The sequence below is a fragment of the Scyliorhinus torazame genome, chromosome 2 (genome assembly GCF_047496885.1).
Source record: "Scyliorhinus torazame isolate Kashiwa2021f chromosome 2, sScyTor2.1, whole genome shotgun sequence".
NCBI classification, from domain to species: domain Eukaryota; kingdom Metazoa; phylum Chordata; class Chondrichthyes; order Carcharhiniformes; family Scyliorhinidae; genus Scyliorhinus; species Scyliorhinus torazame.
In genome coordinates, this window is record NC_092708.1 from 129,347,121 (window position 1) to 129,419,209 (window position 72,089).

Below are 72,089 nucleotides of genomic sequence, written 5' to 3' on the forward strand. Positions count from 1 at the left end.
TGCAAATGAGCCATTTCAATCTCGCCAAGATGTTTAGTTCCCCTCACCAGGCTTCAATTGTGCCTTGTTTTGGCCGGTCACACAATAGCAGCGATGAAGTATTTCACAACTTGGAGAACTTCTTTTTGATTTTGATGGACGAGGGAGTCAAGGGTTATGGGGGGGCAGACAGGAAGGTGGAGTTGCGACCACAATCAGATCTGCCATGATCTTATCAAACGGCGGAGCAGGCCCGAGAGGCCAAATAACTTACCCTTCTCTAGTTCTTGTGCTCCTAATTAGAAAATAAAGTCAGTTTGACCTGTTGAAGAAAAGTACAAGAAGATAAAAACATGCACATAAAGAATATATTATAACACTTATAAAGAGAACAAGGCCAAATTTGAGATGCAACATATAAGTACAAAGTGAACTCACAACAGGACTTATAATCCCAATATATCAAAGTTCCTCGAATGCGCAAAATGAACATAGATAGAAACATTTTCTTACTTGGTTTTTAAAGGAGTTCTCTGGTTTTGCAAGAGTATCTTGCACGAAAAAGAAGCATCTTCTGAATTTAACATGCAATGATCATGAAGCTGCTATTTGTTGTGATGATAATTACATTTCTGAATTGGCTCAAACATCCGATCCAGGTTACACCTTGGCAACATCCAGAAAGTGATCACAAAAATTACAGCTAACTCAGTACCATGATGGTTAGTGCCAATTTGGCTCAGTAGAGACTTCATTTGTATTAGAGGACAATTTAACGCTATTATATTTTTTGCACTAATTAATTACTGTATCCTATACAAGGTGTCCTATGGTCAGCCTTAAATAAATTGGAAAAACTGCAAGCTTTCCCACTTTATAGAACTGTTTCAAAAGTCTACAAACATTTTGGGGAAAGATTCATTTAAATGTTGTTTTAACAGGTGTCTATTGCATAGTTAAAAGCCCAAATGCATTTACATTCTCTCTTCTTTTTATAAGAACAACAGCAATTACTGCCCTATACACTAGGGATCTGATTCTCGGCCATATTTGTGTAAATTCCTGGTTGTACATATATACACATACAGCAAGCCAAAGGTATCTGCTGTACTCCTAGGAATATTGTCTTAAGAATTGACATATTTAGTCAGTTCCCTGAAGTATAAACCTGTAGTGTGGGTCTCTAATCCTGGCTGTTAAATGATTTTTAACATCTCTTTTTCCAGTCCCAACATTGACTATGTTTCAAAACGGAAATCCAAAGAATGTGTTTGATTTCTCCAATACTTTAGTATAAATTGATGTTAGACTGGATTCACAGGGCTAGGTTGTACATTTCTCTATAATGCATGCTGCTCTTAGCACTTAATCCAGTCACATCCTGTGTGTGCTGTTCTAGAATTAGAACAAGATCAATCCAAATGGTAATTAGTACTGTACCATAATTTATTATCTGCTGAGTAATCACATTACCTTAATTCAAATGGTAGAAATCAATTTTTATTACAAGATTTATTAACTGCATGTGGCAGAATTTCTTAACATTTACTATTTATTTCTGAGGTTTCTTCCCCACACAATATTTCCATACCTTAATACTGGTTTTGATTTAGGCTTTCAAAACTGTGTGTGTGCACCAATAAAAAAATGTAATGCAAATCTGGAAAAGTGAAACTCTACATAAAATGGTAGAACATGAATGTTGTCAAATAATCTGTAGAAAGAGAAGTTTAACCAAACTATTGATGGTATTATTAATTATTTATGGAGTTTTGGGAGGAATCCTAAATGGAAATGCCTTACTTGGGTTAATCCTGAATTTGTATAACACACCAGCCACAGTGCCAAAGGACGGTGGCTTACCATTCATTCCCTTTTAGATAACCTTCAACTGAATATGAATGGTGTGCTGTGGAGAACCACTGGAACCATGGTGGCACAGTGGTTAGCACTGCTGCCTTACAGCACCAGGAACACGGGTTCAATTCTGGGCTTGAGTGTCTGTCTGTGTGGAGGTTTTGTGTTCTCTGGGTGTTCCGGTTTCCTCCCACAGTCCAAGATATGCAGGTTAGGTGGATTGGCCATGATAAATTGCCCCTTAGTGTCCAAAGATGTGCAGGTTAGGAGGGGTTACAGGGGTAGGCAGTGATAGGGAATGGGCCTAGGTAGTGTGCCCCTTTGGGGGGTCAATGCAGGCTCAATGGGCCAAGTGGCCTCCTGTGTTGTGCGAGTTCTATGCATTCTATGAAGTCCATTGCCTTAACTTGAAAGATGATCTTCTGAAATAACTGTATCAACATTGTATTCATGTCCATATGATGTCGCTCTGATGAGCTAAGCTTCAAGCCCCACCATTAGCCCATTACTAGGAATTTCAACTGAAACCTTCTCCATCTCCTCCCCTACCATTGAAATTCTCATCCATGCCTCTGTTAATATCTGACTGCTTTTCATAGACCATCCTCGGTAGCCTTCTGGTCTCCACTATCTATAAACTTCAACTCATCCAGGTTCCAGATCCCATCCCACAAAAACGTCCGCCCATTTTTCATCTTGATCTTTGCCAGGGTATCAACTTCAGAATCCTCATCTTTAAATCCTTTCAAAACGTCACTCTTCCCTAAACTTTCACCCCCCTCAAGCCCTCCATCCTGACCCAAGGATTCAGTGCATCTAACTTGAACTGCTGTGATCACTCTTCCTTCTGCTGGCCCATTGGTATCAACTGCGCCATCTCACCCCGTGCTCAAACTTCCTCCTGCAAATCTGGGTGTCTTGCTACATCTATCCCCACCTTCAAAATCTACCATCAAGTTTACCTCTTCAAGAACAATTCCTTACGTTCCTGCTAGTCCTGCTCAGACCTGGCTCTAGGTTGAAAAGTAACTTAGGACTATTTGCCATATGAAAGATGCTTTTTAACTGCAGGTTGTTGTGCAATCCATTTAAAATCATACAGCATCTGACACTTGAATCCAAATCAACAAACAGATTCTTCTGCGTGCACCGCAGTGGTCTCTGTTGAAAAACTGGAAGAATGACAACAATGAACTCCAACTACTTCTTACCAACATTTATTTTGTGAACAATGCTTTCATCTATGAGTCTTCTTCCTGCTTCTTGACCAAAGAGTAGAATCTATTCCTCTATGGGCTTTTTGCTGCTCTTGATTTCAATGTCTTCTTCAAACCATCTTTACTTTACACTGTCATAATCTTCCCTTTTGAGTGTCTGATCAGTTTCGACAATATTGACTTCAGGCCATCAAACAATCATCTATAGAAACAGAAGCACAAAAGTTTTAGTTCATTCACATTGGACTGTCAATAGACAAAAAGACTATATTTTTATTGGGCACAGTAAGAAGTATTACAACACCAGGTTAAAGTCCAACAGGTTTGTTTTGAATCACTAGCTTTCAGAGCGCTGCTCCTTCCTCAGGTGAGCTTCTTCATCAGACTCACCTGAGGAAGGTGCTGCGCTCCGAAAGCTAGTGATTCGAAATAAACCTGTTGCACTTTAACCTGGTGTTGTAATACTTACTGTGCCCACCCCAGTCCAAAGCCGGTATCTCCACATCATATTTTAATTGGGCTTGGCTGAACACTGTCTCTTAAAGAATATTCTGCAACAAGTCACAACCTATAAATACTATCACTTATATTTGGCACTTACGAGGCTAATTCTTCAATTACATGCTCCATGAGTGTAGCTCCACTCACCAATGCGAACATATCTGGAAATCGTGAATGAACTCCCACAGTATTCCATCTATTAAAATTTATGGAGAAAATATAGTCTAGAATGAAACCACAATTGCCTGATAGGCACTCCCACACTGGGTAAGACCCGCATCAGGATTGCACATTTGGAAAATGGACAATTGTATATTATCCAGCTGAGGAAGAAATTTGAGTATTGTTTGCTGCTTTACCCTGGCTGAGCTGATGACACTACCTGTGCCATGATTGAACCATAATGCTCAGGCGATGAACCTCTACTTGCCGTGCAAAGATTCACATACAGCCTTCCATTGGATCTAGTGCAGTATCTTAGTTCAATCATGTCTATTATTCCATGTTCCCCTTGGAAAACGTCTGTCCATCATATCTGACAACTTAATTAGTCGAAAATATCTGTTCATAATTTCAATAAATCCTAATAAGAGATACTATTATTATATTTCTGTCTCTCCAACAGCTCTATCTCTGTTCTGCAATACAGCTGCATCTCATAATCAGTTTAATGTTGTTTTCTATCTCTATGCTGAACCAAGAATACAGCTTTAGAACATAGAACATAGAACAATACAGCGCAATACAGGCCCTTCGGCCCACGATGTTGCACCGAAACAAAAGCCATCTAACCTACACTATGCCATTATCATCCATATGTTTATCCAATAAACTTTTAAATGCCCTCAATGTTGGCGAGTTCACTACTGTAGCAGGTAGGGCATTCCATGGCCTCACTACTCTTTGCGTAAAGAACCTACCTCTGACCTCTGTCCTATATCTATTACCCCTCAGTTTAAAGTTATGTCCCCTCGTGCCAGCCATTTCCATCCGCGGGAGAAGGCTCTCACTGTCCACCCTATCTAACCCCCTGATCATTTTGTATGCCTCTATTAAGTCTCCTCTTAACCTTCTTCTCTCCAACGAAAACAACCTCAAGTCCATCAGCCTTTCCTCATAAGATTTTCCCTCCATACCAGGCAACATCCTGGTAAATCTCCCCTGCACCCGCTCCAAAGCCTCCACGTCCTTCCTATAATGCGGTGACCAGAACTGTACGCAATACTCCAAATGCGGCCGAACCAGAGTTCTGTACAGCTGCAACATGACCTCCTGACTCCGGAACTCAATCCCTCTACCAATAAAGGCCAACACTCCATAGGTCTTCTTCACAACCCTATCAACCTGGGTGGCAACTTTCAGGGATCTATGTACATGGACACCTAGATCCCTCTGCTCATCCACACTTTCAAGAACTTTACCATTAGCCAAATATTCCGCATTCCTGTTATTCCTTCCAAAGTGAATCACCTCACACTTCTCTACATTAAACTCCATTTGCCACCTCTCAGCCCAGCTCTGCAGCTTATCTATATCCCTCTGTAACCTGCTACATCCTTCCACACTATCGACAACACCACCGACTTTAGTATCGTCTGCAAATTTACTCACCCACCCTTCTGCGCCTTCCTCGAGGTCATTGATAAAAATGACAAACAGCAACGGCCCCAGAACAGATCCTTGTGGTACTCCACTTGTGACTGTACTCCATTCTGAACATTTCCCATCAACCACCACCCTCTGTCTTCTTTCAGCTAGCCAATTTCTGATCCACATCTCTAAATCACCCTCAATCCCCAGCCTCCGTATTTTCTGCAATAGCCTACCGTGGGGAACCTTATCAAACGCTTTGCTGAATTCCATATACACCACATCAACTGCGCTACCCTCATCTACCTGTTCAGTCACCTTCTCAAAGAACTCAATAAGGTTTGTGAGGCATGACCTACCCTTCACAAAGCCATGCTGACTATCCCTGATCATATTATTCCTATCTAGATGATTATAAATCTTGTCTCTTATAATCCCCTCCAAGACTTTACCCACTACAGACGTGAGGCTCACCGGTCTATAGTTGCCGGGGTTGTCTCTGCTCCCCTTTTTGAACAAAGGGACCACATTTGCTGTCCTCCAGTCCTCTGGCACTATTCCTGTAGCCAATGATGACATAAAAATCAAAGCCAAAGGTCCAGCAATCTCTTCCCTGGCCTCCCAGAGAATCCTAGGATAAATCCCATCAGGTCCCGGGGACTTATCTATTTTCAGCCTGTCCAGAATTGCCAACACCTCTTCCCTACGTACCTCAATGCCATCTATTCTATTAGCCTGCGGCTCAGCATTCTCCTCCACAACATTATCTTTTTCCTGAGTGAATACTGACGAAAAATATTCATTTAGTATCTCGCCTATCTCTTCAGACTCCACACACAATTTCCCATCCCTGTCCTTGACTGGTCCTACTCTTTCCCTGGTCATTCGCTTATTCCTGACATACCTATAGAAAGCTTTTGGGTTTTCCTTGATCCTTCCTGCCAAATACTTCTCATGTCCCCTCCTTGCTCGTCTTAGCTCTCTCTTTAGATCCTTCCTCGCTACCTTGTAACTATCCATCGCCCCAACTGAAACTTCACACCTCATCTTCACATAGGCTTCCTTCTTCCTCTTAACAAGAGATTCCACTTCCTTGGTAAACCACGGTTCCCTCGCTCGACGCCTTCCTCCCTGCCTGACCGGTACATACTTATCAAGAACACGCAGTAGCTGATCCTTGAACAAGCCCCACTTATCCAGTGTGCCCAACACTTGCAGCCTACTTCTCCACCTTATCCCCCCCAAGTCACGTCTAATGGCATCATAATTGCCCTTCCCCCAGCTATAACTCTTGCCCTGCGGTGTATACTTATCCCTTTCCATCATTAACGTAAACATCACCGAATTGTGGTCACTGTCCCCAAAGTGCTCTCCTACCTCCAAATCCAACACCTGGCCTGGTTCATTACCCAAAACCAAATCCAACGTGGCCTCGCCTCTTGTTGGCCTGTCAACATATTGTTTCAGGAAACCCTCCTGCACACACTGTACAAAAAATGACCCATCTATTGTACTCGAACTATATCTTTTCCAGTCAATATTTGGAAAGTTAAAGTCTCCCATAATAACTACCCTGTTACTTTCGCTCTTATCCAGAATCATCTTCGCCATCCTTTCCTCTACATCCCTAGAACTATTAGGAGGCCTATAAAAAACTCCCAACAGGGTGACCTCTCCTTTCCTGTTTCTAACTTCAGCCCATACTACCTCGGAAGAAGAGTCCCCATCTAGCATCCTCTCCGCCACCGTAATACTGCTCTTGACTAGCAGTGCCACACCTCCCCCTCTTTTGCCTCCTTCTCTGAGCTTACTAAAACACCTAAACCCCGGAACCTGCAACATCCATTCCTGTCCCTGCTCTATCCATGTCTCCGGAATGGCCACAACATCCAAGTCCCAGGTACCAACCCATGCTGCCAGTTCCCCTACCTTGTTTCGTATACTCCTGGCATTGAAGTAGACACACTTCAAACCACCTACCTGAACACTGGCCCCCTCCTGCGACGTCAAATCTGTGCTCCTGACCTCTATACTCTCATTCTCCCTTACCCTAAAACTACAATCCAGGTTCCCATGCCCCTGCTGCATTAGTTTAAACCCCCCCAAAGAGCACTAACAAATCTCCCCCCCAGGATATTTGTGCCCCTCAGGTTCAGATGTAGACCATCCTATCTGTAGAGGTCCCACCTTCCCCAGAAAGAGCCCCAGTTATCCAGAAATCTGAATCCCTCCCGCCTGCACCATCCCTGTAGCCACGTGTTTAAATGCTCTCTCTCCCTATTCCTCATCTCACTATCACGTGGCACGGGCAACAACCCAGAGATAACAACTCTGTTTGTTCTAGTTCTGAGCTTCCATCCTAGCTCCCTGAAAACTTGCCTGACATCCTTGTCCCCTTTCCTACCTATGTCGTTAGTGCCAATGTGGACCACGACTTGGGGCTGCTCCCCCTCCCCCCTAAGGACCCGGAAAACACGATCCGAGACATCACGTACCCTTGCACCTGGGAGGCAACATACCAAACGTGAGTCTCTCACGCTCCCACAAAATCTCCTATCTGCGCCCCTGACTATAGAGTCCCCAATTACTAATGCTCTGCTCCTCTCCCCCCTTCCCTTCTGAGCAACAGGGACAGACTCCGTGCCAGAGGCCCGTACCCCATGGCTTACCCCTGGTAAGTCGTCCCCCCCACAAGTATCCAAAGCGGTATACTTGTTTCTCAGGGGAACGACCGCAGGGGATCCCTGCACTGACTGCTTTTTCCCAGTCCCTCTTACAGTTACCCACCTATCTCCAATCTTTGGTGTAACTAATTTCCTGAAGCTGCTATCTATGACCCCTTCTGCCTCCCGAATGATCCGAAGTTCTTCCAACTCCAGCTCCAGTTCCCTAACTCGGTCTTGGAGGAGCTGGAGATGGCAGCACTTCCTGCAGGTAAAATCAGCAGGGACACTAACTGCATCCCTCACCTCAAACATCCTGCAGGAGGAACATTGCACTCCCTTCCCTGCCATTCCTCTAACTTTCTACCAAGATCTGGCTAACAACTAAATTAAATTTTTTATAAAAAATAATAATAATATAATAAAATATGGTACTTACCTCAGACCAATGGGTTTCCTCTCCACCAGAATTTATTGGTGAGGGTCTTCCCAGACGTCCGTGGGTCGACTTCCTGTCCCGCCTAAAACACTAATTAAAAAAAAAAAATTCTCAGCTCCTGCTGAAATTGACTAACCAGCCAGCTCTACTCCCGCCGAAATCGACTGGCCTGCCCCTGCAAAGACAAGTGCTTTTAAAGGACAGACTTACCTCCCAGCAGCCACTTCCGCACTGCTCCCGCTGAAACTGACTCACCAGCTGATTCTCCCGCCGAAATCGACTGGCCTGCCCCTGCAAAGACAAGTGCTTTTAAAGGACAGACTTACCTCCCAGCAGCCACTTCCGCACTGCTCCCACTGAAACTGACTCACCAGCTGATTCTCCCGCCGAAATCGACTGGCCTGCCCCTGCAAAGACAAGTGCTTTTAAAGGACAGACTTACCTCCCAGCAGCCACTTCCGCACTGCTCCCGCTGAAACTGACTCACCAGCTGATTCTCCCGCCGAAATCGACTGGCCTGCCCCTGCAAAGACATGTGCTTTTAAAGGACAGACTTACCTCCCAGCAGCCACTTCCGCACTGCTCCCGCTGAAACTGACTCACCAGCTGATTCTCCCGCCGAAATCGACTGGCCTGCCCCTGCAAAGACAAGTGCTTTTAAAGGACAGACTTACCTCCCAGCAGCCACTTCCGCACTGCTCCCGCTGAAACTGACTCACCAGCTGATTCTCCCACCGAAATCGACTGGCCTGCCCCTGCAAAGACAAGTGCTTTTAAAGGACAGACTTACCTCCCAGCAGCCACTTCCGCACTGCTCCCGCTGAAACTGACTCACCAGCTGATTCTCCCGCCGAAATCGACTGGCCTGCCCCTGCAAAGACAAGTGCTTTTAAAGGACAGACTTACCTCCCAGCAGCCACTTCCGCACTGCTCCCGCTGAAACTGACTCACCAGCTGATTCTCCCGCCGAAATCGACTGGCCTGCCCCTGCAAAGACAAGTGCTTTTAAAGGACAGACGTACCTCCCAGCAGCCACTTCCGCACTGCTCCCGCTGAAACTGACTCACCAGCTGATTCTCCCACCGAAATCGACTCCAAAAAGAGAAAATTGACAGGCTCCCTGTTATAACCAGCCTGCTTACCACTGGCTGGGGACTAATGGCAATCCTTAGGGAGTATAAGCTTCCCCAATGAGGGGGCAGAGAAATCATTAGCAGACTCCCTGCATAAATAGAGCTGGCCAGTTTGGAACCAGCTAGAGAGGAGTGAGCAGCAAGGAAGTTGCTGCTGCTGCTGCTGCTGTTGTTGTTGTGTATACATATGTTATTGTAAATGCTGCTGAAACCACCTGCCTGGATTTTTGTTGGATACAGGTTGAAAGTTTTTTTTCTGTTACACCATGCCTCTGTATGGACGTTTGGATGTTTTTGATGCTGCGCTGGAAAGTTGGAAGCAGTACGCACAACGGATGTGTTACTATTTCCGGGCAAACAATATCACCAAAAACGAGCGCCAGGTGGTTATTTTGCTCATCGCCTGCGGCCCGCATACGTTTGGGGTGATTAGGAGCCTTACGTACCCAGCTGCGCCGGACACCAAGGCATTTGATGAACTTGTGAACTTGGTGGGGCAACATTTTAACCCAACTCCATCCACAATAGTCCATCGTTACCGGTTTAATACCGCTGAGAGGACCCAAGGATAATCCCTTGCAGAGTTTCTATCCAGGCTATGCAGGAGTGCGGAGTACTGTGACCATGGTGAGACCTTGTCAGAAGTGTTACGTGACCGTTTGGTTTGCAGTATTAACAATGCGGCCACCCAGAGAAAGGTGTTAGCTGAGCCAACATTGACTTTTCAACAGGCCATTCAAATAGTATTGTCCCGAGAGAGCGCAGAACGGGGAGTGCAGGAGCTACAGGGAATGGAGGTGCATGCCTTGGGGCGCAACCCCTTCTGTCCAAAAGCGTCTCCCCGCACTCCTGCGGTACCTTGGGTGGGGCGGCGTCCGGATCGACGCCAGTGGCCGCCGGACGTTCCTTCCCGAATGGAGCCTTCTCCAGAACCAATGGATGAGGAGCCATGTCCGGGTCAGACTTGTGGACACTGACCCCGTCGAGGATGTCGGTCCTGGGAGTGCCAGAGGTGCAGTCATTCCAACAGGAACCGGGGCCAGCCCAGGGGCCGAACCTTCCATTTGGATGAACCTGCGGCGACTACTCATGAGGACGTGGAGACGGAGGACGGCTGCCTGCAGCTGCATTGTGTGGCAGCTCCCCGTGTGACCCCATTAAGGTGGCCGTACGTGTCAATGGTCACCCGCTTGAGATGGAGTTGGACACTGGCGCAGCGGTCTCCGTGATCGCCCAGAGGACATATGACCGCATCAAGCAGGGTATACAGACCCTTACATTAACCGAAACACAGGCCAGGTTGGCCACCTACACGGGGGAACCATTAGACATTGCAGGAACTACGATGACCCCTGGTGTTTATGGACGCCAGGAGGGGCGTTTCCCACTTATCGTGGTGCGCGGCCACGGGCGCACCCTGCTGGGTCGGGACTGGTTGCTCCATTTGCTGCTGCAGTGGCAGCACATCCTCCAAACAGTTTCTGAAGGGTTGACGGAGGTTCTAGGACGATACCCAAATGTATTCCAGTCTGGTTTGGGAGAAATAAAAGAGGCCTTAGCCCGTATCCAAGTCGAACCAGGAGCCATGCGCGCTATTTCCGGGCGCGAAGGTAGAAGGGGAGCTCACTCGTTTGGAGTCCTTGGGTATTATCAGTCCCGTCCGTTTCGCTGACTGGGCAGCACCAATTGTATCTGTAATGGAGCCAGATGCCACAGTTCGCTTGTGCGGCGACTAGAAACTTACAGTGAATACGGCTTCCCGGCTCCTCTGATATCCAATGCCTCGCATCGAGGATCTCTACGCAAAGCTTGCAAAAGGACTCTCGTTCACGAAATTAGATATGAGTCATGCCTACCTACAATTGGAGCTGGACCCTGCCTCCTGGCCATATGTAACTATTAATATGCACCAGGGCCTGTATGAATATACACAGTTGCCCTTTGGGGTATCCTCTGCCTGCACTATTTTTCAACGCGTCATGGAGGGCATCTTGAGAGGTTTATCTCGTGTCACTGTCTACTTAGACGACGTTTTGATTACAGGGACTTCGGAGCAGGAACATTTGGAGGTTGTCCTTAGATGCTTTTCAGAGGCCGGAGTCCGTTTACATCGCACAAAGTGCGTCTTTCAGGCGAAGGAAGTAGTCGACCTGGGTCATCGGGTGGACCGCGAAGGTTTGCACCCCGTCGCAGAGAAGGTGCGTGCAATTCAACAGGCGCCCGCCCCGACTGACACTTCGCATCTTCATTCTTTTCTCGGTCTCGTAAACTATTACGGGAAGTTCCTCCCCAATCTGGCAATGACGCTGGCCCCTTTGCACCTTCTGCTAAAGAAGACTCACACCTGGGTTTGGGGTCAGCCGCAAGAAACCGCTTTCTGGCGGGTAAAACAACAGTTCTCGTCGTCTGGGTTACTAACCCACTATGATCCTGGAAAGCCTTTGCTCATCACGTGTGATGCATCCCCATATGGTATTGGAGCCGTCCTGCCCCACAAGATGGAGAACGGGGCCGAGCGGCCGATAGCTTTCACCTCCCGCACATTGACTGCAGCGGAAAAGAAGTACGCGCAGATCGAGAAGGAGGGCCTGGCGGTGGTCTTTGCGGTGAAACGCTTCCACCAGTATGTGTATGGTCGCCACTTCACTATCGTGACTGATCATAAGCCTCTGCTGGGACTTTTCCGAGAGGATAAGCCAATACCGCCCATTGCTTCCGCACTGATCCAGCGCTGGGCTTTGTTGCTCGCTGCCTACGAGTATTTTCTGGGGCACAAACCAGGAACCCAGATAGCGAATGCCAATGCACTGAGCCGATTGCCTTTATCGACCGGCCCCATGTCGACCCCCACGACCAGTGAGGTGGTTGCAACCCTAAATTTTATGGACTCCTTGCCTGTCACGGCATCACAGTGGATCCAGATGGAGCCAGTCCTGTCAAAGGTTCGGCACATAGTCCTGTATGGTGGGCAGCATAGACAGCTCCCAGGCGAGTTGCGGGCATTTTCCTCCAAGCTGTCAGAATTCAGCGTGGAAGACGGCATCCTCTTGTGGGGGACGCGCATGATTGTCCCGGAAAAAGGACAGGAGCTGATACTAAGGGACTTGCACATTGGGAATCCAGGTGTGACCAAAATGAAAATGTTGGCCTGGAGCTATGTCTGGTGGCCAGGCCTCGACACCGATATTGAGAAGGTGGCCCAAAATGGCTCCATTTGCCAGGAGCATCAGAAGTTTCCGCTGCCCTTACATCACTGGGAATGGCCAGGGTGGCCTTGGGCGCGCTTGCATGGGGATTTTGCCGGCCCTATTCAAGGATCCATGTTCCTTCTATTAATCGATTCCCAGTCTAAATGGTTCGAGGTGCATACGATGGTAGGCACAACGTCCTGCGCAACAATCGAGAAGATGCGTTTGTCTTTCAGTACGCATGGCCTTCCCGAGGTGCTGGTCACGGACAACGGCACTCATTTACAAATGAGTTTGCGAGGTTCATGAAGATGAACGGCATACACCATATCCGCACTGCCCCTTACCACCCGGCTTCCAATGGGTAGGCGGAGCGCGCAGTGCAGACATTCAAACGGGGCCTAAAGAAGCAGTCTTCCGGGTCTATGGACATGAGACTGGCTCGTTTTTGTTTTCATACAGGACCACTCCACATGCGGTGACTGGGGTAGCTCCCGCGGAACTCCTAATGGGCCGGAGACTTCGCACCTGCCTTAGCGTGGTGTTCCCGGACATTGGCGCAAAAGTACGCCGCACTCAAGAACGGCAGGGACATGTTTTTTCTCGGCATCGGCCGATTCGGCAGTCTGTGCCCGGTGACCCAGTGTTCGTTCGGAATTGTGCTGGCGGTCCCCAGTGGGTCCCTGGTGTAATCTTTCGCCGAACGGGTCCTATGTCTTCCCAGGTGCAAGCCCAGGATCATCTCCAGCGCAAGCATGTAGACCACGTTCGGTCCAGAAGACCATTTCTTCCAAAGATTCCCCGCCCCCGGAGCTCATTTCTACAGCTACAGAGACAATGGAAGGTAGTCCTCACAATCTTCCTCTGGTGCCGCACTCAAAGCCTGCGCAGGTCGTTACAGAACCGTGCGGAGATAGAGACGCCGAGATGACAGAGGCAGCGGACTCTGACTCCGAGATGGAGACACAGGGCACCTCAGAGGGGGAGTCCTCGGGCCCACGGGCCGTGGATGTACAACCGTTACGCCGTTCATCATGGAAGCGCCGTTCTCCGTCTCGTTACACGCCGCCCGCTCCAACGCCTCGTGCAAATGGTGACCGGCCTGCAGCAAAACGAGTCCGATGCCCTCCTTCACCAGGGTCTTCGGTGGATTCCTTGGACTTTGGGGGGGAGGGATGTTATAACCTGCCTGCTTACCACTGGCTGGGGACTAATGGCAATCCCACAATCCTTAGGGAGTATGAGCCTCCCCAGTGAGGGGGGTGGAGAAATCATTGGCAGACTCCCTGCATAAATAGAGCTGGCCAGTTTGGAACCAGCTAGAGAGGAGTGAGCAGCAAGGGAGTTGCTGCTGCTGCTGTGTATATATATGTTATTGTAAAGAAATGTTATTTCTTCCTCTCCTTCAACTCGTGCTGGATTCTTCGTGGCCATCACAAAACTCCCCTTTCTCTAAATCTAACCATGAGGTTGTGCTGAACTTACAAGACACAAGTTAAGACCTCAACTAGAGTGCTGTGTACAGCTCTGTGTGCTACACTATAGGAGGGATGTAAATGCATTGGCGAGAGTGCAGAAGTGGTTTACAGGAATGGTTCCAGGGTTGAGAAACTCAAATTATGAAGAGAGGTCAGACTGTTCCCCTAGCAGAGAAGGCTAAGAGTAGCTTTGTTAGAGGTGCTCAAAACCATGAGGAGGCTGGGTAGAGTAGATGGAGAGAAACTGTTCCTGTTGGCAAAAGGATTGAAAATGAGAGTGAACTGTTTTAAAGTGATTTGCAAAAGAAGCAGTGTGAAGTGAGAAAAAGCTTTTACACTTAGCGAGTGGTTTGGGGTCTGCAATGCACTGCCTGGAAGTGTGGTGGAGGCAGTCTCAATCGAGACATTCGAGAGGGTATTAGATGATTATTTGAATAGAAACAATATGCAAGGGTACAAGGAAAAATCAGGAGAATGACACTAAGTCATAATGCTCCTTTGGATAGCCAATGCAGACATGATGGGCCGAATGGCCACCTTCTGTGGTGTAACAATTCTGGACTCTGTGACTCTGTGAGGATATTGATAAAGAATCTCCCTCCATTGTCACATCCCGTTCTACCATTATCAGCAACGTCAAATTTTATCCCTATTCCGAATTCCAGTAACATTTCTATTCCTAATGATAATTCTCCCTTTAGCCTCACAATGTGGCCAAAATTTCCCATCCTTATTGGCAGCTGGGATTTTCCAGTGCTGCTGAAAGTGAATGTAATTTTGGCTGGAACAACCAAATTTCCATTTTCACTTGCAAGGGGTCCCGCCACTGACGAAACTGAAGAATCCCACTCGATGTGTCTTTGAACTTACCCTCTGTCATGGGCGGGATTCCCCCAGCCCTGGGCCGGGCCGGAGAATCCCCACGAACGGGCCACGCTGCCCCGACGCCGGCACGCGACTCTCCGCAGAGCAGAGAATTGGCGCCGGCGTGGTTGGCGCGGTGCCGCATGCGGGCCGCTCTCCGAAGCTGGCCAACCGATTCTCCGGCCCGGATGGGCTGAGCGGCCGTAGGAAAAGAGCCGAGTCCAGCCAGCGCCGTTCTAACCTGCTCTGAGCCAGTGGGACCGTGCCGTTGAAGGGTCGGATGGCGGCCTGTGGGGGGGGGGGGGGGGGGGGGGGGGGGGAATGGGGGGTCCGACCACGGCGGGACCTCCGATGTGGCCTGGCCCGCAATCGGGGCCCACTGTTCGGCGGGCCGGCCTCTGTGGCTGGGGGGCCTCCTTTCCTACGCTCCAGCCCCTGTAGTCCTGCGCCATGTTGCATTGGGGCCGGAGCGTTGAAGGAGGCCACTGCGCATGTCCTCGTTGGCGCCGGCGGTTCCCGCGGCGCACAGTTCGCACCGGGATCGGCAGCTGGAGCGGCGCGAACCGCTCCAGCGCCGCGGTGGGCCCCTGTGGGGGCCAGAATTAATCCTGGGAGCGGCCCATTCACGCCATCGTAAAACACAACGGCGTTTACGACGGCGTGGACACCATGCCGCGGGATTGGAGAATCCCGACCAATGTTCAATCCCTTTTACTTTTAATTAACCTTTCATTCATCTTGGAAATTTGTTTTTGTTTGTCCGACCACCAAGAAACTCATTTCTTGCTTTTCAAACTTTCTGTCTGTTAACTTCTCATTGATACTTTCTAAAGGTATGAAAGCTGCTGCTAACTTTAAAATTATTCATTGTTGTGAAAGAGTCTATGATCACCAATATACTCTTCAAATTATAGCCATGTTATATAATAATCTTCATTGTCACAAGTAGACTTACATCAACACTGCAATGAAAGGGTGGCACAGTGGTTAGCACTGGGACCGCAGCGCTGCGGACCCGGGTTCAAATCCCGGCCATGAGTCACTGTCCGTCTGGGGTTTGCACATTCTCCCCGTGTCTGCGTGGGTTTCACCCCCACATGCCAAAGATGTGCAGGTTAGGTGGACTATAAGACGAAGGTAGTGCCATGCTAAATTGCCCCTTAATTGGAAAAGAAAAATAATTGGCTATTCTAAATTTATTTTCAAAAACACTGCAATGAAGTTACTGTGAAAAGCCCCGAGTCGCCACATTCTGCGCCTGTTCGGGTACACGGAGGGAGAATTCAGAATGTCCAAATTACCTAACAGCACGCCATTCAGGACTTGGGGTGGAAACTGGAGCACCCGGAGGAAACCCACATAGGCACGGGAGAACGTGCAGACTCCGCACAGACAATGACCCAAGCTGGGAATCGAACCTGGGACCCTGGTGCTGTGAAGCCATAGTGCTAACCACTGTGCTACCATGCAGCCCACTGTATAATGCCCAGCATATCCTGTGTTCCCTTGAACACTTTTGATTAATACTCTTCAGCACAACTCCACATTTTGTTTAACTGGATTGGATATATTTATTTCTAAACAAGCTACCATGATATAATTTCCCATCAAAACTATTGTCAGGGCTTGATGGTTTTTTTAAAAAAAAGTATTTTAAAAAGTTTTAATTAATTGACGCAATGTCAGTTAGAGGGGTGCTGTGCTCTGACTGTGAGATGTGGCAGGTCGGGGAGGCTTCCAGCGTCCCGGATGGCTTCATCTGCAGAAAGTGCACCCAACTGGAGCTCCTCACAGACCGCATGGATCGGTTGGAGCGGCAATTGGATGCACTTAGGAGCATGCAGGTGGCGGAAAGCGTCATAGATCGCAGTTATGTAAATGTGGTCACACCCAAGGTGCAGGCAGAGAAATGGGTGACCACCAGAAAGGGCAGGCAGTCAGTGCAGGAATCCCCTGTGGTTGTCCCCCTCTCGAACAGGTATACCCCTTTGGATACTGTCGGGGGGGATAGCCTATCAGGGGAAAACAGCAGCAGCCAGAGCAGTGGCACCACGGCTGGCTCTGATGTTCAGAAGGGAGGGTCAAAGCGCAGAAGAGTAATAGTAATAGGGGACTCTATAGTCAGGGGCACAGATAGGTGCTTCTGTGGACGTGAAAGAGACTCCAGGATGGTATGTTGCCTCCCTGGTGCCAGGGTCCAGGATGTCTCCGAACGGGTAGAGGGAATCCTCAAGGGGGAGGGCAAACAGGCAGAGGTCGTTGTACATATTGGTACTAACGACATAGGCAGGAAGGGGCATGAGGTCCTGCAGCAGGAGTTCAGGGAGCTAGGCAGAAAGATAAAAGACAGGACCTCTAGGGTTGTAATCTCGGGATTACTCCCTGTGCCACGTGCCAGTGAGGCTAGAAATAGGAAGATAGAGCAGATAAACACGTGGCTAAACAGCTGGTGTAGGAGGGAGGGTTTCCATTATCTGGACCACTGGGAGCTCTTCCGGGGCAGGTGTGACCTGTATAAGAAGGACGGGTTGCATCTAAACCGGAGAGGCATAAATATCCTGGCCGCGAGGTTTGCTAGTGTCACACGGGAGGGTTTAAACTAGTATGGCAGGGGGGTGGGCATGGGAGCAATAGGTCAGTAAGTGAGAGCATTGAGGGAGAACTAGGGAATAGGGACAGTGTGGCTCTGAGGCAGAGCAGACGGGGAGAAGTTGCTGAACACAGCGGGTCTGGTGGCCTGAAGTGCATATGTTTTAATGCAAGGAGCATTACGGGTAAGGCAGATGAACTTAGAGCTTGGATTAGTACTTGGAACTATGATGTTGTTGCCATTACAGAGACCTGGTTGAGGGAAGGGCAGGATTGGCAGCTAAACGTTCCAGGATTTAGATGTTTCAGGCGGGATAGAGGGGGATGTAAAAGGGGAGGTGGAGTTGCGCTACTTGTTCGGGAGAATATCACAGCTATACTGCGAGAGGACACCTCAGAGGGCAGTGAGGCTATATGGGTAGAGATCAGGAATAAGAAGGGTGCAGTCACAATGTTGGGGGTATACTACAGGCCTCCCAACAGCCAGCGGGAGATAGAGGAGCAGATAGGTAGACAGATTTTGGAAAAGAGTAAAAACAACAGGGTTGTGGTGATGGGAGACTTCAACTTCCCCAATATTGACTGGGACTCACTTAGTGCCAGGGGCTTAGACGGGGCGGAGTTTGTAAGGAGCATCCAGGAGGGCTTCTTAAAACAATATGTAAACAGTCCAACTAGGGAAGGGGCGGTACTGGACCTGGTATTGGGGAATGAGCCCGGCCAGGTGGTAGATGTTTCAGTAGGGGAGCATTTCGGTAACAGTGACCACAATTCAGTAAGTTTTAAAGTACTGGTGGACAAGGATAAGAGTGGTCCGAGGATGAATGTGCTAAATTGGGGGAAGGCTAATTATAACAATATTAGGCGGGAACTGAAGAACATAGATTGGGGGCGGATGTTTGAGGGCAAATCAACATCTGACATGTGGGAGGCTTTCAAGTGTCAGTTGAAAGGAATACAGGACCGGCATGTTCCTGTGAGGAAGAAAGATAAATACGGCAATTTTCGGGAACCTTGGATGACGAGTGATATTGTAGGCCTCGTCAAAAAGAAAAAGGAGGCATTTGTCAGGGCTAAAAGGCTGGGAACAGACGAAGCCTGTGTGGCATATAAGGAAAGTAGGAAGGAACTTAAGCAAGGAGTCAGGAGGGCTAGAAGGGGTCACGAAAAGTCATTAGCAAATAGGGTTAAGGAAAATCCCAAGGCTTTTTACACGTACATAAAAAGCAAGAGGGTAGCCAGGGAAAGGGTTGGCCCACTGAAGGATAGGCAAGGGAATCTATGTGTGGAGCCAGAGGAAATGGGAGAGGTACTAAATGAATACTTTGCATCAGTATTCACCAAAGAGAAGGAATTGGTAGATGTTGAGTCTGGAGAAGGGGGTGTAGATAGCCTGGGTCACATTGTGATCCAAAAAGACGAGGTGTTGGGTGTCTTAAAAAATATTAAGGTAGATAAGTCCCCAGGGCCTGATGGGATCTACCCCAGAATACTGAAGGAGGCTGGAGAGGAAATTGCTGAGGCCTTGACACAAATCTTTGGATCCTCGCTGTCTTCAGGGGATGTCCCGGAGGACTGGAGAATAGCCAATGTTGTTCCTCTGTTTAAGAAGGGTAGCAAGGATAATCCCGGGAACTACAGGCCGGTGAGCCTTACGTCAGTGGTAGGGAAATTACTGGAGAGAATTCTTAGAGACAGGATCTACTCCCATTTGGAAGCAAATGGACGTATTAGTGAGAGGCAGCACGGTTTTGTGAAGGGGAGGTCGTGTCTCACTAACTTGATAGAGTTTTTCGAGGAGGTCACTAAGATGATTGATGCAGGTAGGGCAGTAGATGTTGTATATATGGACTTCAGTAAGGCCTTTGACAAGGTCCCTCATGGTAGACTAGTACAAAAGGTGAAGTCACACGGGATCAGGGGTGAACTGGCAAGGTGGATACAGAACTGGCTAGGCCATAGAAGGCAGAGGGTAGCAATGGAGGGATGCTTTTCTAATTGGAGGGCTGTGACCAGTGGTGTTCCACAGGGATCAGTGCTGGGACCTTTGCTCTTTGTAGTATATATAAATGATTTGGAGGAAAATGTAACTGGTCTGATTAGTAAGTTTGCAGACGACACAAAGGTTGGTGGAATTGCGGATAGCGATGAGGACTGTCTGAGGATACAGCAGGATTTAGATTGTCTGGAGACTTGGGCGGAGAGATGGCAGATGGAGTTTAATCCGGACAAATGTGAGGTAATGCATTTTGGAAGGTCTAATGCAGGTAGGGAATATACAGTGAATGGTAGAACCCTCAAGAGTATTGAAAGTCAAAGAGATCTAGGAGTACAGGTCCACAGGTCATTGAAAGGGGCAACACAGGTGGAGAAGGTAGTCAAGAAGGCATACGGCATGCTTGCCTTCATTGGCCGGGGCATTGAGTATAAGAATTGGCAAGTCATGTTGCAGCTGTATAGAACCTTAGTTAGGCCACACTTGGAGTATAGTGTTCAATTCTGGTCGCCACACTACCAGAAGGATGTGGAGGCTTTAGAGAGGGTGCAGAAGAGATTTACCAGAATGTTGCCTGGTATGGAGGGCATAAGCTATGAGGAGCGGTTGAATAAACTCGGTTTGTTCTCACTGGAACGAAGGAGGTTGAGGGGCGACCTGATAGAGGTATACAAAATTATGAGGGGCATAGACAGAGTGGATAGTCAGAGGCTTTTCCCCGGGGTAGAGGGGTCAATTACTAGGGGGCATAGGTTTAAGGTGAGAGGGGCAAGGTTTAGAGTAGATGTACGAGGCAAGTTTTTTACGCAGAGGGTAATGGGTACCTGGAACTCGCTACCGGAGGAGGTAGTGGAAGCAGGGACGATAGGGACATTTAAGGGGCATCTTGACAAATATATGAATAGGATGGGAATAGAAGGATACGGACCCAGGAAGTGTAGAAGATTGTAGTTTAGTCGGGCAGTATGGTCGGCACGGGCTTGGAGGGCCGAAGGGCCTGTTCCTGTGCTGTACATTTCTTTGTTCTTTGTTCTTTGTTCTTTGTAATTGTGTTCATTCTCTGATTGTTTTCCCACCAACTTGGGTTCCCAGGGCTCTGTGCTCTCTTTATATCATGAGCATCTTTATGTATCAGCATTCCAACCTGTTCTTTTGCTGGTTTTAACTTCCTTTGAGATTTCATTTCCTCAATGCACACACCCTCTCTACATTACATATGATGTAATAAAAATCTTGTAACTCTGCAAAGGCACAAGCCTTAAAATGCTGTGGCAGTTATGTCAGTCTCCACTGTAACTCCAACAGGAACCCTGGGAAAACAGCATAAACTATTATAAATAGTCATTTCCATCAGTCTCTTGCTAGAGTTAAGATGTGAGACTGATACAAGCCCCAGACAATTTTAGGGCCACAACTTCTTCACATCTTTCACAAGTATAAACAACTGCTGTCACGACTTTGGCTGCACTGTTACCTCTTCATTTAACATTTTTAACCAATCTGTCTTAATTAATCTCAGTTGTAAATGGTGGTGGACAATTAAAAAACTGACAGCAGGAAATTCCCATCCTCAATAATGGCAAAACCAGCAGGTCAGTGCAAAAAACAAGACTTAAAAATTTGCAAAAATCTTAGCCTTAAGTGTCAATTTGATGACCCATCTCAACCTCGTCCTGAAGCCCCAGTACCACAGATGCCAGTCTTCAAGTCAATTTGATTCACTTCATGTGATATCAATGGATGGTTCAGCATACTGAATACAGCAAAGGCTAGGGAGACCAACAAAATCCTGACTGTGATGCTGAAGAATTGTACTTCAGAATTAGCCATGTCCCAAGCCAAGTTCTTCCAGTACTGCTACACAGATAGCGTCCAACTGACAGAATAGAACAAAGAACAAAGAAAAGTACAGCACAGGAACAGTCCCTTCGGCCCTCCAAGCCCGTGCCGACCATGCTGCCCAACTAAACTACAATCTTCTACACTTCCTGGGTCCGTATCCCTCTATTCCCATCTTATTCATGTATTTGTCAAGATGCCCCTTAAATGTCACTATCGTCCCTGCTAGAACGAACATCCTGTATCCTGTCAACAAAGGTCAAGACAAGTCCAACCTGCCAATTATCATTCAATTCCAGTCATCAGCAAAGTGACTGAAGGTGTGGTCTACAATACTAACAAGAGGCATTTTCTCACCAATAACCTGCTCACTGATGCTCAGTTTAGGTTCAGCCATTAATGTTGTGTTTGGAGTTTGTTGTCAAGCAAGGAATCTACAGAACTACTTATGACTTGTCCAAACCAGGATTTTATTAATACACACATGGTAAGGTAATGATCATATACAGAGCAAGTTATTATGGAGTTTTTTAATACTCCCCTGCAACTACCCCTCTGCGTGACTGTCCTTGTATATGTCTTACAACTGTCTGTGGATCACCGGATCTGTCCTGACTTATATCTGAGTGCCTTGTCACATGACCTCTGTCTCGAGGCCGCATAGTCGATCTGTACCACCACTTGGTGGTTGGAGGTCGCACCACCAACTATATACAATATTGTTTACAGGCATATCACCACATCCCCCTTCCTCAGGAAATACTAAAGTCTGTTTACAAATATGATTACTGCCATTGCTCCATATATTAGTAATAAGCATAACCATTATAACAGGTTTAACTAGGGTGTCCATAAACATGATACGCCCGGTCAGCATCTGTCCCTTTTGCATAGCACAATGTGCCTCCTTCATGGAATCACCCCTGTGATCACTTGGGCTGTTGCCAGCCTTTTCAAAGACTGGTTTGCGTGCCGGTCTCTTGCTTCATATCCTCTTTACTCTGTGCCTTTGGAAGGCTTGCATCTGAGATTGCTAGACGTGCATCACCAGCTTCTTCTTTGTTTGTGTCTTCCAACGATGGTGTTTACTGCTTCGTTGTGAGTTGTTTGTCTTTTCTGTCTCTGGCTTGTTGGTGATCATATCGCTTTCTTCTCTTTTGTTTTTGCCAGTGGGATGAGCTAGCTCTCCCAGTCTTCTCCTCTTCCTCCTTCTTGTTTTAACAATTAGTTTGCAAACTCTTTTCTTTTTATGTTTGGGCTCGGCAGCCCCTGGTTCAGGTGCTGGTCTGCACCCTGTGCTCGGAAGTATGCGGATACTGAGGTGGAGCCTGAGCCGCCGACGCTTCATCACAGGGTTGTGTGACCACACCCAATTCTGCGGCCTCAACTGGATATTCGAGCGTCTCGCTTTCTGGCGCCTAGGTGGAGGTTAGATCTACGACAACAGGTGCTGCCCCTTCCTGGCTCACTGGAGCGATGCTCATTGGCTCCTCATCACTGGAACTGATGATGCAGATACTCTCTGGTCATGACGATCCAGGCGTTGGGTCATCCTGGTCTTGCTCGAGTAGATGTGTGTGATCCGTTGAGCTACACAGCGAGATAGTCATCAGCTCCTCCGCTGATTCACTCTCGGAGTTGTCATTCTCTTCAACATCAGAGTTAATGCCATCGTACTCATCATCAATATCTTCCCATTCATCATCATCAATATAAATATTGTTGTATTCATCATCAATATCTTCCCACTCATCAACAGCAATATCAATATAATCGTGTTCATCATCAATATCTTCCTACTCATCATCATCAATGTCTTTGTGCTCATCATCACGATCTGCACACTCATCAACATCATCCTTGCATTCATCACCATCATCTTCGTATTGATCATTAGAGTTCGCATCCTCATGTTCATCATCATCATTGCCGTGCTCGCTGTAAATTCATCGTACTCATCATCATCATCTTCCGAGAAGTACAACACTCTCGTGGAAGTATGAGTTCATGCAGAAATTGACCAATTTCTAAATCAGCAGTGAGTCTTGCTGCAGGGCTTCTATCTAACACTCCATGCTTTGGAACCTCAGGAGGAGTGAAGAAAATGAAAAGAGTTATTTAGCAGTTTTTGTGACTACCTGACGAGCAGCCTGAGCCTCTTGCGACTGGTTGAGTCTAATGGTTTTCATTGTGAGATTTTTTGCATTCTTCCAGTCAATGTGGCAGCCTGTGCATCCAGTAATTGTGAATATAAAGAAGCCTGCCCCATCAGGCCACGACTCCATCCAGTATGTCTTTACGAGCACTTCATTCGTGGAGTACTCATTCGATTCAAACTTGAATCCCAGAGTGAAACTCAGTGGCTGAAAGCTTACTGCAACATGCTGTAGATGCTTTAAAAAGGGCTCATCGTGCTTCTGTGCCATATGGCCGAGCCTGCCCTTGTTTTCAAAACCTGATAACCAGAACTTTGACGTGCTTTTCGGAATTTTGCTTTCCGTCACTGGCTGATCTTCCTCCACTTTCACTACAGCTCGTGTCTCATTGGATAATTTTGCCACTGTATCAGGTTGTGAGTCGCTGTAAATTTTTGTCAGCTCGCTGACTGGGACAAACAGCCGCTCCACCAGGTTCAGGGCCTCACACGCATCTGCTCCTCGGATGGACTCATGTTTTGTGTCCACAATGGAGAATGGCATGGTATGTCTTTCATTGTGCACCCACACTTCTAAAACACATTCCTCCCCAATGTTTCAAACTCACTTCCACTATAGTTGACCAGTGTCCTTGGTCAGGTTACAACTTCCGGCGACACCCACAAGCCGTGCAGATCATAGCATTACAGTGCAGAAGGAGGCCATTCGGCCCATCGAGCCTGCCCCGGCTCTCGGAAACAGCACACTCCTTAAGCCCACACCTCCACCCTATCCCCGTAACCCAGTAACCCCAGCTAATCTTTTTTTGGACATTTAAGGGCAGTTAAGCATGGCCAATCCACCTAACCTGCACATCTTTGGACTAGTGGGCGGAAACCGGAGCACCCGGAGGAAACCCACGAACACACTGGGAGAATGTGCAGACTCTGCACAGACAGTGACCCAAGCCAGAAATCGAACTTGGGACCGTGGAGCTGTGACGCAACATTGCTTCACAGTGCTACGGTGCTACCCAAAGTGAGGAGGTTTGCCTTTGTTCCCGTGTCAAGTTTGCACTTTACCATCGTGTCATTTAACATCACTGGAATGGTCCATCTGCTTTCGATGGTATCGGCTGGGCTGTAACTGTTGTTCCAGCGGTTATCAAAACGTCAGTCTCATCCAATTTCGGGTTCACTGTGTGATAATTCATCAAGGGTCATCTCATTAACTGCATTTATCGACTCCATCTGGTCAACAGATCTGCTTTGGTCCACTGTAGGGCGCGCAAAACACTATTTTGCAAAATGCCCAACACGGCCACACCTGGAACAGACTTTTCCAAACGCCTGACATTGCCGAGAGTCATGTTAATTGCCACACTTTGGGCATAGGATGGTGGATCCTGCCACCCGCTTAAAATGGCCGCCCGCACTGAGACCACGTTTCTTCATTATGTGCATCACAGCATTAATGGTGCTGGCATCTTCCTCTGTGTTGGCACCAAACTTTTCGAGTGGAGTGGGCTGATTTGCTGTGCAGCCACCTCGCTCGCCTGGCAAATCTTTATTGCTTGTTCCAATAGCAAATTTTCTTCCCGCAGCAACCTCACACATAGCTTATCATTTGATACACCAAAGACAATTTGGTCATGGATCAGAGAAGATTTCAGGCTACTGAAGTTGCATGACTGGCCTTCAGCCTCAGGTCAATGACAAAACTGTCAAATGATTTCCCAGGTTTCTGGGTAGACATACAGAACACATCTCTCTCAAATCTCTCATTCTTTTTGGGGGAGGAATATCGCTCAAAGTACCCAATGACTTCATCGTATCTCTTGCTCTCCTCCTCGTTGTCAAAAGGAAAAGTATTTTACAGTTCAATTGCTTGTGGACCTGCCACTGTTAGTAGCAACGCGACTCACCTTTCATCAAGCTGTTCCTGCAGGCCTAGGGCCGAAACATAGAGTTTTAACTGTTGCTTGAAAAGCCGCCAGTTGGATGGCACGTGGCACAGTGGTTAGCACTGCTGTCTCCGGCACTGAGGACCCGGGTTTGAATCCCGGCCCTGGGTTACTGTCCGTCTGGAGTTTGCACATTCTCCCCGTGTCTGTGTGGGATTCATCCCTACAACCCAAAGATGTGCAGGGTAGGTGGATTGGCCGCACTAAATTGCCTATTCACTGGAAAAATAATTATTGGGTCCTGTAAATTTATTTTAAAAAAGAAAATCCGCCAGTTTTCGTCTACATTACCCGGTACTTGAAGCTGGTGGGGGCCTTTCAGTCCGTCTATCTCAAGCATCAGTGTCTGTTACAGCATTGAGTCGCCAATGGCTGCAGTTCACCAGGTCGGTCCTTCTGCCGGATTTTAACTTTGTCACTGCCGTCGTTATCTTCAAATCTTCAGCACTCTGGTACCATGTGTTTGGTGTTCGATGTCTAGCAAGGGATCCACAGAACTACTTGTGACTTGTCCAAACCAGGATCTTTATTAATACACACGTGGTAAGGTAACGATCAGATACAGAGCAAGTTATCATGGAGTTCCTTTATATTCCTGTGGAACTACCCCTATGCACGACTGTCCTCATGTATGTCTTATAACCTTCTGTGGATCTCCAGATCTACCCTGACTTATATCTGAGTGCCTTGTCTCATGATCCCATTCTTGAGACTGCATGGTGGATCTGTAGCGCCACCTGGTGGTTGGAGGTCGCACCACCAACCCAGGTACAGAACCAGTCTCCCACTCTCCCTTCCATCCCCATGTTTGACTGTGTGTCTCTCTCATTCATTTTCTTCCCCATTCCCTGTGTCTGTGAATATTTGTGCCCATCTCTCTCTCTATCTCCCTCCCCACCACTTATGTATGTTCGCCTATGTGTTTGTCTGCCTCTCTCTCTACCCTCTGTTGCTTCCTTTAGCCGAATTCTGGTAGATTGAACAGCCTGTACTCGGTACCCGTTCAGTGCTGCCCAGTGCTTTGTGCCAGTCTTGCAACATGGTGAGATTTGTTCAATATTTCCTACTGGTCTGGATCAATGGCTAAGTATTGAAGCTATTGACAGGAGGTTTTGACTCTGGATTGGGAGAGAACCAGGTGCTTATATATTCCTTTTTGAGTGTGAGTCAGAATAATTTGAAATAGCAAATGCACCTAATATGGGCAGCACGGTAGCACAGTGGGTAGCACTGTTGCTTCACAGCGCCAGGGTCCCAGGTTCGATTCCCGGCTTGGTTCACTGTCTGTGTGGAGTCTGTACGTTCTCCCTGTGTCTGCGTGGGTTTCCTCCGGGTGCTCCGGTTTCCTTCCACAAGTCCCGAAAGAAATGCTGTTAGGTAATTTGGACATTCTGAATTCTCTCCCTGTGTACCCGCAGAGGCACTGGAATGTGGTGACTAGGGGCTTTTCACAGTAACTTCATTGCAGTGTTACTGTAAGCCTACTTGTGACAATATAGATTATATATAAAAGTATATACAATATTGTTTGCAGGCATAGCACCATAATTAAGAACAGGGGCTGGATTCTCCGATTTTGAGACTAAGTGCTGACACTGGTGTGGAAACAGTGGTGTTTTACTACAGCAAAAACGATGCAATAGGTGCACCGATTCAGCAACTCTAAATGGGCTGGCACCATCGCCATGCGGAACACAACCAATTCCATGCGAAACGGCGCCAGATTCGCCGGGTCCGTGATTGGCACTCATGAGGCTCATACACTGCAGTCGCACTTAATGATCATTCCCCTCACACTCCGTCCCAGTCAACAAGATGGCTGGAAGGAGAGCAACGCCACAGTTCAGGGACACTGAGCTGGACACCCTCCTGGACGCTGTGGAAGAGAGGCAGATGACCCTGTAACCCAGCACGGGAGGAAGGCCACCAGGCGCTGCCATTTGCCGTGCCTGGGCGCAGGTGGCAGACGTGGTCAGTGCCGTGGGCAACGCCGTCCGGACTGACCAGCAGTGGCGGAAGAGACTGCGCAACCTCCTCAGGGCGGCCAGGGTAAGTTGCCACTAACCCTGCACCCCCCCCCCACACACACACACACCAGTAACCCTATTCCCCTCGCCCCCCCCCCCCCCCCCCACTCCCAGGAGAAGGGATGGGCAGGAGTGGGAGATGACCTGAGGGGGACCACCAGACCTGTGACCCCTCACTATGCCCGAGCAGAGGGCACTGGATGTGGTCGGCAGCCCGGAGGAGAGTGAGGACACTGAGGTGGAGGTCGGCGGTGGACGAGCAAGTGAGACCCTGCTTAGTTGCGCATCCCCATGACACGTGTGTGGACACCCCTCTCACCACCACCCCACAGCCCACACATCCCCGACCCCTGCTGTACCTTCCAAACTATAGTGTGTGTCTGTAACCCGTATACAGTGGACAAATGACCACAAGTTGTTCAATACTGTAATAGTTTATTACAAGCACACACAGTGAACACACACATACAAGTTGCACTCTAAACTAACACACAAGAACTACCCTAACTTCACGTTCAAGTGTCTGGCAAGTACAGAGCAGATATGACCTTACCTGGAATCCGTCGTCTGGCAGTGCTGGATGTCTGTTGCTGGTCGTCTGTGTCTCCGGCTCTGGTCCCTCTGTGGATGGCGTGGATGGTCTCCTTCTTGGCTGGTGAAGGTATCACTGTTGTTGTCGTCGGTGGTCGAGAGAGCAAGTGTTGGGCTGCACAGCACCTTTTATCCGTTGCAGGTTTCGCGCACTTTTGGGCGCTCCCAGGTAGATGTCACCCTGATCGATCTCAACCAATTGGGGGTGGACACCTCAATGGCAGGGCGTGTCCCAGTCGGCTATGGCCGTAGTGTCCGAGGCACGTAGTGTCCTGAACACTGCCTGGGCGGTAGTGGCAGAGGTTGTCAGTGCTGGCAGTCTCACCAGGAGGTGACAGCTGGTGATCCAGAGGGGTGGGGGTCATTGGTGAGTCCTCTGCCCTGAGAGGGGCAGAGAACCAGGCAGGGTTCTGTAAGCCAGGGTACAGGTGTCCTCTGGTTGGGGTGAGCTCTGTTGATCCCCTGCTTCCTCTGCTTTTGAGGAGTGCCAACACCTGGTGGGCTCCTGATTAAGCTTGGCCCTTGATGAAACAGCTGGGGTATGAGGGTGTCCAGAGTGGTGGCCTGGGTGGGCTCCCAGATGACCACAGGCATTCTGAGCATTTAAAGGACACAGGCAGAATTCAACAGTGTGAGCAGCCAGGAGCCTGTAAGTAGCTCCAAAGGAATGTGTTTCAAAGATAGATTGCAGCAATGGCAGTCTGAGCCAGGCCACCCCGATCCCGAAGGGGACAACCCAAGTCCACGGACTTGACACCAAGTCACTGCCGCTACTGTCCCGGCCTGGGCAGCCATCCCCCAGCAAGCCCGACAGTTTTTAACTAATTTTCATTGTTTTTTTAGCCTCCTGCTCCCCGTCCGTAGCCATGGCGCCCAGTCCATATTTGTAAATACTTGTAGTAATGTATGCCTATGAGACTTCCAGCTGAGAGGAGCAGAGCACCATGGAAGAGCAACCCGCAAATCGCATTTAAATGCATGCAAACCTCATTATTGCCACCAATGAGAGATCGGAGCATGTAACCCAAATGGGCACCAGGCAGAGACCATGATTATGGCCAGACCACCAATTTGCCGACTAACCACGGTTTGCGTTTGCAGCATCGCGAGGCGAAGAATTTTGCCCATTGTCTCTACCACCTAAAACATGAGGGCAGTGGGGCGGCACAGTGGCACAGTAGTTAGCGCTGCTACCTCATGGCGCTGAGGACCCTTGTTCAATCCCGGCCCCAGGTCACTATCCGTGTGGAGTTGCACATTCTCCCCGTGTCTGCGTGGGTCTCACCCCCACAGCCCAAAAGGATGAGCAGGGTAGGTGAATTGGCCATGCTAAATTGCCCCTTATTTGGGAAAAAAAGAATTGGATACGCTAAAAAAATTAAAGAAAAAAAGAAAAATGAGGCCTGTGGATGCTTGGGAATACCACCATCTCGGGATCATTTCTCAGTCACAAATCATCCGTACTTGAAACTATATCATTGTTACTTCACTGTCGCTGGGTCAATATCCTGTATCCCCACCACCGCCCCCATAAGAGGATAGCTCACCATCTTCTCAAAGGAAATTAGGGATGGACATGAAGTGCTGGTCTTGTTAATCCATGATTGAATTTTAAAAAAATACTCCTGTATGTCATTAACTGATAATGGTTTCAAATACAATGTCATTTTTCATAATAAACATTTCTCTTTCTCTCAAGAACTTTGTTAGAAAGCCAAAATTTGTCCTATAGAAAATTACTCCATGCCTTTGCAGGTGGAGAATGAATGCCTCTCAAGAACAATCATAGCCTTTGGCACCTGCTATATCATTCTGAGTTTGTAATTCCATCCCAAAAACCCTCCATCTCTCCACCTCTCTCCATCTTTTCTCCTTAAAAACTCACTTATTTGACCAAGTTCTTTTTGTCTTATGTCCTCTTCGGAACATAGGAAAATAAGAGCTGGAGTCGGCTGTTTAGCCCCTTGAGTTTGTTCTGCCATTTAACGAGTTTGACATTCAATGCCATTTTCCCATGCTATCCCCATATCCCTTGATGTCATATCTTCGAATTTGGCTTGGTGTTAAATTATTGTTGTTCAACCTTGTTTCGTCATCACAACCTTTTTGTCCATCAATATTATCAGTGTCACCATGCTCAGCTGCAATCTTGCTGTTCTTTGTATATTCCAAGATTAACATCCATCACACAATCTCCTGCTTTAATTTACTCTTTCCCAGGACCCTCAGTGTTGTTGAACCACTTTCTTCTCTCAGTTTTCTCCTGCATTGATCAAGCCTTGAAATCCAAGTTTGGCACAATTATGCCACGACTTCCTGATACATACATCAACCCCTTTACCCCTTTCAAACTTGGCCGTGTCTGAACAATGGCCTTTGGTCTTCTTGCACTTTGGCTTCTCAATTTTTAAAAAATACACTTTTCAAAAGGTTTCTGATAAAGTACTAATGAATTTAGGTAAAAACAAACAATTATGGACCAATGCCCATTACAACACTCAAAATGACTTGCATATATATTTTTGGAATTTTATGGAACTTGTAAACTTATAGCTGAAATTGTAACCGAACATGGGTTTAACAATATTAACACCAATATCCTTGACTTCAGGGAAAGTATCAAGGTTGTGTTCCACAGCTCACGTGATATTTTCCTCTTTCAGTTCATCTCATTTTGCACTATTGCTTATCCACCAGTTTTATTGATACACCACATGTTATTGATGCACTTTGGGGCAGCACGGTGGCACAGTGGTTAGCACAGCTGCCTCGCGGCGCCGAGGTCCCTCTCCATGTGGAGTTTGCACATTCTCCCCGTGTTTGCATGGGTTTCGCCCCTACAACCCAAAAGATGTGCAGGGTAGGTGGATTGGCCACACTAAATGACCCCTTAATTGGAAAAGATTAATTGGGTACTCTAAATTTATAAGAATTTTTTTTTTTTTTAATTGATGCACTTTGGAAATTCTTTAGTCATGATGTTTGTTCACCTTTTGTGTTAATTGTTTGTCTGATGCACGGATAGCCCCTTATTGTAACATTTATTTTCTGTGCATAACATATGGGCTGTCACTTTGAACTTATGTTAGCCTTCTTTTCTCTCCTGAAATTTCAGAGTTATACAGGGGGCTTAACCCAATGGCATTTGCAACTCTTCGGCATCTATAATTCATGGACTTGTAATAAAAAGATGGAATTTGATCATTACTTGGGATGAAAATGTATTTTTAGTCAAAGATTCAACCACAAGGAGATTTAGCACCCTAGTACTGCTTTTTTCCCCGTTTGTTGTTTAATGTCACAACATCTCAATTAAAATGGGGCAGAGCCTATACCTCAAAAGCACCTACATGTAGGGTCAAAGGTTCAAGGGAGGGATCGCACCTCTCACAGACAGGCTCGCCTCACTCTTTGGAATGGCTCACCCTGCATTAATCCTCACCTTCACCCAGCTCTCACCTGTGAATTCCAAGTAGTTAGTGTGTTAAAGCAGACACATCACAGTAAACCACTTTGATGGGTGGGTCAAACCAGGTGAGAGTATCCATTGGGCCTCCTACCCTCATCAACTTAGGGATTTTTCTATCCTGGCAGGTGAGATTTATTCCAGAAGACTGGACAGATGAGACCAATCTATGGGCGTGATTTTGCACTCAAATTAGAGTAAACTGAAAGGCGCGTTTAGCGGGGTGTTTCTGAGCGGTTGCAGCATCGAGAAACACCCCTCTATCCAATGGCACTTTGCCTTTTTTCTTTGGCCAAGGCCACACTTAGAGGGATTTGCGGCAGATCGGGGCGCCATTTTGTCCGAGGGCAAGTTCCAGATCACGTCAGGCAGAGCGAGTCGGGTGACTCACGTGAGCTTTCGTGCCCGATGGGGAGCCCGATTTGGGGCTTGCACACAATTCACCTCTTGCGCCCGGATCCGCGTAGGGCACAATGGGGTCGCTGAATCGCACCCTAAGATTCAATGGCCTTGAAGGTGGGTCAGCGCCACATTGAACGCTTGAGCTCGACAAAACCCAAAAGACCCACTGCTTCTGGTTCTATCTCCAGCCGTCTAGATTCATCTTGCCACTGGACTAAAATAGGTCAGGACAAGTTAGTGAGGTTAATAATGCACAACTTTCCCTCCCTATAATCCAATTCAGTAGTAGGTCATGTTCATCATCATTTTATCATCTGTCACATGTCATGATGAATGAGCAACGTAGTAGCAAGTATGGGTTCGCTTGGGACCTGTAACCATGAACCTGCACACAGGTGGCTCAGGCTGATGGATCATTTTTCACCAGAAGGAAACAGCAGTGGAACACGGCAGCCCCTGAGAAACTGAGCAGCCCTTTTCAGGGCCACTCTGGGGGAGTGTGAGGGAAGGGCGAGAAACATTGCCCGCTTCATTGTCCGCTTCACCTCCCTGGCAAACAGGCCACAGCTGACAGGGATCCCAACAATGAGACTGTAAGTGAATCTCAAAAAGAAAGCAACGGTCCATTGGCGCATGGAATGTGCACTTCCTCATGGACAACGCTACAGCCAACAGACATGAGAACAGAACTGTTCTTGACTGTAGAGAGCTAGCTAGGTACAACGTCCAGATTTCCACCCTCAGCGAGACTCATTTACCTGAGGAAGGTCAGCTCAAGGAAATGTAACCTTACACATGTCTTTTTGGGTGGTCATGGAAAAAAAGAACGGCACAAAGCTGGGTGTCATGAACCATCTCGTCAGTAAGTTGACTTTTGTTTGATCACCGTAGGGACCAATAACTTTTAAAAATATATCTGAATTCCAGTGACTGGCTGAACGGATCACACAAGATTTCAGTTTTAAGATTTTTACTGGAACAAACAAATTAAAAGCAACCAAGGCCAAACACTATTTTTGTAGACAATTTTGGAGGGATTCTGTGATCCTGAGGCTAAGGCTTGGCGCCGTCGTAAATGCCATTGCGTTTCTCGACGGCGTCAACATGCCCGCAGGAACAGAAATTCTGACCCCTTCAGGGGGCCAGCACGGCACTGGAGCGACACACGCCGCTCCAGCTGCCGATCCCCAGCGTCAGATGGGCGCCGCAGGTCTGCGCATGTGCAGTGGCTCACTTCTCCGCATCGGCCCCGACGCAACGTGACGTAGGGCTACAGGGGCCAGCACGGAACAAACGAGGCCCCCAGCCCGAGAGGCTGGCCCGCCGATCGGCAGGCCCCAATCGCGGGTCAGGCCACAGCGGAGGCCCCCCCCCAGGGTCGGGACCCCCCCACCAGGCTGCCCCCGGATGCATCCACACCGGGTAAGAACAGATGTGAACGGCACCGACGGGACTCAGCTTTTATGGCGTGGCCGCTCGTCCTATCCCGGACCGAGAATCGCCAGGGGGGACCCCGTAGAGCGGCCCCCGACCGGCGCCGCGCCAGCGCCAATGGTGCCGACTGCCCGCTCTCCGGAGAATCGTCGGACCGGCGTTGGGGAGGCATGCCGGATTCGCACCAGTCTCGGCGATTCTCCGGCCCGGCCCGGGGTGAGAGAATCCCGCCCTTTATACTTTAAACTGCAGAAAGGAACTCTCCCCATTTAACTGTTCTCACATCCATTCTCCGAGAACCTCTCTAAAGTGATATTTAACTCCAGAAGGCTTACTTTTTTTAATTTTCCTTTCCCACATTTGTTGACCTGACCAAGGCCTTTGACGCAGTTAGCCGTGAGAGCCTTTGGCAGATAATATAGAAATTTGGTTGCCCTGAAAATTCATCACAATGGTTTGTGTATGACCTGGGTCCCGGGCTTCAATGCTAGCACCAACCCTCTTCAGCGTGTTTTTCGCTGCCATGTTCTCCAATGCTTTCCATGATGGTGATCTTGGCATCAAAATCAGTTTTCACATGAGCAGGAAGTTACTCAATGTTAAATGACTCCAGGCAAAAGCTTGCAATGTCTCCAAGGACATACAGTGGATTACCTGTTTGCTGATTATAGAATCATAGAATTTACAGTGCAGAGGGAGGCCATTTGGCCCATCGAGTCTGCTCCAGCCCTTGGAAAGAGCACCAGCTGTCTATATGGATGATGAGACACATGGAACTGTAACAATTACCTAAAGTATATGTGGTATTCACCACTAGTGGCATATTATATGTATTACGGCACTGCCCGTATATTAGAGGTACAAGGGTAAATCCCTGCCTGCTGGCTCCGCCCAGTAGGTGGCGTATAAATGTGTGTGCTCTTCTGTGCTACAGCCATTCTGGTTCCGGCTACAGGAGGCACAACATCTTTGCTCAATAAAGCCTCGATTGTTCCACTATTCTCGTCTTTGTGGTAATTGACGGTGCATCAATTTATTGAGCAAGATTTTTTAAACGATGGATCTCCGCATCAAGCCTGATTGCCTGCAGCTGAGCCCTCAAGCAGCCAACGCTACGTCCACCTTTGACCACTGGCTAGCCTGCTTCGAAAGCTACCTCAAGACAGCCGCTGAAGAACCCTCAGACTCGCAGAAGCTCCAAGTCCTCTATTCATGGGTGAGCCCTGACATTTTTCCCTCATCTGGGATGCACCCACCTACTCCAAAGCGATAGTGCTCCTGAAGGGACATTACGTTCGACCAGTGAATCAAGTATACACCAGGCACCTCCTGGCCACGAGACAGAAACTCCCCGGGAAGCCTCTGGACAATTTCTGGTGTACCCTGCACATCCTAGGTAGGAATTGTGACTGCCAGGCAGTTTCGGCAGTCCAGCACACCAAACTTTTAATTAGAGACGCTTACGTCATGGGCATGAAGTCTGCGTACGTCCGCCAGCGGCTACTGGAAGGGGGTACGCTCGATCTTGCGGGAACTAGGCAGCTCGCTAATTCGTTAGAAGTGGCCTTCCATAACGTTCAGTCCTACGCCCCCGACCGCGCGGCACCCTCGTGGGTATCGTGGGCCCCACCAGCTGCCGACTCCAGCTCACCGCAAGCCACGTGCGACCCGTGGGCGCTGCCATCTTTGATGCCACCTGTCATGTGCGCCGCCATCTTCGGCGCCATTTTGGATGGCGCCTCAGGACCCCTGCTCGTCTGGCTGTTCATCGCCTGCCTCTACCTCCGCTACTGCTGACAAGCCCGGGACCTCCCATCATCTGCTGCAGCTTGCCTCTATCACCCTGGATCAATCTCGGCCCTGCAACCTCGCGACCGCTACAACGACAGTGAAGATCGATGGGCATGAGACGACCTGCCTCTTTGACTCCGGGAACACCGAGAGCTTCATCCACCCCACTATGGTAAGGCACTGCTCCCTCCCGGTACATCCCGTCACCCAGAAAATCTCCCTGGCCTCCGGATCCCATTCGGGTTCCCCAGTACTGCAATGCGACCCTCACCGTCCAAGGCGTAGAGTTCAGCAACTTCCGGCTCTACGTCCTCCCCCACCTCTGAGCTGCCCTGCTACTCGGCCTGGATTTTCAATGCCATCTCCAAAGACTGAATTTAAAATTCGGCGGACCCCTACCCCCCCCTCACCATCTGCGGCCTCACGACCCTTAAGGTCGATCCACTTTGCCTGATTGCGAACCTCACCCCGGATTGCAAATGCGTCGCCACTAGGAGCAGATGGTACAGTGCCCAGGACAGGACCTTTATCAGGTCGGAGGTCCAACGGCTTCTGCGGGAGGGGATCATCTAGGCCAGCAACAGCCCCTGGAGAGCTCAAGTGCTGGTAGTGAAGACTGGGGAGAAGCACAGGATGGTCATTGACTACAGTCAGACCACCAATCGGTACACGCAGCTCGATGCGTACGTACCCCCGCCCACGCATATCTGACATGGTCAATCAGATTGCGCATTATCGAGTCTTTTCCACAGTGGACTTGAAGTCCGTCTACCACCAGCTCCCCATCCGCCCAGAGGACCGCCAATACACTGCGTTCGAAGCAGATGGCCGCCTCTATCACTTCCTTAGGGTTCCCTTCGGCATCACTAATGGGGTCTCGGTCTTCCAGGGAGAGATGGACCGAATGGTTGACCGGTACGGACTGCGGGCCACCTTCCCGTACCTAGATAACTTCCCCATCTGCGGCCACGATCAGCAGGACCACGACGCAAACCTCCAAAAATTCCTCCAGACCGCAAAACTCCTTAACCTCACCTACAACAAGGAGAAATGCGTGTTCCGCACCAACTGCTTCGCCATCCTTGGCTAAGTCGTGGAAAATGGAGTCCTAGGGCCCGACCCCGACCGCATGCACCCTCTCCTGGAACTCCCCCTGTCCCACTGCCCCAAGGCCCTGAAACGATGCCTGGGGTTTTTCTCTTATTATGCCCAGTGGGTCCCTAATTATGCGGACAAGGCCCACCCACTCATTCAGTCCACAGTTTTCCCCCTGACGGCTGAGGCCCGCCAGGCCTTAAACCGCTTCAAGGCGGACATCGCCAAGGCCACGATGCACACGGTCGACGAGTCCCTCCCCTTTCAGGTGGAGAGCGATGCATCAGACGTAGCTCTGGTCTCCACCCTGAACCAGGCGGGCAGGCTCATGGCCTTCTTTTCCCACACCCTCCGTGCCTCCGAAATTCGGTGCTCCCCTGTCGAAAAGGAGGCCCAAGCCATTGTGGAAGCTGTGCGACATTGGAGGCATTACCTGGCCGGCAGGAGATTCACTTTCTTCACTGGCCAACGGTCGGTTGCCATTATGTTTAATAATACACAGCGGGGCAAGATCAAAAATGACAAGATCATGAGGTGGAGGATCGAGCTCTCCACCTATAATTACAAGATTTTGTATCGCCCGGGGAAGCTCAACGAGCCCCCTGATGCCCTATCCCGCGGTATATGTGCCAGCGCACAAGTGGACCGACTCCAGGCTCTCCACTATGACCTCTGCCTCCCGGGGGTCACCCGGTTCTTCCATTTCATCAAGGCCCGCAACCTGCTCTACTCCATTGAGGAGGTCAGGACCGTCACCAGAGACTGCCAAATCTGTGCAGAGTGCAAGCCGCACTTCTACCGGCCAGATAGAGCGCACCTGGTGAAGGCCTCCCGACCCTTTGAACGCCTCAGCGTGGACTTCAAAGGGCCCCTCCCCTCCACCAACCGCAACACATATTTCCAGAACGTGATTGATGAGTACTCCCGGTTCCCTTTCACCATCCCATGCCCCGACATGACTTCTGGCACAGTAATCAAAGCCCTGCACAGCATCTTCACTCTGTTCGGTTTCCCCACCTATATCCACAGCGACCGGGGATCCTCTTTCATGAGTGATGAGCTGCGTCAGTTTCTGCTCAGCAAGGGCATCGCCTCGAGCAGGACAACCGGCTACGACCCCGGAGAAACGGGCAGGTGGAGAGGGAGAACGGGACGGTCTGGAAGGCCGTCGTGCTAGCCCTGCGGGTCTAAAAATTTCCCAGTCTCCCGCTGGCAGGAGGTCCTCCCCGACGCGCTCCATTCCATCCGTTCGCTCCTCTGCACCACGACTAACGAGACCCCTCAAAAACGTGTGTTTGCCTTTCCCAGGAGGTCCACCTCTGGGGTCTCGCTCCCAACATGGCTGATAGTTCCTGGACCCCTCCTCCTCCAGAAGCATGTGCGGACCCACAAGTCGGACCCCTTGGTCGAAAAAGTCCACCTCTTACATGCAAACCCGCAGTCGCCTATGTGGCGTACCCTGACGGGCGCCAAGACACAGTCCCCCTCCGCGACCTGGCACCCGCGGGATCCCCACCCACGACCCCCGACCTGACACTGCCCCCCCCGGTTGCCTCATTCAACTCTGTGCCACTCACCCTCCCTCCAGCGAACGTCACCGCAGCCCCCACCCCAGCAGGATCCGTCCTCCCACTGGTTCCACTCAGGGGTGACGAAGACGAGGACAAGAAGCTCCCGGGGTTGAGGGTGACCACGTCGGCGCCCACATCGCCACCAGGACTGAGGGGATCGCAGACGAGAGTCAAGGCCCCAGACAGACTTAACTTGTAATGTTTCCACCACCCCCACCGGACTCTTTTTTTAACAGGAGGTGAATGTGGTAGTCACCACTAGTGGCATATTATATGTATCACAACACTGCCCGTATATTAGAGGTACAAGAGTAAATCCCTGCCTGCTGGCTCCGCCCAGCAGGCAGCGTATAAATGCGTGTGCTCTTCTGTGCTGCAGCCATTCTGGTTCCAGCTACAGGAGGCACAACATCTAGCTCAATAAAGCCTCGATTGTTCCACTATTCTCGTCTTTGTGGTAATTGACGGTGCATCAGTATAGAGCGATGCTTCAACTTAATCTATGAATACAAAACGACCCCACACCAATTCTAACATTGTCTGCCACAGCAGCCATTAGGGGGAGTGACTTTGTGGAGACTAGGCATGCGAAGAGGGAATGTGGTGGGAGAGCCACGCCTGGTGGTAGTTTAGAAAAGGGCACACACAGAGGACAGGAAGGAACTCTCCCAACCGGGTTATGATGTGGGGGAGGGAGGAGAGGGAGGAGTGTTTTAAAGGAGAGGGAGGAGTGTTTTAAAGGTTACTCAAAAAATGCGTTCCTTTTAACCTTAACGAAATTGACGACAGTTCCTTAAAATTAAAGTGTAAATCCTAATCGGAAGTAACAAATAGGAGGAAGGGAATTGTATAGCACGGGGAATCATTAATAACGATAGTATAAAACTGCGAAATAGCAATTTTAAAATGTAAATGTGATTCCATTTTGCACGAATCCATTTTATTCCCACAAAGATCTTTCAGTAATTGCTACTCCTATGCCAGGGGCTATTTACATATGTAACAGAAGCAATTAATCTGGGGCATCACGTTGCAAGGAGCAAAATAAAAGAAATGAGAAGAATGTTAATTCGAGAGACGAGCTTGAAACGATGATTCCGGACGTTTTCCTGCCGAAACATTAAAATATGCTGGCGGCTCCGATGCAACAACAAGGAGACGGGAAAGACCCTGGGGACTCGGATCAAACTGGTTTCTGGAAAGGCGGCAGTGTGCTCGGAAGGTGCAAATGCAAACTAAAGTTTACCTCGGCAGAAATGATGAGCTAGTGAAAATTCCTCGGTCACATTGCATTGCTGTTGACAACTCACCCTCAGGTCACCTTAATCTTACAGAGTGTAAAAATAAACGAGTGTTTAAGAATCGTCAATGGAAATAAAAAGGAATTTTAAAATCCCAGAGGTTGAATCGGATTCAGTGAGTGCCTTGTTTATTCTCCAGCACAATGTGGCACTTGTTCCTTATTCCCGCACCATAAGGACTGGGCCGGCTCAGATAGTACCCCTGGCCACAGAAGCGCCTTTTAGATCATGATCAGTGCTCCTCACGCCTTCCACATCGCCAGCTATCAGGCGCAAAAAGATACTTATCCCGAGCTCTGGAATCTTTAGTGTTCAGAAATCTCATTGCCCGTGAGCCAAAGGCTTAATTCTCATGTATTAGACTTCTTCCCCATTTTATATATTTCAAAACATTAAAATATAATAAACGAGAGGATTCAGATGCAACCCATCATTCTGAAATAACCAGAGTAACATGTTAGTATTATTGGTGTAAAACACTATCTCCGACAGATAATAAATTCTGCAAAATGCCTTCACATTTATTGGAGTAAACGTGCCTCCTAATCCAGGATGATTCATTGATCATGAGGTTGTCACCTAAAGGCACGTGATATAAATCTGCACTGTGTGTTATTGAGGGCAGCAGTGTTTGGGGTTTAACAGAAATGTGATTTGTGACATGACTCGGTGTTAAATGAACCCTCACTTTGCATGAGGCTGAGTTTATCTTCGGAACGTGAAGTGCTGCATGAAGAAAATCGGCACAGCATTTAAAAAGCTGCAGGTTTTTTTTTAAATTGCGCTTTGAATGTCCACGAATATCATGAAGCTGTTGGTGAGATCTTCCCCGGGAGGACTTTACATTTTCTGTAGATTTCACAGTCAATGTGTTGCGTGCAGGATTAAAATCAGTAGATGTTCATACACACAGGCACACACATACACACACACACAGACACACACGTACAGACACACATACATACAGACACATACATACAAGACACACATATACAGACACACGCATACATAGAGGCGCACATACAAAGAGACACACACATACAGACACATACATACATGCACACCCACACATACAGATACACAGATACAGACACACACATACAGACACATACACCAGACACACACGCATACACACACATACAGACACATACACACATACATACAGACACATGCATATAGAAACATACATAGAGGCACACATGCACACACATACAAAGGTATACACATACAGACACACACACACATGCAGATACACATATACAGACACATACACGCATGCAGACCCACATACAGATGGATACATACAGACACACACACATACATACATACACACATAGATACAGACACACACACATACAGACACACATATTCATACATACAGACACACATACATACAGACACAAATACAGGCATGCATACACATTCCCATACACACACCCATACAGGCACGCACACAAACAGACACAGGCACACAGATACATGCACAGATGCACATACATACAGACATGCACACATATACAGACACACATACATACAGGCACACACATACAGACACACATACATACAGAACACACACTCATACAACCACACACACACAGGCAAACACATACATACAGACACACATGCACATACAGACACACACATACAATTACAGACAAGCACTCTGAAAACACACCCTACCTAGCCCCAAACCCCACACTATCCCCATAACTCCACCTAGGGCCAATTTAGCATGGCCAATCCATCTAACCTGCGCATCACTACTGTGGGAGGAAACCAAACCCAAGGTCGGAATCAAACCCAGATCCCAGGCGCTGTGAGGCAGCAGTGCTAACTACTGTGCCACCATGCCACTCTACAGACATACATATACAGGCATGCACACATACAGACACGCACACATACAGACACATTATAGAGACACACACACATAAAGGCACGCACACATACAAACACACACACATATAGACACATACACATACTGACACACAAAAGTACAGGCACACACACGCATACAGACACATATATACACAGACACACATATAGACATACATACACACACACATACATAGATACACATACAGCCACATACCCATATACAAACACACACAGGCATACACATACATACAGACACACATGCACATACAAACACACACTTAGAATTATAGACACACATACCTACTGACACACAAACATCATAGAATATTAAAATCCCTACAGTGCAGAAGATTGTGAGAGGAAACCGGAGCACCTGGAGGAAACCCATGCAAACAAAGGGAGAAAGTGCAAACTCCACACAGTCACCCAAGGTTGGAATCAAACCCAGGTCACTCCACACAGTCACCCGAGGTCGGAATCGAACCCAGGTCCTTGGCGCTGTGAGGCAGCAGTGCTAGCACTGTGCCACACTACAGACACACATACAGACATGCACACACACATTGACACGCACACAGACACATACATACAGACACACATGCATATAGACACATACAAACACACATGTACAGATACATGTACATACAGGAACACACACATAGATACACACACACACAGACACATATAAACACATACAAAACACACACAGATACATAGGCACACATTCAGACATACACACACATACAGACGCACATAGACACACACACATACAGACACACACACATACAGACACATACGTATACAGTCGCACAGATTAACAGACACACAGACACACACATAGAGGCACATACGCAAACAGACACACACAAGTACAGATACATAGGCACACATACAGAGACACACATACAGGCACACACAGACACACACTTATAGACACATACACACACATACAGACAGATACACACACAGGCAGACAGAAACCACATATACAGACACAACCACACATACAGCACGCACACATACAGACACACGCATACAGTCAGATACTACACATGTTTAAACAATGTCAGAGAACCTGAACTCTTGTCACCCAGAGGGAATCACACAGACCCTCGGGAGATAGTTTATTATACACGGGCTGGTCCCTCTGGAGATGGAAGCAGTGTATTTTCTGTTCTGCCGGGCATGTAGTAACAGGCCAGGTATTAAAGCAATGTATTAAAATCAATTCCTGGTATATGTGTGCAGGGGTGCGGATGTTTGGGCGGTCTGTTTGTTACAATATGCCGTGGTAGACAGTGACGTGAGTATGTGCTGGGGGTTAGCTGTGTATTTGCTGAGTCAGCCCTCTCTGCCCCATCTATCATGTGGCTAAGAGCAGCGGCAGCAGGGCAGGTGCAGTCCCCCTCCAGAGAAGAACAGCAATATCCCACAGGAATTTTCACTCTGTGAGCAAGGAACAGCTGTATCTGGCCTACAGCATTCTCTTGGAACCAGCGTTAAAACACACCATCCTCTTACCAATTCGTTACAAAATCTTACCATACTTCCGCCTCTTGCTGATTTGTAAATGTATATGTATAATTTCCAAATAAAATTGTGTGGGACGATCCCAATCTTTGTAGTTTTTTCCCCCCAGAAACCGACGAGAGTGTAATCTTTAGTGTGCGGCTCTTTAATATAGTCGACATGACGGGCGGTTCGGGAACCAGGTTTTGGTCGAGAGAAATGTACTCTTGTGGAATGTGGAAATAAGTTTTAAAATGGAGACATCGCCGAGCTGGAGGGCTACATGGTTTGGGAAAGAAAGACACGCGTGTGTATCTAGCCAGCTCCTTATTCTTAGCTTATACCAGAATAGAGCTGTGCGCCCACTGACGTAGAACCTGATGTTTAGCCTGAATTTTGTGAACAAGAGGAATACGAATAAAACACTGATTCATTCTTTCCCCATGTGCCTTGGGCCTGGTGTAAATGTTGATGCCTTTGAAGGGTTAATGTGGATACGTTTCTAGGGTTGAGCAGACACAGCGCCTCTGACACCCACAGGCAGACGAAGCAGTGCCGAAACTTGGGCGGTTTGTAGTTTCCTGGATACATTTCACGGCTGAAATTTACATGCGGCTCAAAAGGAAAATGATACAATTCCTGGTAACGCCTCGAACTGGCTTAGAAATGTTTCCAAGTCACACGAGGGGAGGGGGCGGGGTATCTTCCACTATCTGCCCAGATCAATGTATTACAAAGAGGATGGACTGGGTGTGGGGAAACTCCCTTGTGACAATCAATACTCCAATCCTCCAATCCAGCCCCATTTGCTTCGCCTTCTGACCTACAATTTCTCAAAATGTTTCGGGGTAAACCAGCGGGTGTTAAAAAGTCACATACATAACGGCTGCCGTCTGATTGTTTTTATATTTTCAAAACACATCTCATTTATTATGTAGAAAGGCAAACCCCCATAATCAAGGAGGAAACGTGTTTCCGAAGTCTCTGTGCAGAGGATAGGCTGGGTTAGTGAATCTTATCAGAATTCTCCATAATAAATGCGTGTCTCGTGTGTTGGTTCTATTTTTACCTTGCTGCAATTTAATGATGATATCCTCAGTGTCAGAGTGGAGGAAACAGATGCTGAGATTCTCGCCTCCTGCATTCAGGAGATTGGGAATATTTGTCACAGTCTGCAATTCGTCCGGACAAAAAAGGCATGCGTTGCAAAAAATGGGGGAGCTCATTTTCGTTTTTAGATTTTATAGTAATTTCCTCACAATATTTATTTGCACGCTCTCCCTGGTGACTTCGTTGTTGCTTTATTTTGCGACATCGTTTCCCGCCTGCTAGCTTCGGCCTTCATTGTGAGCCGAAGAGTTAGGAATCCATTGTTAGAATTTTGTAACCAAATTACTACCAATATATACCCATCCACCTTGTAGGTTTATTTCTAAATATTCGTTGCGCCAGATCCATATAAGAATTGTGGGCATTTTGTCTTCGAGTTGACCTTTCAGGAGATGCCATCTCCTGAATAATTTACATTTTGGCTGCTGTCGAATTAAACTGAATATTTCTGGGTTCCCTGATGAGCTTGAAGTTTAGAAAACACTCCCAAATAGCGGTTATCTAACTTTAATGCGTGCTTTGCCTGTAAGAGTTGATCAATGTAAACACATATCCCAAACAGATTGTTGTTTTACTATCAATATATACGTTATCAGTATATAAATTAGTTTTAAATAATATTAATAGGGCAGATCATTGCATAAAGTAAGATACTTAGAGACACAATTGAGCCCTTTAAGAAAGATGAAGGCTGGAATAAGACACCCAGGCAAAAATAAAACAAACTCAACCTACACAATAATTCCCGTACTAGCCTCCCCGAACAGGCGCTGGGATGTGGCGACTAGGGGCTTTTCACAGGAACTTCATTTGAAGCCTACTTGTGTCAATAAGCGATTTTCATATTTCATTTTCATAAATTGTGTCAAAAGTAACATTGGTCATTTTGCACTAAAATGCACGCGGGTGAACCACTGATAACTGCTCAAGTCAGGAGCTAAACAAAATCAGGAAGCTTTATAGGGTTGCTGAGTTTTTTTGCCAAAGCATGTTTTCATTACGTAACAGATGTGGGGTGATATCTTAGATTATCAGTGAACATGGCCCACAGGGTGTCCTTGTACGCTGATGATCTTCTATTGTATGTGACGGACCTGATCCCCACAATGGGTGATATCCTGGCACTGTTGAAGCATTTTGGGGCTTTTTCAGGGTGCAAATTGAATTGGGAAAAAAGTGAGCATTTTCCGGCCACTCCGTCGGGGAGGGGAGCCAATCGGGGGGTGTTGCCGTTCCGTTTTATGGATTCTCATTTTAGATATCTGGGGGTACAGGTCGCTCGGGATTGAGCCCAGTTTCAGAAGTTGAATTTTACGAGCTCGGCGAGTAGGGTCAAGGCCGACTTACAGAGGTGGGATAGTCTCTGTGTATCCTTGGGGGGCAAAATTCAGTTGGTGAAGATGTTTATTTTACCACGGTTTTTGTTTTTGTTCCACTGTTTGCCGATTTTACTTTCAAAAACCTTTGGGAGAGTTGAGAGATCGATTTTGACCTTTATTTGTGAGGGTAAAGTAGCTGGGAGTTGGAAAATGGTCCTTCAGAGGGACCGGCAGTCGGGGCTTGGCATTGCCGAGCTTGATATATTATTACTGAGCGATGAATGCGGAGATGGTGCTGGGGCGGTGTGAGGATCCTGTGGCTGTATGGATGCGGATGGAGTCAGGTTCATGAGGGGGTCAGGGTTGAGGGCGTTAGCGATGACGTCGCTTCTGTTTTCTCCAGGGAAATATTGTCTCCACATTGAAGATATGGAGACAATTTCAGCAGCACTTCAAATTGGGGGTGGTATCGAAGCTGGCGCCGATTTGTGTGAACCACATGTTTGAGCCAGCGGGGTTGAACATCAGGTTTAGGGGATGGGAGGTGAAGGGGGTGGAAGGGTTGAGGGATTTATTTTTGGTGGGGCGATTTGCAAGTTTGGAGGAGTTGGCAGAGACATTTTGGCTTTCTCAGTTGGATACATTTAAGTATCTACAAGTTTGCAATTTCACAAAAAAGATCTTTCTGACATTCCCTGTGCTGCTGCCATCATCATTGCTGAAGAGGGTTGGTCACTTGCAGGGATGGGGAGGGGAATACCTCTAGAATTTATGGCAAGGTTATGGTAGAGGACGCAGTATCAGTGGAGGGGGTTAAGGCCAAGTGGGAGGAGGAATTGGGGTTGGAATTGGAGGATGGTGTGTGGTGGGAGGCTTTGCGGAGGGTGAATGCTGCATCCTCGTGTGCGGGATTAGGGTTGTTACAGTTGAAGGTGGTGCATAGGGCCCATTTGACTAGGTCCAGGATGAATAAGTTGTTTGTGGGAGTGGAGGTTAAGTATGAGCGTTGTGGGAGGGGCCCGACTAACCATGTGCACATGTTCTGGTCGTGTCCTAAGCTTGTGAGGTTCTGAGTCTCCTTTACTTTCAAGTTGGCCATTCTGCAAATTGAACTGAAGCCCTGTCCCGAGGGGACCATATGTGGGGTACCAGACCTGCTGGAGCTGCAGACAGGGGGCGTGGGCTTCTGTCCTGGCCTTCGCATTGTTGATTGCTCAAAGTTGGGTGCTGATGGGATGCAGGTCAGCTTCTCCACCCAGTGCCTCAGTGTGGAATTCTTATATCTCAGGAAAGTCAAATACACAATGAAGGGGGCTATTGAAGGATTCGACCAGAGATGGCAGCCGTTTATTCAGTACTTTTAAGAGTTTGTCACTGTTAGTTGCTCGGGAGGGTGGGAGGGAGTTAGGGGGAGAAGGGAGTTGGGGGTGCTTTCTTATTAGGGGTCTTATTGTTTAGGGGGACATGAAGGATGGGGGATGGTTTTGGGTTGTTAGTCTAAATTGTTATGTCTAAAATTGAAAATGTTGAATAAAAAAATATATTTTTTAAATCAATGAACATGGCACAGGGGTCTGGACTATTACCAAAGCCCAGAAAACTCTTGGCCAGATTCTTTGAGTTGGTATTTTTAAGCTTAAGTTGTCTCTGTCCATTCTTCAGGATGGACTCAAGTTCCTTCATTTTCTGAAGTTAGTCTGATGAACCAAACTTTTTAGAACAGATTTGAAGACAGTACTGGGGTATCAACATGCAGACCAGCTGACTCGATATAGGTTAAGCAATACAATCAGTTATTGGCCTTTGGATGTAATTAATTACTTTGCTGCTCTTTAGGCTTCTGGTAATTACGGTGCCAGATGACTTTTTTAGAAGTTATTCTTTCCACTGCATGTTAATCAATGATTCTTATGAGCAATGGGAAGGGGAGGAGGGTTAATGGCGCCTTTAATAACATAGTAAGATCATTTTAATCTTTCTGATGAATACAAGCAGAATTAATCCTCCTTTCTGAAACAGGCACAAACATACTTAGATGTGTGACCAGTCAAGTGCAGGTCACTTGTCATAATTAAAACCTGGTGGACAGCTAGACTGGCTCCTCTGCCAATCCAGTACAACAAATGGCCTGCCTTCAGCTGCTTAGGTGCACAGATCTGGAATTCAGTCCCCAAAGCCCTCTAGTTCTCTAACTCTCTCCGCCTTTAAGACATTACTTGAAACTTACCTCTTTGACATAACTTTTGGTCACCTGCACTACCATTTCCTCATGTCACTTTTGTGTTAATTACTTGTTCATAATACTCCCGCAAAGGGACTAGGGAAGTATTACCATGTCAAGGGAATGACTATTAATAATAACTAACAAATGCAAGTTGTTGTTATTAACCCTGCCTCACCTGGACATCACATTACTGGTTCAATTCTGTTAACAGTTTGAGAGGAAGGCATTGGTCCAGCAGAGTAAGACGGGACAAGATATATGTTTCTTAAATCTTCTATTGCTACAGTGGGATATTGTGATTTTTGCTGAATTCAAAGTTTTCAAGTCTTTAGATATACATCAACAACTTCTTGTTCAGACAACTTTGTGTCATTTGTGTGTCATGCAGCAATCATGCACAAATAATGGATGCCATTTGCACACATCCTGATTGGTTGGGGTTTAAACATCTCCCTAATCCATGAACAAATAAAGTCTCAGGTTGCTTATTAAATATAATTGGTGAATGAAACAAGACATGTGTTGCTGTCAAAACAACATTGATGGCTATAATTGGAGACCAATTCCATATTGGTGATTTGAGGCCTCCAACCAGGGAACTTAAGAAATCCATCCACAGCCTTTAGTATTCCAGTGAGGTAGCAGCAGATTTTAATACCCAATTTTAAATTCTATTGGTATCAGTGACTGTACTTTGTTTAATGATCGTAAATATCATCTGTGCTAGGGTCAGGCATTGTGCATTCATTCTGCACCTTGTATGGAATTTCATGATCCATATTGGTGGGTGCTACTTCAAATAACTATTCAAAATAGTATCATTAGGTAAGGAAGTTAATATGAAGCATCATCACCTGGGTTACTTGTTAACAAGTCTACTTTGAACTATTCCACCAAATTCTATAATTGATTTCCCTTAGGCTGACACTCTCTCATTGAATTACATTTAAGCTGTTTATTTTGGGCAGAATTTTTCAAAAGAAATGGGAAAGCGTTAGTTTCTGACTGAAAACCGACGTGTTTCTCTCCAGAAACACAGCCACGGGATTCTCCCATGCCGCGGCAGAGTGTCCACGCCGTCGTAACGGCGTGAACGGGCCGCTGCCAGGTGTAATTCTGGCACCTACAGGAGGCTAGCAAGGTGCTGGAGCAGTTCACGCCGCTCCAGCTGCCGCTCCTGCCGTGAACTGGGCGCATCGGGATCCACACGTGCACAGTGGCGCCGGCGCCAACGCGCGCATGCGTGGTTGCCTCCTTCAACGCGACGGCCCCGACGCAACATGGCGCAGGAGTACAGGGGCCGGTGCGTAGGAAAAGAGGCCGGGGGACACAGAGGCCGGCCCGTCGATTGGTGGGCGCCGATCGTGGGCCAGGCCGCATCGGAGGCCCCTCCCGGGGTCGGAGCCCCCCCCCCCCCCCCCCCCCCCCCCACAGGCCGCCATCCGACCCTTGCACACAGACTTCCCACCGGCTGCGAGCAGGTGTGGACGGCGCCGGCGGGACTCAGCATTTTAACTGCGGCTGCAGTTTCATTAGAATCAGTGGAGGGGCCGCGTAGAGCATCCCGCGACTGGCTCTGCGGCAAACACGCCGCCGCCAATGGCGCCGAATCTCCGCCCTGCAGAGAATTGCGGGGCGGCGTTGGGGCGGTGTAGCCCGGTCGCGTGGATTCTCTGGCCTGGCCCCGGGCTGAGAGAATCCCGCCCAGGTTTTCTGACCAGATCTTCTGGCAGAGAGATCGGGGCACCATCTTTCAAGGGCGCCCCAATTAGTGAGAAAATGGAACTCCCTCCCAACCCGCACGGCCATGGAGGAACCTCCCACAATCTTCGTGGAAACCCCTTCCCACCACCACGGAAGTATCAGGCTGAACTATCCCCCACCGCACTTTTGCCGGCACGCACACCTATCTCCCCCCCCCACCCCCCAACACCACACATAAAGGGAAACCCCCGTCTCCCCAAATGGAGAAGATTAACCCTCCCTGGCATTTTCCCTGGCTGTGCCCACCTCAGCCCACCTCTGTGTCCCCTGGCACAGTGCCAAGGAGCACTGTCAGGGTGTCGGGGTAGTACCCAGCCCTCAATCCCGGGGCCTCCAAGCACCTCTGCATCCCTGGCGTGGTCATCAGAACTGGTTTTAATTTTTGGAACCTAGCAGTGATTTGCGCTGGCACGTTGACACGCTGTTGGGGGAACATGTCACAGGGCTGGGAGGTACGGCGTGAAGCTGTCTATTGATATTAGAATCCATGCAAATTCATTAAAATCAGGTTCACACACTGATCACGCCACCGGCAGGGGGTGGGGAAGGTCTCCCCAGCGCAAATCCTGATATGGTCCTGTGATTTAGCGACCATAACAGGATTTGCTGTTCAGCCAAACTGGCCTGAAAAATTGTGTCCTTTGTTTCTCAATTGAATATGGTTTGCCAACTTTATGTTCCTCTGCTGTTTAGTAACTATATCTTCAAAATGTCCAATCATCTGGGGTGCATGAATACTACACACTTGAAAGATCCTCGGTGGTGTTCAGAAACCAAAAATTGAAATAGATCTGACTCATAAGATCATCTTAAAATATTACAGATTAATCATAAATAAAAATGAGGTCACATATGTAATTGTTCGAGAGGTTAGTCTAGGGATTGATTTTCTGATTCTACAAGTCTCTTGGGTTTTAGTTCCAATTTTGTGAAAGACTGAGAGTTGGTTACTTATGCTGGAAACATTATTGTATTCATGGTCTTCATGCTAAGTGTTACAGTAATGGTTTGTCCCTCACCAGTCACTCTCACGTCACCATATTTGATGTCTGAAGTTTTAACAACTCTATAAAAGTCTAATTTAAATATCATTGTATGAGATACCTTGGACATGTGTTGATCTACCAATATGCTTTAGTACAGGCTGGTACGATGCAAGCCAACACATAACAAGATTACAATCCTGGTCAGACAATTTTGGACATGTAACTGCAGGAAGGGAAGCAGAAATAAAAGGACAAGTCATCTGGGCTGATCTCACATACCTCCTAGTGGTCAGTCACCAGCAGGCGAAAGCTGTAAATCAGCTGCTAATCTACATTAATGGTGATCAAATTATTTAAAAGTGCTTGTGGAGAAGAGTATCATTTTTAACAGACTTAACAGTCATTCTGTTAAAGAAAAATAACATAAACAAATCATGGGCACAGTTATACACTACAAACAGCAACTTGAATTAATGTAGTATTTCTAATGTAGTTAAACTGTCCAAGTCACTGCACCGGAACGCCATCAAACTAAATTTGACACCAAGTCACATCAGTGCAGGCGACTAAAATCTACTTTTTGACCAAGCTTTTGAGAGGTGTCTTGCAGGAGGAGAGAGGTGGAAAGTCCGAGAGAGGTGATTCATGAGTTTAAGGCCTCGGCTGCTGAAGGCATGACCATTGATGGTGAACTGATTTAAATTGGCAATGTCCAAGAAGCCAGAATTGGAGGGATGCAGAGATTGCAGAGGTACAATGGACTGGAGCAGATACAGGCATAGGATGGGGGGGAAAACGACGAATGGAATGAAAAAAAATGCTGAGAATTTTAAAACTGAGATGTTGCTAAACCAAGATTAATGAGCACAGAGGGTGATAGATGAAGATGATTTGGTGCATGTTTGGATACAGACAGAGTTTTGGATGAGCTCAAGTTTATGGGAGATGAGAAGCCATCCAGGAGAGCATTCCATAAGTCAAGGCTAGAGCTAAGAAAGACGTGGATGAGGATTTCAGCAGTAGATGAGCTGAGACAGGGACAGGAGAAACCTGTCTTATGGCCCAGATTTTGCATTGAGAAAAGTAATGAGGCTCCTCTATCCTATCCTCGGTATTATAATGAAATCAAATGTACAGCAACTTCCGGAGCACATGGAAATCCAAATGTTACTCTCTAAGTTACCCTGCTCATCCATGGGCTGTGCTATAACACTGTTTCGCTGAGAAGCTCAGTATTGAAAGCGAGTTACTCTACATGCCCACTAGTTACCCACTAAACACAGCAGAAAAAGTTAGGTCTTGTGCATTAAAAATTAAATTAATTTCTAGTGGCATGGTCAGTCATAATTACCGCCAAACAACATCTCTGACCTTGAAAATCTAATTTAACAAAGAAATCTTATTCCTTCAGAATTTAGTCCATGTCAGAGAGTTATTTAAAATATTGTTTACTTTTTCTGTCAATTTCTTTAGTCTCTCTCTTAATCCCATTTTACATTCCCTTGCTTTATTTTACTTCAGTAAGGATTCTTCAATCTGATTGATTGAAGATCTATGTTGTAGATTGTCTCACAGATGGGACAGATTCCCTGCAGAGGGCTGCAGTAGATCACATGCCCGTTGACAGCAAATCGAGGCTCAAAAGTCTGTGAATAATCTGTGGACAGTTGTCAGTGAGTTAACTCCATTCCTTTGCTGCTGACCCCAAAATGCAGGCCCACATGAACTGATGCAGATTCAAGTCACAGTGTCTGCATGCTCGAAAAACAGCCTGAAAAATCGGAAAAGAGTAACAACATGCTGCACTAAACATACTCCCTTACATTCAAGGAACAGGTGACTATGGTACTCATGCGCTTACCCTTCTTGTTAAGTGTGAAATTGAAAGAGATACTGCAGTTTGAATGTTAGCAGACCACCAGAATATCTATTGTTCTGGTTACAGTCCTGGTTATATGTGAGCAGATAATTACTGTGAGTGTCACAATCAATTGAAACATAAAACAAAAAAAATGTATCCCTTTTTCTTCACAGCGCCTGAGGGTGGTACAGTTCCACAGTTGGGGGCAGCCCTGCCATACATTGTCAAGTAGTCAGAGAACACCTCACAGAGTAAATTGATAGCAGAAAGAAGTGGGAACCAGGTAAAAGTGAGGACTTCTAACATTTGATGAGAGTGGAAAATCAATGGGGTGTAGGGGGTTCTGCTGTGAGTAAGTTATATGGAACTTTTGTCTTCTATTGAAAAAAAATGTAAGTTTAGATTTTGACTTGTATCCTTTTAGGCAGGGCCAATGGTATGGCATTAGGCAGGAACCTAAATACATCAGCACAAAAACCAATAACAAGTGCCGCCATGAAGAAAAGGGCACCACTAATACAGATGCCCAGACAAACTAAAATTGTGTGAAACTATGTCAGTTGGCAGCTAACTATCAGTTAACTGTAAGTCATTGATGGTCACTGAGCAGGTGGTAGTTTTGAGGTTTGTATTTGTGAGCCAACTGACAAATAGAAACTTGTTTGTGTCTGCAAAGAACGTGAAGGGAGTGTTACGATCCCCGTAAAGATCAATAACTTTTAAAATAATTTGGAACTTCCAGTTCATAGTGGAAAGAATCAAGGTTTCACATTTTAAGACATTTACTGCAACACCGACTAAAACACCAGTTAACTAAAGATTATCTTTGTCGTTAACTTACATTTTAAATCAGTAAGAAGTCTTACAGCACCAGGTTAAAGTCCAACATGTTTGTTTCAAACACTAGCTTTCAGAGCACTGCTCCTTCCTCAGGTGATCTCCACATCACTTTAAATCAGAGAACAGAATACCCCTTCTTATTCTTAGCCTAGCCGAAAAAACACACATGTACTTTGCATTGTCCATTATTAGACATTCAATTTCCCCAGAATCAATGCGGAGGGTTTATTCCTGTTCTTTTCTTTTCTCAGCCTGGTAACTTGCAATCTGTGTATTTCAGTGTGTGGTTTCCTTTTCCCAGAGAGTCCCTCTCTAGCCCAAACTAGGCCAGTCTTCCAGCTTTGTTTTAATTTCCCATAAATTTGGTCTTTTCAATCGCAGCACGAGCTGCCAGCCACATTCCATGAACCACAGAGATATTTTGGTCTCTGTCTGATCCCTCACTCCCCGATGCAGGCACTCCCAACACTGATATCCATTGATATGAGGGAAGCCTGCAACCTGATCTTTACAATGGCTTCTACTGTATCTTTTCCCCTGGCAATGTACATCACATGGACCTTCTATCTAGGTAGAACTGCTAATTAGCTATCCTTGTGAGCCTACCTCTCATCTTGGAACTAAATGGACAGTTTTAAGAATAACAGTTTGCAATCTGATATTTTCAACAGTTTTCTGAGATGTTGGAGGCTCACGAGGCAGAAGTTTGCTGCCCCCCCCCCCCCCCAGCAGGATTTTCCATTTTGCCAAAGTCAATGGACGTTTCAACGGTTCACCGCATTTTCCGGCCATGGTTCCACCACAATGTTGCTGTAACATTCTGCCCACAGTCTCCAATTTTAACACAGAGGCTGCTGTCATAGGCTGTCTGAGGGCAGCACGGTAGCACAATTCGGGCAGCATGGTAGCACAAGTGGATAGCACTGTGGCTTCACAGCGCCAGGGACACAGGTTCGATTCCCCGCTGGGTCACTGTCTGTGCGGAGTCTGCACGTCCTCCCCGTGTCTGCGTGGGTTTCCTCCGGGTGCTCCGGTTTCCTCCCACAGTCCAAAGACGTGCAGGTTAGGTGGATTGGCTATGATAAATTGCCCTTAGTGGCCAAAAAGGTTAGGAGGGGTTATTGGGTTACAGGTATAGGGTGGAAGTGTGGGCTTAAGCGGGTCCGTGCAGACTCGATGGGCCGAATGGCCTCCTTCTGCACTGTATGTTCTATAGTTCAGAACAGGTCACATGTACCCCTTCATTTTGTGTTAAATTTAAAGACACAGTCCTAAAACGTAACAATCCTTTAAATCTCACAATTCTAACAGGAGGTAGTTTTGGGAATTCCAGATCAAGGCACGAGTTCATCCAGGTCTGAAATTCTAATGCAGTGAAATGAGAACACAAGGGCCGGGATTCTCCATTCTAGAGTCTAAGTACTCCCGCCGGTGGAGAATCTGATTTCCACTGGCGTTAGGAGTGGGACCTAGTGTGCGAGACTTTCCCCTTTACCATGCTAATTTATACCATGGGGAATAACTCGTTGAGTTCCATCAGAATCCTGGTGTTGTACCACCATTTTGAGCACGTGGCCCGATACTGAGGTCCAGCGATAGGCCCCCTCCCCCACAACTCAAGTCCTGCCCACACCCCCACCCCGCTGACAGGTAGGGGCATCCTTCCCCCCCACCATGGGAATATCGGGTCACCCTCCCACAGCACGCACACATGTGGGTGACACGGCCCCTACCATGACCCCCTCCAATCCCCATCAGACACCCCATTGGAACCCCAACAGAGACCTCTGCCTGTAAGCTGAAGAGCAGTACAGGCGGTAGAGTGAAAAATTACTGCAATTACGCTTATCCTTCCCTAACACCTGCTGCCTCAGACAAAAATGTTAAAAGCAGCAGCTGATACAAGTGTTAGAGCCTCTCTCGAAAGCCAAATACACTTCAAAGGGATGCAAATCCCTTGGCCATCATTTGGACATTCTGAATTCTTCCTCCGTGTACCCGAACAGGCACCGGGGTGTGGCAACTCAGGGATTTTTCACAGTAACTTCATTGCAGTGTTAATGTAAGCCTACTTGTGACAATAAAGATGTTATTTTTTTTTATTATTAAAAAAGAGCAGTGCATTTCACTAACCGGCGATTCAAAGTTTTATTGGTCCAGACACAGCTGCCTACGGGGTTTGTATATTTATTATACCTTCATGCTTGAATGTATCTCAAGTATCCTCCATTGATACAAACAACAATGTTTAAAAAGACTCTGGCTCTGATTGACAGGTCCTCACCACATCAAAAGGGGCTAAGTGCTTTCACTTCCTTTATTTTTCAGGAGAAAGCACTTAGCTTTAGGGGGCCTTTCATGGGGTCTTGCATTGGGGGGTCTGATGGGGGTGGTCTGAAGGGGGGTCTGATGGGGGCTCTGTTTGGGGCCTATTATTTGGGCTCTGATAGGGGTGTCTGATGGAGGTCTCTGATGGGGGTGTCTGTTGGGGATGCTGATGGGAATCTGTTGGGAATCTGATGGGCAGTCTAAAAGGGATCTCTGATGGGGTCACTGTTAGGTGTTCTGATGGGGGTCACTGATGGTGGGTCTGATAGAGGGGTCGGAGAGGTGCAGGGGAGCAGTGGGAGGTGCGGGGGTTGGGTCACCCTCATATGTACATGTTGTGGGGAATGTGACATGTTATTCCCATGGTGGGGGAGGGGATGTCCCTACTTGTCAGTTGGGGCGGCAGGATTTGCATTGTGGAAGGAGGGAGCCTTCCGATGGACTTTGGGGGGCACTTCAGTTGTGCTCTGATCCCTTTGATCCACCTTGAGGTCCACCGTGTCATGGATACACTTGGGAAAATGTGCACCAAAGCCCTAATGGGGGGTGGGGGACGGGGGGACGGGACGGGACTCGCGCTTCGAGCCCGTTAATGACATTAACTGTTATCTAAATGCTTGCCTTGCATCTCCCCGCCAGTCCGAGGCTGGTAGCATGCTGAGACCACTGGTGGGAGATCGCAGCATCGCAATGCGTTTGGTGTTGGCGCCAAGCCCATTTTTCCCTCAACACAACATTCTTCGCCCAATTGGGAATCCCGATCGGAGTGGCATTGAACGGAGGATCCCGGCCAAGGACATCTAAAATAGGGATTTAGTAACAGTAGGAACTAGATGCAAAGTGGAACGCAGTAGTTAGATTAGCTGATAGAATATGGAAGTAAAATTTACTTTAAAGTAAAGCAGATTATCTAGGCCGCCACCTAACGGAAACGTTTTCAAGTGTCATTCCAGGTGGTTTTGGCTGGGAGTTTCTCCCCACCGCTATCTAACCACATTAGTGAACTTTTTGGGCCCTGGGGAGTTCCTCTCCAGGCTAGCCCACACTTACAATTATTTTCATCACTGGGGAGTTGGACTCGCTGGCCTTTTCAGGCCTTGTGGTATTATAGGTATTATGGTACCTGATAGGCTAAAGCACCATTGGTTGAACCTGCATGCTTTCTATTGGCTAGAGTGTATAATAGCTCCGCCCTAATAGGCGGGGTTTAAGAACCCGTGCCACCCCAGCAGCCCTCATTCTGTACCTGAGCTGCTGGGGAAACATCTAGCTTATTAAAGCCTTCAGTTGGACTACAACCTTGCTTTAGTGGTCATTGATCGCGCATCAATTTAATAAGCTAGAAGTTTAAGAAGAAAGGATGGAGCTCCGAATCAAGCCCGAGTGTCTGCAACTTAGCCCCCACGCGGCGAACTCAGCGGCAATCTTTAAGCACTGGCGGGCGTGCTTTAAAGGGTATCTCGAGACGGCCGAAAACGCACCCACGGGAGAGCAGAAACTGCACGTCCTGCACTCAAGGGTCGGGAGGTCATGTTGCAGCTGTACAGAACTCTGGTCTGGCCGAATTTGGAGTATTGCGTACAGTTCTGGTCACCGCATTATAGGAAGGACGTGGAGGCTTTGGAGCGGGTGCAGAGGAGATTTACCAGGATGTTGCCTGGTATGGAGGGAAAATCTTATGAGGAAAGGCTGACGGACTTGAGGTTGTTTTCGTTGGAGAGAAGAAGGTTAAGAGGAGACTTAATAGAGGCATACAAAATGATCAGGGGGTTGGATAGGGTGGACAGTGAGAGCCTTCTCCCGCGGATGGATATGGCTGGCACGAGGGGACATAACTTTAAACTGAGGGGTAATAGATATAGGACAGAGGTCAGAGGTAGGTTCTTTATGCAAAGAGTAGTGAGGCCGTGGAATGCCCTACCTGCTACAGTAGTGAACTCGCCAACATTGAGGGCATTTAAAAGTTTATTGGATAAACATATGGATGATAATGGCATAGTGTAGGTTAGATGGCTTTTGTTTCGGTGCAACATCGTGGGCCGAAGGGCCTGTACTGCGCTGTATTGTTCTATGTTCTATGTTCTATGTAAGGGTGAGCCCGGAGATTTACACCCTCATCGAGGAAGCGGAAGACTTCAATGCAGCAATTGAGCTGCTAAAAGGACACTATATTCGCCCGGTAAACCAGGTCTACGCCCGGCACCTGCTTGCAACAAGGCGACAACCCCCTGGGGAATAGCTGGGAAGAAGCTGCGGCTGCCCACAAGTTTCGGCGAGCGAACACACGGAACTCTTAGTCCGGGATGCTTTCGTGGCAGGTATGCTATTTTCACAAATCCGCCAGCGCCTGTTAGAAAAGGACACTCTGGGTCTCAGGGAGGCACGGGCCCTTGCTGGCTCCCTGGACGTGGCCTCCAGGAACGCCCGCAGCCGACCCCGAGATTCCCCTGTTCCCCTACAGGCCTGCGCTGAAAGACGGCCTGGCAACCCCGAGGGGCCCCGCTGCTACTTTTGCGGGCAGGCCAAGCACCCCCGCCAGCGCTGCCCGGCCCGCGCATCCACTTGCAAGGGATGCGGCAAAAAGGGCCATTTCGTGGGGGTATGTCAGGCCCGAGCGGTGGCTGCGGTCTCCAGCGGCAAATGCGGACCGCAACCACAAACTTCAACACGGACCCCATGCGGCCAGCGGTCGCCGCCACCTCCATATCCCAGGGCCACGTGCGGACCCCGGGTGCCGCCACCTTGTTCCGTGGACGCCACATTGGAGGGATGGGCGCCGTCATTTTCTGCACCCCCGGCCATGTGAGAACAATGGGTGATGCCATCTTGGATGAACCCCCAGGACCCTAGCTCGGCCGACCACACACTGCCCGAACAGAACTCTCAACTACTGCGATTGGCCTCGGTGACTCTGGATCAGTCACGACCTCGAACACTCTCAACCGCTACGACGACCGTTTTCATCAACGGGCACGAGATGTCCTCCCTAATCGACTCTGGGAGCACGGAGAGCTTCATACACCCCGACACGGTAAGGCGCTGTTCCCTCCTCATCCACCCTGTTAATCAAAAAATCTCCCTGGCCTCCGGTTCCCACTCAGTGGAGATCAAGGGGTTTTGTGTAGCAAACCTCACAGTCCAGGGAAGAGAGTTCAAAAATTTCCGTCTCTACGTCCTTCCCTACCTCTGCGCGGCTACACTCCTGGGTTTAGCCTTCCAGTGTAACCTTCAAAGGCTGACCTTCCAATTCGGCGGCCCTATACCCCCCCTTACTGTCTGCGGCCTTGCGACCCTTAAGGTCGACCCGCCTTCCCTGTTTGCGAGCCTCACCCCAGATTGCAAACCCGTCACCACCAGGAGCAGATGCTACAGTGCCCAGGACCGGATCTTTATTAGGTCAGAGGTCCAAAGGCTACTGAGGGAAGGGGTCATTGAAGCCAGTAACAGCCCCTGGAGAGCTCAAGTAGTGGTGGTAAAGACTGGGGAGAAGCATAGGATGGTCATCGACTACAGTCAGGCCATCAACAAGTTTACGCAGCTGGACGCATACCCTCTCCCCCGCATATCCGACCTGGTAAACAGGATCGCGCATGATAAGGTCTTCTCCACGGTGGATCTCAAGTCCGCCTACCACCAGCTCCCCATCCACACTAGTGACCGCATATACACTGCCTTCGAGGCAGACGGGCGGCTCTATCACTTCTTAAGGGTTCCCTTTGGTGTCACCAACGGGGTCTCGGTCTTCCAGCGTGAGATGGACCGAATGGTTGACTGGTACAGTTTAAGGGCAACATTCCCGTATCTCGATAATGTCACCATCTGCGGCCACGACCAGCAGGACCACGACCCCAACCTCTGAAAATTTCTCCAGACCGCTAAAATCCTTAACCTAACATACAATAAGGATAAATGCGTGTTTAGGACACCCGGGTGCGGCGATGACCAGCTAAGTCGCACGTTTCAGCAGCTCCCGGTGGAACGGACTTTTGGGCTCTTAATAGGAGCCCCAGCGGCAATTTTAACGGCTAAAAACACTGTGCGGTAAACCAGAAGGGAATCCCCCCGGACACGCATGGAAAAAGGACAGGAAAGCGTCCGGATTGCGGAGGATCCTCTAGAGCAGCGGCAAGGAAGGCAAGCTCAAAGCAAGATGGCGTCAGAAGGTGGCCGTTTGATATGGGGCCCGGACCAACAAGAGTTCCTGCGGCGCTGTGTGGAAGAACTGAAAAAGGAGATGAAGAAGGAGCTGCTGGCCCCGATATTACAGGCAATTGAAGGGCTAAAGGAGGAGCAAAAGACCCAGGAGCAGGAGCTTCGGGTCGTGAAGGCAAAGGCTGCTGAAAATGAAGACGAAATACAGGGCCTGGTGGTGAAGACAGAGATGCACGAGGCACTACACAAAAGGTGTGTGGAAAGGCTGGAGGTGCTGGAGAATAATTCGAGGAGGAAGAATTTAAGGGTTCTGGGTCTTCCCGAAGGCGCAGAAGGGGCGGACGTCGGGACATATGTGAGCACGATGTTTCACTCGCTAATGGGATCGGAGGCCCCGACGGGCCCTTTGGAGGTGGAGGGAGCTTATCGAGTTATGGCGCGAAGACCGAGGGCTGGAGAAATACCTCGAGCTATAGTGGTGAGGTTTCTCCGCTACAATGACAGAGAGACGGTCCTCAGGTGGGCGAAGAAAACTCGGAGCTGTAGATGGGAGAACGCGGTGATCCGCGCATACCAGGATTGGAGTGCGGAGGTGGCGAGAAGGAGGGCAAGTATTAATCGGGCTAAGGCGGTGCTTCACAAAAAGAAGGTCAAATTCGGAATGTTGCAGCCGGCAAGACTGTGGGTCACACACCAAGGGAAGCACCACTACTTTGAGACGGCAGAAGAGGCGTGGACATTTATTGTGGACGAGAAGCTGGAATAGGCGGGTGAGAAAAAGAACGTTTGGGACAAAGTGGTGGGGTGATTATGTGGGGTGAGGGGGGGAAAAAGGGGGAGGGGATGATTTTTCAAGTTGTTAATCCTGCGACCCTGTAACTTTTCTCTCTTCCCCATGTTGTGGGGGAGGGGGGGGAGGATGAGGAACTGTGGGCGCCGGTCATTAGGGGGGGGGGCCAAGTGGGAAACGCTGGCTTTGTTCCCGTGCTATGGTAATTATGGCGGGAACAGGGACGCAGGAAGGAGGGGGCCTCGCACAGTGGGGGCCGAGGACAAGGGGGGAAGCCGAGGTCAGCCAGAGTTTGCTGACTTCTGGGAGCAACATGGGGGGTGCAACTACGCTAGAAAGGGATCTAGCGGAGGGGGGGGGGTAACTGGGTTGCTGCTGCTGGGGAGAAGGGGGAGCTGGTATGGGGTGAGGTGGTCGAGGCGGGAGGGCGCCGTCTGGGGGAAATACGGGTACGTGGGAACCGGGTGAGGAGCTGGGTTAAAAAAGGGGATGGCTAGTCGACAAGGGGGGGGGTAAAGAGCCCCCCAACCTGGCTGATCACGTGGAACGTGAGAGGGCTGAACGGGCCGATTAAAAGGGCACGGGTACTCGCACACCTAAAGAAATTAAAGGCAGATGTGGTTATGTTGCAGGAGACGCATCTGAAACTGACAGACCAGGTCAGACTACGTAAAGGATGGGTGGGGCAGGTGTTTCATTCGGGTTTAGATGCGAAGAACAGGGGGGTGGCTATTTTAGTGGGGTAACGGGTACTGTTTGAGACAAAGACCATAGTGGCGGATAGTGGGGGTAGATACGTGATGGTGAGTGGCATATTGCAAGGGGGTGGTTCTAGTGAACGTATATGCCCCGAACTGGGATGATGCAAATTTTATGAGGCGTATGTTGGGACGAATCCCGGACCTGGAGGCGGGAAAGTTGGTAATGGGGGGAGACTTTAATACGGTGCTGGACCCAGGGCTGGACAGATCGAGGTCCAGGACCGGGAGGAGGCCGGCAGCAGCTAGGGTGCTCAAGGACTTCATGGAGCAGATGGGAGGAGTAGACCCCTGGAGATTTAGGAGGACTTAGGAGTAAGGAGTTCTCGTTTTTCTCCTATGTCCACAAAGTATACTCACGGATAGACTTTTTTGTTTTGGGAAGGGCACTGATTCCAAAGGTGACAGGGGCGGAATATACGGCCATAGCTATCTCGGACCACGCTCCACATTGGGTGGACCTGGAGGTAGGAGAGGAAAAAGAACAGCACCAACTCTGGAGAATGGATATGGGACTATTGGCGGATGAGGGGGTATGTTTAAGGGTGAGGGGGTGTATTGAAAGGTACTTGGAGCTTAATGACAACGGGGAGGTTCAGGTGGGAGTGGTCTGGGAGGCGTTGAAGGCAGTGGTTAGAGGGGAACTGATATCCATCAGGGCACATGAAGGAAAGCAGGAGGGCAAGGAAAGGGAGCGGTTGCTGAAAGAACTTTTGAGGGTGGACAGGCAATATGCGGAGGCACCGGAGGAGGGACTGTACAGGGAAAGGCAAAGGCTACACGTAGAATTTGACCTGTTGACCACGGGTAATGCAGAGGCACAATGGAGGAGGGCACAGGGTGTAGAGTATGAATATGGAGAGAAGGCGAGTCAGTTACTGGCCCACCAACTGAGGAAGAGTGGAGCAGCGAGGGAGATAGGGGGGGTGAGAGATGAGGAGGGAGAGATGGAACGGGGAGCGGAGAGAGTGAATGGGGTGTTCAAGGCATTTTATGAAAGGTTATATAAAGCTCAGCCCCCGGAAGGGAAGGAGAGAATGATGTGCTTTCTGGATCAGCTGGAATTCCCTAAGGTGGAGGAGCAGGAGAGGGCGGGACTGGGAGCACAGAATGAGATGGAGGAGGTAGTGAAAGGGATTGGGAGCATGCAGGCGGGGAAGGCCCCGGGACCAGACGGATTCCTGGTGGAATTTTACAGGAAGTATATGGACTTGCTGGCCCCACTTTTGACGAGAACCTTTAATGAGGCTAGGGAAAGGGGGAAGCTGCCCCCGACTATGTCAGAGGCAACGATATCGCTCCTTTTAAAGAAGGATAAAGACTCGCTGCAGTGTGGGTCCTACAGGCCCATTTCCCTTTTAAATGTAGATGCTAAGATTCTGGCCAAGGTGATGGCGACGAGGATAGAGGACTGTGTCCCGGGGGTGGTCCATGAGGACCAAATCGGGTTCGTGAAGGGGAGACAGCTGAACACGAACATACGGTGGTTGCTAGGGGTAATGATGATGCCCCCGCCAGAGGGGGAGGCGGAGATAGTGGTGGCGATGGATGCCAAGAAAGCATTCGACAGAGTGGAGTGGGATTATCTGTGGGAGGTGCTGAGGAGATTTGGTTTTGGAGAAGGGTATATCGGATGGGTACAGCTGCTGTATAGGGCCCCAGTGGCGAGTGTGGTCACGAATAGACAGAGGTCTGATTACTTCCGTCTTCATAAAGGGATGAAGCAGGGGTGTCCCCTGTCTCCGTTATTGTTTGCACTGGCGATTGAGCCCCTGGCCATAGCACTGAGGGGCTCCAGGAAGTGGAGGGGAGTGCTCAGGGGAGGAGAAGAACACCGGGTATCCTTGTATGCAGATGATTTATTGCTGTGTGTTGCGGACCCGGTGGAGGGGATGCCAGAGATAATGCGGATACTTAGGGAGTTTGGGGATTTTTCGGGGTACAAATTGAACATGGGGAAAAGTGAGTTGTTTGTGGTGCATCCGGGGGAGCAGAGCAGGGGAATAGATGATTTACCGCTGAGGAAGGTAACAAGAGATTTCCGGTACTTAGGGATTCAGATAGCCAGGAATTGGGGAACCTTACACCGGCTTAATTTAACAAGATTGGTGGAACAGATGGAGGAGGATTTCAAGAGATGGGACATGGTGTCCCTGTCACTGGCAGGAAGGGTGCAGGCGGTTAAAATGGTAGTCCTCCCGAGATTCCTCTTTGTGTTTCAGTGCCTCCCGGTGATGGTCACGAAGGCTTTTTTCAAGAGAATTGAGAAAAGCATTATGAGTTTTGTGTGGGCTGGGAAGACCCCGAGAGTGAGGAGGGGGTTCTTGCAGCGTAGTAGGGATAGGGGGGGGCTGGCACTACCGAGCCTAAGTGATTATTACTGGGCCGCCAATATCTCAATGGTGTGTAAGTGGATGGGAGAAGGGGAGGGAGCGGCGTGGAAGAGATTGGAGATGGCGTCCTGCAAGGGGACCAGCCTACAAGCAATGGTGACGGCGCCGTTGCCGTTCTCCCCGAAGAAATACACGACAAGCCCAGTGGTGGTGGCAACATAAAAAATTTGGGGGCAGTGGAGACGGCATAGGGGACGGACGGGAGCCTCGGTGCGGTCCCCGATAAGAAATAACCATAGGTTTGTTCCGGGGAGAATGGATGGGGGATTTGGAGCATGGCAAAGAGCTGGGGTAGTACAACTGAGAGATCTGTTCGTAGATGGGACGTTTGCGAGTCTGGGAGCGCTGACGGAAAAATATGGGTTGCCCCAAGGGAATGCATTTCGGTATATGCAACTGAGGGCTTTTGCGAGGCAACAGGTGAGGGAATTCCCGCAGCTCCCGACGCAGGAGGTTCAGGATAGAGTGATCTCAGAGACATGGGTGGGGGATGGTACGGTGTCGGATATATACAGGGAAATGAGGGACGAGGGGGAGATCATGGTAGATGAGCTGAAAGGGAAATGGGAAGAAGAGCTGGGGGAAGAGATTGAGGAGGGGCTGTGGGCTGATGCCCTACGTAGGGTAAACTCGCCGTCCTCGTGTGCCAGGCTAAGCCTGATACAATTCAAGGTTCTACACAGGGCGCATATGACTGGAGCACGACTCAGTAAATTTTTCGGGATAGAGGATAGGTGTGAGAGATGCTCGAGAAGCCCAGAGAACCACACCCACATGTTTTGGTCATGTCCAGCACTACAGGGGTTCTGGGTGGGGGTGGCGAAGGTGCTTTCGAAGGTGGTGGGGGTCCGGGTCGAGCCAGGCTGGGGGTTGGCTATATTCGGGGTTGCAGAAGAGCCGAGAGTGCAGGAGGCGAAAGAGGCTGATGTTTTGGCCTTTGCGCCCCTAGTAGCCCGGCGAAGGATATTGCTTATGTGGAAGGAAGCCAAACCCCCGGGTGTGGAGATCTGGATAAATGACACGGTAGGGTTTATAAAGCTAGAACGGATAAAGTTCGCATTAAGGGGTTCGGCTCAAGGGTTCACCAGGCGGTGGCAACCGTTCATTGACTACCTCACAGAACGATAGAGGGAATGGGAAGGCAACAGCAGCAACCCAGGGGGGAGGAGTGGGGGGGGGAGGACCCGGGCGGGTTCTCAGGGATGTCTCTGTATATGTACAGATATTTGTATTAGGTAATGCATATTGGACTGTTGGAGTGTATTTTTGGAGAGTAATTATTTTTGATAAGGCAGTTGCCATTTAGTTTTTTGTTTATATATTATTTATTTATTTGTTAAAAACTGGCCACTGTTATTTATATTACTTTATTGTTGTTAAAAGGGAAAAACTTTGTATTGTTATGTTTGGCCAAAAAATTTGAATAAAATATATTTTTTAAAAAATAAATAAATGCGTGTTTAGCACCGACCGCCTAGCCATTCTCGGCTATGTAGTGCAAAATGGAGTTATAGGCCCCGACCCTGAATGCATGCGCCCCCTTATGGAGTTCCCCCTCCCTCACTGCTCCAAGGCCCTGAAACACTGCCTAGGGTTTTTTAGCTACTATGCCCAGTAGGTCCCCAACTATGCGGACAAGGCCCGTCCCCGATCCAATCCACAGCTTTTCCCCTGTCAATAGAGGCCCGCCAGGCCTTTAGCCACATCAAAGCAGACATTGCAAAGGCCACGATGCACGCCATCAACGAGTCCCTCCCCTTCCAGGTTGAGAGCGATGCGTCCGACGTAGCTCTCGTGGCCACCCTCAACCAAGCGGGCAGACCCGTGGCCTTCTTCTCCCGTGCCCTCCATGCTTCCGAAATCCACCACTCCTCAGTCGAAAAGGAGGCCCAGGCCATAGTAGAAGCTGTGCAACATTGGAGGCATTACAAGGCCGGCAGGAGATTCATTCTCCTCACTGACCAACAGTCGGTTGCTTTCATGTTCGATAATGCACAGCGGGGCAAGATAAAAAACGACAAGATCTTGCGGTGGAGGATCAAACTCTCCACCTACAACTACGAGATCTTGTATTGTCCCAGGAAGCTAAACGAGCCTCCTGACGCCCTGTCCCCCGGCACACGTGCACAGGCGGACCGCCTCCGAGCCCTCCACGAGGACCTCTGCCATCCGAGGGTCACTCGCTTTTTCCATTTCGTCAAGACTCGCAACCTGCCCGACTCCATCGAGGAGGTCAGGACTATCACCAGGGACTGCCAAATCTGCGAGGAGTGCAAACCGCACTTCTACCGGCCAGAGAGAGCGCATCTGATAAAGGCTTCCTGTCCCTTTGAACGCCTTAGCATGGACTTCAAAGGCCCCCTCCCCTCCACCGACCGCAACACGTACTTCCTGAACGTGATTGACGATTACTCCCGCTTCCCATTCGCCATCCTCTGCCCCGACATGACCGCCACCACCGTCATCAAGGCCCTCCATAGCATCTTTGCACTGTTCGGGTTCCCCGCTTGCATGCACAGTGATAGGGGGTCCTCCTTTATGAGCGATGAACTGCATCAATTCCTGCTCAGCAAGGGCATCGCCTCGAGCAGGACGACCAGTTACAACCCCTGGGGTAACGGACAGGTAGAGAGGGAGAATGGAACGGTCTGGAAGACCGTCCTACTGGCCCTACGGTCCAGGAATCTCCCAGTTTCCTGCTGGCAGGAAGTTCTCCCGGATGCCCTCCACTCCGTCCGGTCACTACTCTGTACGACCACCAATCAGACACCTCACGAACGTCTCCTTGTCTTCCCCAGGAAGTCCTCCTCTGGGACCTCACTCCCGAACTGGCTGGCAGCACCCGGACCCATCCTGCTCCGAAAATACGTGCGGGCGCACAAGTCGGACCCGTTGGTCGCGAGGGTCAATCTGCTCCATGCTAACCCCCAGTACGCCTACGTGGCGTACCCCGACAGCCGACAAGATACGGGCTCCCTAAGGGACCTGGCGCCCGCCGGAGCTCCACGCGCATTCCAGCCACCAGTCCCACCCTCCCCTCCACCGCAGCACCTTACAGGAGGATCGGTCCTTCCGCCGGCCCCTGTCTAGGCCCCCCCACCCACCGACGCCCCCCACAGGCGCTCCCTTCACAGGTCAGCCGTTTTCCCCACCAGCGCCGTCTAGGGGTGACGAAGCTGCCATGGAGATCGAAGCCACACTCCCGGAGTCACAGACGCCCGAGCCTCCACCGGAGTCACCACTGAAGCTCCGACGATCACAGAGGACGACCAGGGCCCCCGATCGACTGATTGCTTCATTTTAACTGTAAGCTGTAAATATAAACCATCAAATATACATAGCTACCAGACTTGTAAATAGTTACTAAACACTGTACGGAGGTATTACGGTACCTTCATAACTAATTATACCATGTTGTTATGTTTTGTAGTTTCTGGCCACCACCCCCACCGGACTCCTTTTTTAACAGGGGGTGAATGAGGTATTATAGGTATTACAGTACCTGATAGGCTAAAGCACCATTGGTGGAAACTGTATGCTTTCTATTGGCTAGAGTGTATAATAGCTCCGCCCTGCTAGGCTGGGTATAAGAACCCGTGCCGCCCCAGCAGCCGTCATTCTGTACCTGAGCTACTGGGGAAACATCTAGCTTATTAAAGCCTTCAGTTGGACTACAACCTCGCTTTAGTGGTCATTGATCGCGCATCAGGTCTTCCAATTCATTTCCTGCCACCACTCTTCACCTCCCCAACCTTCCAGAGGTCCCTTCATACCGACCCTTCACTCCCCCACCGGTCATACCCCCCCACATCCCGCCTTTCATGGGCATGGCCCTCCCCAGACTGTGGCCCTTGGCAGTGCCACCCTGGCAGCCACGCACCATGGCACTGCCATTCTAGAACTGCCCCTGCCAGCCAGGGTGGCAGCGCCAAGGTGCCCCGTTTGTGTGGACCAGTATTAATCGGAGTTCATGTGATCTTTCACTGGGGAGTCGGTTAGATCACGGGAGGCTGATAGATTGAGCTTCCATCTCACTAATGAGATGGAGATTGCCCTTAATTGACCTTAATTAGCTTCGCAGCCTCATCTAGGCGAGACCTGGATCCCACCAGGGGGAGCTTGCCGGTTTGATCGAAAACCGCACGGCGCCCAGTGCAGTTCCAGATTTGGGCCTGTCCCATGATCCAACCAGCCTGCACGGATCCTCACCCAGCGCAATGGGGCCATTAAATCACACCCTTAAAACAGAAAAATGGCAGCACAGGAAGGGACATTGATGTCGTTCCTGCAAGATGTGGGAGTTTTGAGCAGTGGATGTTATCTCATCCGGATTTTTTTTCACAGTTTACTCTTTCAGGTTTCTTCTCTCTCGAGGCACCCACAAGTTAGTGAGGCTATTTCCCCCAAAACTGGGAGTCTGGTTTGTGGGTATCAGAGCTTAACCACACGCTCGTGGGGCTGCATGCCAAGAGTCTCGGGCCAGGTCTGCTCTGAGTCCCTGTATTTTAGCTTGGATCCACAAGGTATCCAGTTTATGTATGTCACCACAGGGAGGCACCACATAAGGCTTGCTAATGAAGAGGCTATTTACTGCCAGGAAACGTTTATGCACTTGGCTCTTGTTTTGCAATAGTTGTACCGCTAGCCAACAGTGAGCACTGAAAGCAAGAGGTGACAAGTAGACTAACACACTTGCAGCATCACATCAACTGGAGACAGACGTTATATCACTTATATTATGAGATAGAGGGCAGCACGGTAGCTCAGTGGTTAGTACAATTGCTTCACAGCTCCAGGGTCCCAGGTTTGATTCCCGACTTGGGTCACTGTCTGTGCGGAGTCTGCACGTTCTCCCCGTGTCAGCGTGGGTTTCCTCCGGGTGCTCCGGTTTCCTCCCACAGTCCAAAGACGTGCAGGTTAGGTGGATTGGTTATGCTAAATTGCCCTTACTGTCCAAAAAAGGTTAGGTTGGGTTACGGGGATAGGGTGGAAGTGTGGGGATATGGTGGAGGCGTAGGCTTGGGTAGGGTGCTCTTTCCAAGGGTCGGTGCAGACTCGATGGGCCGAATGGCCTCCTTCTGCACTGGAAATTCTATGACTATGACTATGAGATATAGAGGCACTGGAAAGGGTGCAGAAATGATTCCCACGGATGATAGCAGACAATCAGGTTTATTCCTATCAGTCGAGTAGGAGCAGCTTATTTTCTCTTCAAAAGAGAAGACTGAGTTACTCAATAGAGATATTTAAAATAATGGAAAGGTTTTACAGAGTGAACACAGAGAAAATGTTTCCACTTGCTGGGACAACAAGTGCTAGAGGCCATCAATATAAGGCAGTCAACAAAAATCGAAAGGGAATTCAGAATAAACCTCTTGACACAGAGAATGGTGAGAATGTGGAAGTGGCTCCAATAGGTAGTGGTTGCTGTGAACAGTATAAATGCATTGAAGGGGGGGTTAGATAAGAGGGAGAAAGGAATACACGGTTTCACTGGGAGGGCTTGATGAGAAAGGATGAGACAAGGCTGGGGTAATTGGGCCAAGTGTTCTGTTTCTGTACTGTATGTTCTGTGGAATCGAATGTAATGTATGATGAGAGATTCTGAAAAGGCAATGGAAGGGTATGGCTGGATGACTTATTGAAGCACGAGGAAAGGAAGGAAGGGAAGTTTGGAACAGATTTGACCAGAGCAACCCATGCTTTCAAATAGATCTGAAACTGGCTTCCTGTGGGGACAAAGAGGGCAGTGGGCAGAATCATCAAATTAAAAAGCAAGAAATGTGTGGTAAACCACTGTTGCACCTGTATTAGGTGATGTAAGGTAGGACCTGTACAACAGGTTCGCCGGTAGTCCCTGCCTGCTGGCTCCGCCCAGTAGGCAGAGTATAAATATGCGTGTCCTCCATTCAGCAGCCATTTCACCAGCTGCTGTGGGTGGCCACACATCTTAGAGCAATAAAGCCTCAGTTGTATCCATCTCCAGTCTTTGTTCAATTGATCGTGCCTCAATTTATTGCTCTAAGATTTTCTAAAAGATGGACCTCCGAATCAAACCAGATCGCCTGCAGCTGGATCCGCAATCAAGCGACGCCAGAAAGGACTTTAATCACTGGCTAGCTTGCTTCGAGGTGTACATCAAATCAGCACCCACCTCTGTTCCGGAGGCTCAGAAGATACAGATCCTGTACTCCAGGTTGAGCTCCAACGTGTTTCCGCTGATCCAGGACGCCCCGAACTACGGCGACGCCATGATGCTTCTCAAAGAAAACTACGCGCAAAAAGCGAACACGCTCTTCGCCAGGCACGTACTCGCCACTCGCTCTCAACTCCCTGGTGAGTCCATTGAAGACTTCTGGCGGGCCCTAATCCCACTCGTCCGGGACTGTGACTGTCAGGCCGTAATGGCCACCGAATATTCCAACCTTCTTATGCGGGACGCGTTCGGAACGGGGATTGGGTCGGACCTCAATGCCAAAGACTGTTAGAAGGGGCCACGCTCGACCTAGCTGAAACAAAGAAGCTAGCGCTCTCCATGACGGTTGCCTCACTTAACATTCAGGCCTACCCCACCAGCCGCGCGGTCCACCCCTCGTACCCCTCGTGGACCCCACAGACGGCCGCCTCAGCGGGGGCCTTACCCAGCCAGTACGCCTGCGCCACACGCCAGCCCGCGCACCCCGGGTGTCCCCGATGTTACTTCTGTGGCCAGCAGAATCACCTCCGCATACGCTGCCCGGCCCACGCTGCCCTTTGCAAGGCTTGCGGCAAAAAGTGGCACTTCGCCATGGTGTGCCAGGCCTGTGCAGTCGCCACTATCGCCCACACCCCCCTAGCCTACACACAATGGGAGACGCCATCTTCATCTCCCCAGACCACGCACGGCCAGTGGGCACCACCATTGTCACCTCCCCGGATCACGCGCGGCCAGTGGGCGCCGCCATCTTCGCCTCCCAGGGCCACGCGCGGCCAGTGGGCGCCGCCACCTTCGCCTCCCAGGGCCACGCGCGGCCAGTGGGCGCCGCCATCCTCTCCCCCTCAGTCCACGTGCGGCCCATGGGCGCTGCCATCTTGTCCAACCCCCGCAACGTGCGGCCCATGGGCGCTGCCATTTTGTCCCCCACAGGATCTTCAGGCGCGGCCATCTTGTCTCCCCCACGAGACATGGACACCGACAGCATTCCAAGACCTAGGCTCCCCATCATCCAACGTCAGCGACGACCGACCACGACTCTCCTCAGTGACGATCGACCAGTCTCGTCCGCACAACCTGGCCACCGCAACGGAGTGTGAAAATCAATGACCTCTTGCCTGCTGGACTCTGGACTCTGGGAGCACCGAAAGCTTCATACACCTGGATATGGTGAGGCGCTGCTCCCTCGTGATACACCCCGCCAACCAAAGAATGGCCTCCGGATCCCATTCCGGCTCGCTCCGGGGGTTCTGCACGGTCACACTCACGGTCTAGGGTGCAGAATTCAGCGGCTCCCGCCTCTATGTCCTTCCTAACCTCTGCGCTGCCCTACTACTCGGCCTGGCCTTCCAGTGTAACCTCCAGAGCCTAACCCTCAAATTCGGCGGACCCCTACCACCCCTCACTGTGTGCGGCCTCGCGACCCTAAAGGTCGATCCGCCTTCCATCATCGCCAATCTAACCCCGGATTGCAAACCCGTCGCCACTAGGAGCAGACGGTACGGCACCCAGGACAGGACCTTCATCAGGTCCGAGGTCCAGCGGCTGCTTCGGGAGGGCATCATCGAGGCCAGCAACAGCTCCTGGAGAGCCCAAGTGGTAGTCGTTAAAACTGGGGAGAACCACAGAATGGTCGTGGACTACAGCCAGACCATCAATCGGTACACGCAGCTCGATGCGTACCCCCTCCCACGCATATCTGATATGGTCAATCAGATTGCACAGTACCGGGTCTTCTCAACGGTAGACCCAAATCCGCCTACCACCAGCTTCCCATTCGTAAATCAGACCGTCCATACACTGCTTTCGAGGCGGACGGTCGTCTCTATCACTTCCTCAGGGTTCCCTTCGGCGTCACTAACGGGGTCTCGGCCTTCCAAAGGGAGATGGACCGAATGGTCGACCGGTACGGTTTGCGGGCCACCTTCCCGTATCTAGACAACGTCACCATCTGCGGCCATGACCAGCAGGACCACGATGCCAACCTTGCCAAATTTCTCCACACCGCCACTCTCCTCAACCTCACCTACAACAAGGAGAAGTGCGTGTTCAGCACTAACCGTTTAGCCATCCTCGGCTATGTGGTCCAGAATGGAGTTCTGGGGCCCGATCCCGACCACATGCGCCCCCTCATGGAGCTTGCCCTCCCCCACTGCCCCAAGGCCCTCAAACGCTGCCTGGGATTCTTCTCGTACTACGCCCAGTGGGTCCCAAACTATGCGCCCACTCACTCAGTCCACCCATTTTCCCCTGACGGCTAAAGCACAGCAGGCCTTCACCCATATCAGAGCCGATATTGCCAAGGCCGGGATGCACGCAGTAGACAAGACGCTGCCCTTTTAAGTAGAGAGCGACACATCAGACGTCGCCCTAGCCGCAACCCTCAATCAGGCAGGCAGGCCCATGGCATTATTTTCCCGCACCCTTCGTGCCTCAGAAATTCGGCACTCATCCATCACAAAAGATGCCCAAGCTATTGTTGAAGCAGTGCAGCATTGGAGGCATTACCTGGCCAGCAGGAGATTCACTCTCTTCACTGACCAATGGTCGGTAGCCTTCATGTTCAATAACACACAGCGGGGTAAGATCAAAAATGATAAAATCTTGCGGTGGAGGATCGAGCTCTCCACCTATAATGATGAGATTTTGTATCGCCCCGGCAAACTCAATGAGCCCCCAGACGCCCTATCCCGAGGTACATGTGCCAGCGCACCTGTAGACCGACTCCGGACCCTGCACGACAGCCTTTGTCACCCGGGAGTCACACGGTTGTACCATTTCATAAAGGCCCGCAACTTGCCCTACTCCGTCGAGGAAGTACGGACAATCACCAGGGACTGCCAGGTCTGTGCGGGGCGCAAGCCGCACGTCTATC